Here is a 60,948-nt window from a genome sequence, read left to right as displayed (position 1 = left end):
TTGCATGGACTTCGGTCGTGATCAGGATAAAGTAGGTAGGATTTTAAGTGGATGATGTCTTTGGTAGGGACTCGGATGTTTCTTCTCATTGTAAATTGGATGGTTTTGTATTTGAGTTCGTTGTTTCGTGTGTTACACATTAGCGACTGCGTGCACTTAATTGATAGGTTTAAAAATCACAAAACACTCTTATATAGTAACCTGGGAAGAATTTCAGTAAAATCCTATGTGATAAATCTAGAAATGATAGTTGAACTTTAGAGAAGTGTACAATCATAACTCTACTTTTTTCCTTCTATGTCATTATATTGTCTAATACCATTTGAGGATTCATAAAGCACTCACTAATAGATTTATACTATATTGAAAACATATGCCAAATTGATGTAACCCAACCTAAAGAAAGTAAATGCAAAGTAAAATCAAAGCATATTCTCATCAATTCCTTGCCAAGGCATAAATACTACCAGAATGAGCACATGTTCTTTCTTAATCAATAATACAAAATTAACACAGTGAAAGGTCTGATGTGGCTTAAAAAACATCTAATTAGCATGAATTAAAAACATTCACATAGCACAATCAAACCTCGTGTCCGTCGTCCAGCTTATCCTTTCTAATCACAACGACATCGGTAATTTCGTCGATCTTCAATTATAGAAACCGGAAAAAACCATTGTCAATTTAAGAACATTCCTTACTATATAATGAATGAGTCCAATAAAAACCATAAAAAAAATTGCAAAAGAAATTTGGGAGTCAAGCATACTCAAATGATGGCAATTCTAATGATTCAAACATGTTGGGTAAGTATTTAGAAGCAATTTTTAAGCATTACTTTGCTCAGCTCAATATAAAAATTTTCCAGAATTTTCAAATAAATATACTTTTCAAAATAAAGAAACATCTACCTAGCATGAATAACAATGCTTCAAATAACACATTGCTGCAAAAATTTCAAACAACCAAGGAGAAGCTTATTCAACATACCAACGACACTTCTTGCTCTTGAATGTCTAATTCACCCACATTGAATTGCTCATCCCCTTGTGTTGGATTGATCAATGTACTAATCGATCCGCCTTCCAGGGTTGAAAACGCCATGGAAGATGCTCTCTTCCAGAAGTGTTGCAACGCAGCCTTTTCTTGAGTGTTTGACTAGATGAGGTTGAAGCCGCTGATGTAACCAATACCGAACCGTGCACCGTAGCCGCCGTGATAGGATGAATTTTCGGGAGGCTATACTTCACTTGGGAAAGGAGCGGCGCTTGGATGGTCCGACGGAGGAGGTCGGCGTCGTCAATGATATTCAGGTAAAACAATGCATTGCGCCACCAAAAGGAAGAAAAAGTTTGAATCAGGCTTGACCAAAGGGAAAAGGAAGTTTGATTCTGGCTTGATTTCCTTGCTCCGTGATCTCAAGAGCGTTTTTTTGAACCATAATAGTCAAAATGTGATTTTAATTCGTGTACAATTAATAACAGATATTGAAAATTAATAATAAATTAAATTAATTAAGATTTAAATTAAATTAATGTAGTTTTGTTTAATTTTTGGCTGATTAACTTTTGGTTCCATATACTTTCTCTTTTTTAAAATAGGGCTAAGCCCAAGCATTGTTACATAAGATATTATGCTTAAACATAACTATTCAAGCAAACATCACAGAATATAATAACAAAAATTAATATAGTCATCAAAACTCCCACATACATTATGTCTCCCAAAAATTAATTCATAATTATAAGTCCTAAGTTTTTAGTAATCAAACTGGTCTCATGTTATAAGAATATAATATGATCCACAACTACGTAACTTAAAAAATATCAGATATGCTTTTTTTTTCCGGAGTTATTCTTTGTTTTTCACGTTGAGCTAACACCGATCACCTTTTTTTATTTTCAGTTTATCCTAGTAAAAGCAACTTTGCATTAATAGTTGTACAAAATTCATTATGTATTATTTATTTTTTAATTTAAATAACACAGAAGATGTGACTTCTCATCTCTATATGCATCACAACCACTGTAATCCATAGAAAGGCTTGAAGTGACCTTGACAAGGTATGAGGAATAGCAATGAGCTGCCTATAATTAATGACAAGATAGATGAAAACCCTAACCCCTTCAACATGACCCTTCAGTTCCCACTTGACAGTGGCAAAAATTTTGAAACACTTTTTAATATTTACTCAAAAAAATTTTGTTATCTACCTAAACCCTATGCACTACAAATTTCCTTTTTTTTTCCAACATGAAAATTTGCCAGATCACTTAAAACTAAATTTTCATATCATTACACAGAAAATTAAACTTTACTATCATGCAATACATGCATAATCAATGTATTGCAAGAAATACTTTCCTTCAATCTATATGAATTTAAAACTACCATTTAACCTTACAATTCATCATTATGTTAAACATTATGTGGTGGTTCTTGTATCTTGTTTGGGGACCGAACAAGAAAATTTCAACCCAACATATGATCCTGGTCAAAATACTTCAATAAATACAACTACCATGATTAATTTTCAATTCACCCAACATACAAAAGTTGAAATTTTTATTTTATGTAACTTCATTCGATAAGTGATTTTAAATAGTACTAAATTATCAACAAAAAATAACTTTCGATTCATCAAACAATGAACTACTAAAATACGATGAACATCAAAAACACAATATCAAAATTATAATCCAAACAAAACTACTAATTCATGAAACCATAAATAGACTATGATGATTAATATTTTTAGAAAAAAAAAATTCATAGTTCCAACACATCACTAGACCACATAACAAACAAACTGGCGAAATATAATCCTGCAAACAAAGTATGTATCCAAACTAGCTAAGCCATACTGAGTTCAAAATGGGAATAAAAAATACATAAAACAGACCATAATAGCCTAATAAAGAAACTTATGTTGCATCAAACTATAAGCCAACCTAATAGCAGAACACGGCATTGTAAAGGCCCAACCTTTGCTTCAGCTCAGCGTTCTCCTTCTCCAGTTCAGCAACACGGTCTGCCAGGGACCACCTCGACACCTGCTGCAACTCCATACAAAGCGCCATCAGATAATTGAAATCAAATATCTTCATCCCTATCTCTTCCAAAAGCCTCTCCAGAGTTATAAATGCGGCATATTTCTTGGCCTGTACACAAAAAAGTTTACTCTATCCTCAGTGCTTTGCAGAGACACCCCAAAGCTGAAGTAGCTCTTTCCTTGGACACGGACACCGTCACGAAGGAAAAACACTGGAGGACCTACTTGAAGCTGAGCACAAGTGCGAAATAGTAGATGCTCCAAGTCCTCCATAATGATAAACTCAGTAGGGTCCACCTTTGGGACAACATCTAAACCTACATATGCAAAATACATGATCACCACCATGCCAACGATGTTTAGCATGACACACAACGAACCCGAATAAATCATGAAATTTACAACAACATACCTAATTCAGAAGGTAGGAGGCCCATCGCGTTGCTACCAAATCCACTGCTACCTTCTCCCACCACGGTCAGATAGTCACTAATGTTGAGATTTCTGAATCTTACAGCCAACTCCTTATTCTCAGGCCTATCTCCTTATTGTTGGGGACTTCCTGGGGCAAATTGAACCATGCCTCTGCATCGTGCCTGACCATGAACCCCTTATACTCGTTCCCCTTGAATCCATCTACTTGTTTCTTGCACTTATCCCATGATGTGTATATATTAGCCGTTACTCTTGGACAAATTCCCCAGAACACGCCTTCTTCTCCTGACCACGTAGTAAAGGAAATGATCACTCTCCATAATTGCAAGTAATTCTCTACGAGTTGCTTCATTTAGGTTGTGTTTACTTTCTTTTTTTTTTTAGAGTTCAGACTGTATTGGACGGAACTCCTTTATATAAAGGATGCCTCCTCATCTTCTTGAATTCATTGGACAGTCACACCTCTTCACTCGGGCCTTTTAATTCTATAATAAATTCATTAATTTTTTTTAACTGTTTTTACTATCTTCCTATTAAAATTGACCTCTATTTTACTTATTTTCTTATAATTTCTAACGTATTATTATTATTATTATTATTATTATTATTATTATTATTATTATTATTATTATTATTATTATTATTATATATAAAATCGTAATAAAAAAATTTGTTATAATTTCTTATAATCTGTCAACTGCTACCTCGATTATTTTTTCGGAATAAAAAATTTATAACAATTTTCTAAATTATTATGATAATGTTATCTGTCGATAAAAATTATAAAAATGATATTTTCATAACTCCAAAGTACAGGGTCCCCCTAATTATATTTCTTAGTTCAAAATTGCATTTAATTTATAAACAGAAATTAAAATGTAACCTCAAATTTCATATCATGGGTTCAAAAATTTTTATTATAATTTTTTAGAGCATTTTACACTATTTTATACAGTTAACAATTATTAATGATAGATACAAACAACTCTAACCATGTTCTTTTAGTTTTTTTACTATTGCTAAAATTTTCAAGTTAGTGAATCCTAAACTCTAAACTTCCACACTCTAACACATATACCCTAAACTTTAAATTCTCAATTCTACACAGTATACCCCAAACTCTAAACCCTACAATATAAATCCTAAACTAAATAAATCAACTAAGCATTTTAATTTTTAATCATTACCCTAAACTCTAATGTACATTAGTAACTCCTACAACCTTAAATCCCAAAATCCTGAAACCCGTACCCCTGAACGCCTCAATGTCCACATTTCTAAGTAGAAGAAACCTAAATCCTAAACACTACTCCTTTCATCACAAATGTTCCACTAAACCTTGCAACTAAAACCATAAATTTCTAAGATCTAAACTCTAAACCCTAACCCCCTAATATATACAACCTTTGAACCATAAACCCTAAACACTATAAATTCTAAACTCTACTCTAAAATCTTCAAGCCCTAAATCCTAAACCCTACATATCCTTCCCTATACAGTATATAAGTCTTTAATCCAAAAACTTTATCATTACACAAACCCTAAATCCTAAACCCTAAACCATCAACCCTAAAGACTACATATGATTAACTCGTAAACATTAAATACCCATAACCCTAACACTAAACCCTTAGCTATAACTTTTGACAAACCCTCATCCTCACCTTTTTCATAAAAAAATTATATTATTTTTCACTACAAATTTGACTTCCAATATGTTAACTACAAATTTATCACTATCTTATAAATTTAAAATTCACTTTAATGTTATAAAAATAATTTCTCATCATACGATAACAATTCATAATAAATAAATTTAATTTTTGAAAACACATCTTACCGTATTATAACCCTAATGTAATTCCATAAAAAAGTATACATTGTTTACTGATTTCTTCTCAATTAATCAGGCTATGTTATGAAGATCATATTAACTACATCGCATCTCTAGTTACATCTTTTCGCAAAGCATAATTTTGTCAATTTTGGTTTAATGTTATTATTACATCTCTGGTTACACCAAAGCTTGAATTATTATTCTATACATACAAACATAAAATTTGTATTTAACATATTATTCTAAATTGTTATTTATAATATTATTCTCAGTTGTTATTTATAACCACTTTTATAGGTACTAATTTTTTCTAATAAATTAATATTTATAATACTATTCTAAATTATTATTATAACCTCGATAAATATTTTTTTACTGGTATCATCATAAAGTAATAAGTCCATAATAATGATCATAATCCTATTCATAATTTTTTTAGGGTCCTTCTAATTATAATTTTTAATTCCAAATTTGCATTTACTTTATAGACAGAAATTAAAATTTTCATATCAAATTTTTCATAATATTTTACAAACAATTTTTTGGATGGCATTTTCTATTTTATAACACTTTTAAAAATTTTTGTTACAATTTACTATACAATTTTACATTATTTTATATTCTTAATAATTATTAGTTATAGATAAAACAACCTTAAACTATTTATCTTTAGCATTTTTTAATATTTATATTTTCATATTAAAAAACACCTAAAATTTAAATGTGTAAATCCTAAACACAACACCCTTGATCACACATATTAACCTAAGTCCCTTGATGAGCGGATATTTTATACGCTTTTTGGCATCATTTTCATATAGTTTTTAGCATGTTTTGTTTAGTTTTCATTAAGTTTTCATAGCTTTTAGTGTTAAATTCACATTTTTGGATTCTACTATGAGTTTGTGTATTTTTATGTAATTTCAGGTATTTTCTAGCTGAAATTGAGGAGCTAGAGCAAAAGTCTGATTCAGAGACAGAGAAAGCACTGCAGATGCTGTCCGGATCTGACCTCCTTGCACTTGAAAGAGCTTTTCTAGAGTTACAGAAGTCCAAATAGAGCGTTCTTAACGGATATGGAAAGCTGACTTTTAGAGCTTTCCAGAAATGTATAATAGTCCATACTTTACTTCAGATTAAAAGGCCCAAAACTTTGATCAGAGATTGGATCAAGTACTCTCAGACATCTATGTGGAAGGAGCACAGTGGAAAAGGGATTCCCAAGGCAAGCCCATTCAACTAAGAAGGCTTGACCTAAAGCCCATAGCTAGAGGATGGTTGGAATTCATCCAACGTTCCATCATCCCTACTAGCAATCGGTCAGAAGTCACCATTGACAGGGCAGACCTATCATGATAGCTGAGAAGCCTTCCACTAATGCAAGGTTGGCATTCCCACACCTCATCTGTCATCTATGCAATTCAGCTGGAATTGTCATAGAGGGAGATATCTCCATTGGGGAGGACAAGCCCATCACTAAGAAGAGTATGGAGCAAACTAGAAAGCATGCACAAGAGCCTGTGTAGCCGCCTCAGCATGAGATCCCTGAGATGCCTCAAGGGATGTATTTTCCTCCTCAAAGCTGTTGGGATCAATGGAACACTTCTCTTAGAGAACTAAGCACTAACATGGAGCAATTGAGGGTGGAACATCAAGAGCATTTCACCACCCTTAATGAAATAAGAGAAGACCAAAGAGCCATAAGAGAAGAACAAAGGGCTATGAAGGAAGAACAACAAAGGCAAAGGAGTGACATTGAAGAGATCAAGCACCACATTGGATCCTCAAGAAGAAGCACTAGCCGCCACCATTAAAGGTGGATTCGTTCTCTTTATCTCCTTTCTTGTTGTATTTGTCTGTTTTCTGTTATGTTTTGTCTGTTTTCTTGTTCTTGTTACATGATCATTTGCATTGATGTCTTATAATTATAAAATATTTCATATATCTCTCACCTTGATTAAAAAGAAAATTTTATTTGAAAAGAATTGAGAGATACATGAATTTCAAGTTTATAAAAAGAATAATTCAATTATTTTGATGTGGTGGCATTGCTTTTATTTTCTGAATGTATGAATAAATAATGCATATTTGAAGTTGGAATTTAGAATGTTGGCTCTTGAAAGAATGATGAAAAAGAAAAAGTATTATTGGTAATCTGAAAAATCCAAAAATTGATTCTTGAAGCAAGAAAAAGCAACAAAAAGAAAAAGAAAAAGCATGTTGCAAAAGAAAAAAATTTACATATGCATGCGAAATAAAAAAAAAGAGAAAAATCCATTACTGCCCAAAAATGCAGGAAATGGAGGGCAGATTGAAAAAGCCAATAACCCTTTAAACCAAAAGACAAGGGTAAAAAGGATCCAAGATTTTGAGCATTAATGGATAGGAGGGCCTAAAGGAATAAAATCCTGGCCTAAGCGGCTCAACCAAGCTGTCCCTAACCATGTGCTTGTGGCGTGAAGGTGTCAAGTGAAAAGCTTGAGACTAAGCGGTTAAAGTCATGATCCAAAGCAAAAAGAGTGTGCTTAAGAACTTTGACACCTCTATCTGGGATTCTAGCAAAGCTGAATCACAATCCAAAAGGGTTCACCCAGTTAAAGTGTCTGTGCCATCTATGTATCCGGTGGTAATATTGGAAAACAAAGTGCTTAGGGTCACGACCAAGACTCTGAAAGCTATGTTCAAGAATAAAAAAGAACTGAACTAGGAGATTCAATAATATCATCTGGATTCTACGTTCCTAAAGATGCCAACCATTCTAAGTTTCAATGGATAGTGAGATGCCAAAACTATTCAGAAGCAAAAAGCTACTAATTAAGTCCCGCTCATCTAATTGAAACTCAGCTTCATTAGAAACTCTGGAATTTATTGTATCTTACTTTTCTTTTTTATCCTACTTTGTTTTTAGTTGCTTAGGGACAAACAACAATTTAAGTTTGGTGTTGTGATGAGCGGATATTTTATACGCTTTTTGGCATCATTTTCATATAGTTTTTAGCATGTTTTGTTTAGTTTTCATTAAGTTTTCATATCTTTTAGTGTTAAATTAACATTTTTGGATTCTACTATGAGTTTGTGTGTTTTTATGGAATTTCAGGTATTTTCTGGCTAAAATTAAGGAGCTAGAGCAACAGTCTGATTCAGAGATAGAGAAAGCACTGCAGATGCTGTCCGGATCTGACCTCCTTGCACTCAAAAGAGCTTTTCTGGAGCTACAGAAGTCCAAATAGAGCGCTCTCAACGGCTATGAAAAGCTGCATTCCAGAGCTTTCTAGCAATGTATAATATTCAATACTTTTCTGATGAAGAAAAAATTGTGTTGGTATAGAATTTCTCAATGAAATCTCGTTGCAAGTATAGTTCTAAACCAACAAACAATCCTCAATCAAAAATTTGTTTGTCACAAGTACAAACCCCAATAAAAATAACCGAAGTATTCAAACCTCGGGTCGTCTCTCAAGGAATTGCAGGGAAGTGTGCTCAATTATTGGTTATGGCAAAGTGTTTTTAGGGTTTTGAATAAGAGACAAGAAAAATAAATGGCAAGAAAGTAAATGAAATTCAAATGATAAAAAGGTCTTGGCAAGGGTTGATGGTTAAGGATCTTTATCCTTTTCACTAACCACAACAAGATAATTGCAAGGATCAATCCCATTAAGTCATCCTCTAACAAGTGGAGGAAAGTCAAATGAGCTACATCAATCCCAATCCATATGTCCTAGCCACCTCACTAATTAACTTAGTGGAAGCTAGAGTCAATGGACACCAATTATCAATCACTTGGACATTAGCAACTCAAGTTCACCTAAGTTACCATCCCAAGCCAAGAACATAAAAATCTACTCTAACATCCTTCCAAGCATTTTATCAAACACTTGGAAGGCATAAAAGGAAAGCAAGATAAGATTGCAAGAAATATAAATCTATAACTACCAATTGCAAGAAATTAACAACAAAGCAAATCAAAAATTGAAGAAAGCAAACATAAATTGCATTAAAGGGAAATAAAAGAAACAAGAGTGCATCAACAACAAAGTAAACAAATACAAAGAGTAAAATACTAAACTAGGAAAGTGAAGGTAAAGGAACAAGAAATTGTAAATGAAAAGAAAATCAAGACATGAATTAAACCTAGATCTAAAGAAATCCTAATCTACATCTAACCTAATTCTAGAGAGAAAAGAGAGCTTCTCTCTCTAGAAACTAACTAAAGCATGATGAAAACTTAACTCTAATTGTTCCCCCCTTGTCCAATCTTCAATTCTACATGAAATACTCTTTGGAATCAGTTGGATTTAGGCCTGGGAAGCTCAGAAATTGCCCCCCAGTATTTTCACTTTAATGAGGTCACGTGCGAGCTACGACACGTACGCATGGGTCATGCGTACGCATCGTCTGGCGCTTTTACTTCTCATGCATATTCATCATGTCATGCGTACGTGTCGCCATGTGACTTCATATCCACGCGTGCACGTCTGCCATGCGTGTGCGTCGATGTGTGCACTCCAAATCCTTGACATTCCATGAATTCTCCATTTTGCATGCTTTTCTCTTCACTCCTTTGATCCATTCCTAGCCTTTTCAACCTAAATTCACTAACAAACACATCAAGGAATCTAGTGGGATCAAAGGTGAATTAAAATTAGCAAATTAAAGGCCTAAAAAGCATGTTTTCACACTTAAGCACGAATTAAGGGAGAATTACAAAACCATGCTATTTCATTGAATAAATTTGAGAAAAGTCGATACAATTCCCTAAATTAAGTACAAGATAAACCACCAAATTGGGGTTTATCATTTGCTTCAGATTAGAAGGCCCAAAACTGGCATCCAACGCCAGCCTCCTGCTCCCTTTCAGGCGTCCAACGCCCAAGGAGAAGAGACCAGCGTCTAAACGCTCAAAGAGGACCCCCTAGCCAGCGTTCAATGCCCTAGAAGCCTCAAAGCACATGGATCTCATCAAAGCTCAGCTCAAACACTCACCAAGTGGGCCCCAGAAGTGGATTTTTAGCACTAAAAAGACTGTTTTACCCTTACTAGTCATTAGTTTAGTATTTAAAGTAGAAGATCACTCTTTGTTAAGGATCTTCAGGCACTTTACACCATATTTTTGTTTTTACTATTGTATTTCCTATCAGTATGAATTTCTAAACCTCCTAAGTTGAGGGGAGGAGCCCTGCTAAGTTCTATGAATTAATAAAAGTATTACTGTTTCTCTTCAATCCGTGTTTGATTTAATTCTAAGATGTATATTCGTTATTCAACATGATGAATGGGATGGCTTGTGACAACCAGCTCTGTTCATCATACTTGGGTTCGTGTGAATACTTCAGTGGAAAGCATTGAACCGCCAGCTTGATTACACATCTCTTAGACGGCTAATGCACGACTTCGTTGGGGACTTCTCGAGACACTAGTTCAGCCGATTTACGGGGAGATTAGGGGCTCTGTGGTAGAGGCTAGAACTTAAAGGCGCAACATTCTCTGACCCGGAAGATTCGACCTTGTCTGTGGTGTTTTGAGTAGGATCATTAAGGAGAGTGGACTGCAGGAGCTTCACCCTCAATCAGAATGGATCCACACTAACCCTGGGGTTCAGATCTGGAGGAGCATTGACGACCTCTCAAGAAAGGCGTTGATCACATACAGCCTGCCATAGAAGAAATCATTCACAATTGAAGAAGACAGTAAGACTAGAGTTAATCCAGAAGGACAAAGCAACTCCAAGCCTTAACCATCCCTGATTATAATTTAATTTACAAAGTATTTTATACACTATTCCTTTTATGCTTTTAACCAAATTCAAACCAACAACTTATTGATTTGCCTAACTAAGACCTGCAAGATAACCATAGTTTGTTTCAAATCACAATCCTCGTGGGATCGATACTGACTCGCTCAGGTATTACTTGGACGACCCAGTGCACTTGCTGGTACAGTTGTACGAAGTGTGGGGATTCATTCACCATCCCTCAACTCAAAACCTAAATCCTAAACTCTTATCCTAAAGCATAATATCTACATACCTAACCCCTAAACCCTCTGCCCTAAACAATTAACCCCCTAAAAACTTCTCCTCTGATCCCTGAGTGTATAAAATTCTAAATATCTAAACCCGAAACCTATAACAATACTCCTTTAATTACAAATGTTAACTACATCCCACATTTAAAATCCAAATTTCTTAACTCTTATCCTAAACATCATGTATACATTCCTAAACCCTTTACTATCTACATATACACCACCATAAACTCAAATCCTAACCTCTTAACCCTAAAACATACCTAAACCTATAATCCCAAAATTTTATCCTAATACAACCCTAACTACTCATCCCTAAACCATCTTCCCTTAAACTTAAGGTCTACATATTCTTAACCACTCAACATTAAACAACTCTAACTCTGACCCTAAATCCTTAACTATACATTTTGGCAAACTCTAACCCTCAACTTTTTCACACAATTCATCTTATGCTCACTACAAATTGATTTTCTACATGTTAACTAAAAAAATATTACTATATTATACATTTAATATTCACTTTAATTTTACTAAAATCATTTCGCATCATACGATAACAATTATAACTCTACAATGATTCTAATTACAACTCGCATAAACAGTTATACATTGGTTCATCACTTTTTTGAATTAATCAGACTATGTTACAAACATCATATTAACTACATTGTATCTCTAGTTACATCTTTACTCAGAGCTAATTTACTAACAATTTTGGTATAAAACTTATTATTACCATCATCAAACCCAATAATATTTAACCTTTTTTTAACAAGATCTCTTTTTAATGTCAGAGTTAGACAATACATATTTCATTATGTCATAGATAGATAGCGCTTTTACCAATAGACTCTGATTCAAGAAACCTTAAAACATTACTATTATCTTTCCTTCTTTTTTTTCTTTTTTCTCGTTGGAACTTTTTTCATCCCTTCAATGCAAATTGTATCCCAAGTTACCTAACCTAGCCTAACTTATAATTTGGCCCACCATCTTCTAGTCTAGCCAACTTTGTTGATATCTAATCCAAATATTAAATAAAAAATCTGAGATCCACAATCTAATAAAAAATAATTTCCATCCACATAACCTTTAACAAAAATCACCTACGGTCCACACCTCTCCAAATAAAACACTACGGTCCACTAGATACATAATTAATTAATATTATGATTACCTTACTAACCTCAACTGATTTACATCAATTGTCACATTAGTCCTCTGTAATTGGGGGACTCGCAACTGATCCCTCCTGCTTCAACCTGCCCTGGTCCCATCTTCTTGACCCATTACCAAGACATGCTTTTGCATCTATGACTGACACGTGCACTCAACAGGTGCTGAAACATCTCTTACTCAGCACCGTAGAATTTTCCATCCTCAATGGCTAGAGCACTAGTGAAACTACAATATCTTGATATGCGGATTGTGAGACTGTTGAGCAAGTATTTTAAGATGAAAATCCAGCAAATCCCAATTCATTGCTTAATCCACTTTCTAATGAAAAGGTAGGTGCTAACCTATTCATGAACAACAAAATTATAATCATAATTATGTTGGGCCTTTTTCTGTTTGGTAACATTTTTTGTTGTGGTTAAGATTCGATGCTTGTGTATTTGATTGAAAAGTAAAATATACTAATATCTTGTATATTGCTTATAAGTATAAGGCCAGTTTGGATTGATTTTTGAAAAAAAAATACTTAGTTTTTTTTTCATCTTTTTAAAAAAGATCTTTTTTTAACATACAAAAATTATTTTATATTTGGATAGTTTTAAAAAAAAGAGTTTTCAAGTATTAAAAACATCTTTCGTTTCTTTTTATTTTTAAGCAAAGTATTCTTAGCTTTTAGAAAAAATAAATAATTTATTTTTTTAATAAAAGTACTTTTTTTTTTAAAAAAAATATTTTTCACTAAAAAAAGCCAATCCAAACTAGCACTATACTGCCTAACCTGAAGAGACTGAAAATTTAATATATGGAGAACTTACAAATTGCTATGGTGCAATCAAATGGCTACAAATTTATTTTAAAAACTAAGTGAAATAGATATTAGAAACTGCCCCAAGTTGATGAATCCATTTTCATTGTCTGTATTGAATCACCTATTAAATCTGAAAGGGTTAAAAGTTAGCCAATTTGATGACTTACAAGTTATATTTGAACTACAAGAGCTCAAGGTTCTTAAAGTATTTAGCTGTGATGTATATAACATTGTTAAGAAAAGTGAGACTGGTGAAGTTAGGCACATTAATGTTAAAAATTTGGATATCAATTTTTGTGATAAATTGAAGAACATAGTCACCTCCTTTGTGGTATTTCAAAATTTGACTGTGTTAATTGTGGGTCATTGCAATGAAATAGCAAATATTATGACGATCCCATCAACAGCTACAAGTTTATCAGAACTTCGAGTTTTTAAGATATCTTTTTGTGACATGATAGAAAGCAAGTGATAATGATAATGGGGATAATAATGATGGTAGTGCATTGAGTGAGTTTGCATTTATGAAGTTGGAGGAATTAGAATTTTCCTACTTATTAAGTCTCAAATGCTTTTGCAAAGGAACTTATTATTATAGTTTCAAGTTTCCATCACTCCATACTGTATGCATGTTCGGATGTCCCAAAATGGAGACTTTTTGTGATGAAAACTTAACCACAGCAAACCTTATAGAGATAATTACATCATGGAATAGACTTATTGAACATATCGTTGGGATGGTGACCTCAATACTATTATAGAAAATATTTTCACTAAATAAAAGGTAATGAGCATGTATATATCAACCAAATTTTATCATTAATCATCAATTCTTATTGTAACACTTGTGCTTGACATTCCTACACCTTCCATGTTCAGGCTCACTCACTCTTCTGTACAAACATTCAGTGAAAATAAATGAGGCAGGCTCTATTTTCTCACCTCCATGGTCTAAGGTTTTATGTTCTATATATCTACCAATGTTGCCACATGTACAATAGAAAATTGTACAATATATGGTAAGTTGTGCAGTTCTTATTTGTGGTTATGTGCATTCTTTAATTTTGTCCAAAATTTAAAGGTAGTTAGCATTCAATACATTTAGAAAATAAAAATTGGCACTTCTATTATAATAATATCGCTCTTTTTTCTGCAAATTCATACAAATAAATAATACAAAAATATGTATGTGGAATGATATTATCAAAAATAAAAGTCTACCAACATTTAAACATAAAGTTGTAAAGTAAATCATTTGAAAAATGTATATGTATCGAGTTGTTTTTTTTATTTTATAAAATTGCTCTCTACTATTTTTGTAAATGATTTTATGCAATTAGGGTCAAAATCATATACACCTTAGCTATAATAATGTTTGGAGAGCCATAGTTTTGAACCATAAAGAGCCATAATTGCTTTTTTTTCAATATAATAGTTTTTTATTTTGTATTTTTTAATTATTATTGAAATAAACAGATAATTTAAAAGTAATAAATATATAATTATAGATGTTAAGCTAAATAAAGTAATCTTATGTTATTGTTTCTTAAGCATCACTGATTGTTAGTTTTTGTTTGACGTTATTGTTCAGGTCGGACCTGACTCGACAAGACTGCGACCAGGCAGTGGGCATTCCTTGGCTAGTGTTCCTTTAGGACGTTGAGTGAGAATCGAATAGGGGTGGACTTGCAATGACACTCCGATGCCAAAGTCAGAAAAGTTTCTATGAGGTCGAAAACTAGGGTTAGGTTGCATACCTTGGAGGAATCGTGGTTCCTCTTCTTATAGGATTCCGGTGCTCCTTAAATCAGAAAGATACGATGTGTATCTGAGACATTAAGTGTTGAGGTGGCGCCGGCGGAATTTTCGGAATGGGTCGTATTATCGCGTCGGTCCCCGAAAAGCCGGGTCTGGAGTCTGCCCGCTGTTGCCGGGTCCGAAGCCCAAGCCCGGAACAGTTATATACATTTGTATTCACATATTAGATTATTATAAAATACGTTGTGTACAATAATTCATTGTACGGTAAGAGTTTTGAATTACAAATATAAAATATATGATGTGTATATTAAAAATTAGTTATTAATTAAATTAGTTATTATGTATAATTATATATAAATACATATGTAGTTTGATTTATTTTTAATGTGTATTTTGTGTTTCAATATTTATTGTTGGAAGTTTATTGTAATTTAAATTTTTGTTGTGGCCTAATTATAATTATTTATAAATTATTAATGACTTATTCTCATCAGATAATGCTAATATTTAATGGATGCATTAGATTTAAAAATAATGACACATATAAAGATGGTCCTCTCTCTGCCTAAAACACGCAACGATTTTTTTTTTAGTTTCTACTTACTGAAAATACTAAGAAACTGTCATCCTGATGAACGTTTGAAAGAAAGCAAAAAGGGAGAGAAACCAATCTTGAACTCTAACTTTACCATAACCAAAACTTACTATGATAGCCAATTTAGGTATGAAAATCACAACTTTTAAGATCCTAATTGATACTTCTGCTTAAATTAAGTTTACATGTGGTATCAGAGCATGTGTTTCAAAAGTATGTGATTTTCTCTGGTCTATTTATGATGTCCATGATATTTTCTGATTAATTATTTATAGTAGGATTTTAATTAAGTGTGTTTCAAATTTTCATGCCATCAAAACTACATATTTGTGGTTGTATATGTTCTACATATTTTCTTTTGAATATTTTAATTTGGCGATAAATTATACTCATCTATGAATTTAATCTTGAGTTTATGTCGAGTATTGATGACAACTTTGAATTTATTTTGGGTACGTAATGTACTCTAGTTTTATGAAAATCTATAAATATTTTATTTATAATATTAAGTTTATTTTGACTATTTACTACTTGTGTACACCAAAGTGACCAAGTTATACCGTAAAATACCAGTATAGTTAATAATGTGTTAATTAATTTTAGAATTAGATTTACCTAAAGAAAAATCTTTTTTATTATTAATAGACTTGAAAGAGAAAATTTATTATTCTTGAGTCAGATATATATATTGTCCAAATATGGTATATGTATTTAGTAGAGAATTTCAATCTTCAAGTATGATAAATATGGCATTTATTTGTATGTTAGTATATTATAGAATTTTACCCAAAGGTGAACTATAATATGTTTTATGTTCAGTAATCTGAGTAGATGATAAAATTAAAATTAATATGAGTATTGTATGATTAAATAACAAGTATTTTAATTCATTCGAAAGCGTCATCTGTTACAATGTTTAATGGCTTAAACTTCTCTGAATAGAGTGAGCAAGTGAAGTATTATTTAGGTCTTTTGGATCTTGACTTGTCACTTTTGGAAGAAAACCCATTGTCACTGATGATAATGATGAGGATGAGAAGTATGCACTTAAGATAATGGAACGTTCTAACAGATTGAGCCTTATGTTTATGCGAATGACTACTGCAACAATATTAAGACTACCCTTCCACAAACAGAAAGTGCTAAAGAATATTTTGAGTTTGTGGAAGACCGCTTCCATTCTATTGAAAAATCCCTCACTAGTACATTAATATCAAAGCTTTCGGCCATGAAATTTGATGAGTCTAAGAGCATGCAAGAGCATACTGTTGAGATGACTAATATTGCTGCAAAATTAAAGTCATTGGGTATGACAGTTGATGAATCCTTTATGATGCAGTTCATTCTGAACTTACTACCTTTTGAGTACGGAGCTTTCCAAATTAATTATAATGTCATGAAGGAAAAATGAGACGTTAATGAATTGATTGGAAAGCTCATATAGAAAGAAAATAAACTTAGGAATTGTGGTGGTCATTTTATCAACTTGGTTCAAGGAACTAGCAAATCAAAAAAGAAATTAAAGACAAAGTCCAAGAATTTTAAGAAGAAAGGACATGCCAATGCAAAACAGTGTCATTTTTGTAAGAAAAAAGGACATTTTTAAAAGGGTTGTCCTAAAAGTAAGCATGGTTCGAAAAGAAAGGTATATTTGAAACATATGTATGTTCTTATGAATCAAATTTAATTGATATTCCTCATAGTTCTTGGTGGCTTGATTCTGGTGCTACAACTCATCACTACAAGAAAAAGGCGTATTTGTAACAAAAAGTATTGTTACAAAACGTCGAAATTTTGAAACAAAAGTTTTTTGTAACAAAAAAAGGGGCCATTGCAGTAAGTCCCGTTACAAAAAGTTTTTGTAACAAAAAATGGAACTGTTACAATTCAATACGATATTTTGTAACAATTTTTTCTGATACAAAAAACCAGAAGCCGTTACAAAAGTGATAACAAATTTTGATCTTGAAGGTATTTTTTGTGACAGTCTATTTTTTTCCTATAAAAAAATTTTGTTACAAAATGTAACATGATTTTGTAACACTTTTTTTCTTTAGTTACAAAAGCAAATTAATTATTTTGTAACAACTTTTTTTTTATTACAAATTACATGCATAATTTACTAAATTATTTTTTAAATTAACTAATATATTAATTATTTTAATAAGAAAGTTTACATGTATATAATATGCAAAAACATACATAAGTCAAACAAGATCCTTTTAGCTAAATTGTTTTGAAACAAAATAACATTAGTGAGTACATTGATTAGTTCAACCAAAACATAAAAGTTCTAACATAAAAGTTCAACCAAAACATAAAAGTTCTAACATAGATTAGTATCTTTATGCATCAAAATATTCTTGAGCCCTCAAGGTAGCATATGGTCACCGTTTCAGCACTCCTGTAAATAAGAAAAACCGAAACAAAAAAGTTAGAAACAAGATATAACACTAATTATAATTTTTCCACTAAGTTTTATCCAAAATGTTAAGAAAAATTTCGGCAGAACCTCCCCTAAGACTTGGATATTTCCACCGTCTACGGTTCCAACAAACACAACCAATTCACAACTTATGTCTCAGCCAATACCCAACCAAATTTATCAAACCAAATAATAGGACATTTGTCATTTTTCAACCATGACACAAGTAAAATGTGATAAATAGATCCATATACAAATTAAAGTATACTAATATAAAATGGAAATCATCTACAAAAATGTATTCAAACCATAAGCAATTTTAGGAGTACCTTTAGGGTCTAGTTTGTTTCATTGTCAAAGCGCGCTATGAGAGAGTTCACAACAGCTTGTTGAGCTTCCAATTGAGCTTTCATTTGAGCTAATTCTTCCTCTTGCCGTGTTCGTTGCTCTTCAAATTTTTCTTTGAGCACATCTATTTCCTTTGTTAGCTCTTCACAGTCTTGCATTGCCTCTTGAAGTTGTGCTTGAATCCTTAACTTAGACTTTGGAGCCTTTATGCCATAACTTGTACCACTTTTCTCACCTCTCACAAGTAGAAAAGCTTCATTTGGAGTGAGAGAATTTTCCAAATCATAGGATTCATCGACCATACAGCTAATATCATCCTACACAATCCAATTTGTGATTTAAAAATGAAGATAAAATTTAACTTCCATGCAACAGAAAAAGGAAAAGGTTAGTAATGTTACATCAATTTGTTTAGCTTTTTCATTGACCCATTCTCCATTAGTCTTTTGATGAGTAATTTGCCACAATTCTTGAATGTCAGGCTCGACACCGGTTCTAGGATGGCGCTGCAAATTTTTTGGAAGTTTAAAATATAACATGTAGTTAAGTGCAAACGTGACAAAGCAAAAAATATAAGACCAAATTAAAACTTTAAGACTATTTACCCGATCACGTCTAACAACTTGAAATGTCCTTCGACCAACAATATGTGGTACAACATGATGCTTTCTATTATTTTTGTTTCTTAAACTTTTTTTCTATAGAAGACCAAACTCACAAAAGACAAAAGGAGGTAAGGTATAAGTATTTGCATTGACCTAAAATAGCAAAACAACTTAAGAACACCTCAATAGTTGTCACAATGAAAAATTCAAACCTGAAAAGAAGGACTTCCAAAGTAGGACACCAAATTCTCCCATGTCTCCGGTAGAACATTGTTTGGTGGATTTTGAAGGCGCTCCTCATCAGTTTGATACAAGTCATAGTGCTCACGCAATCTTGAGCGCCAACTTCGATAACATATGTTAGCCTTAGCTAAAATCATTTTGCGCATTACTTCCGTATTTGTTATATCAAACTTTTCCTACATATGATTTGTCAAAGTTAGTTAGCAGAAATAAACCCTATAATATACATAATAGCAGAAAATATAAATATGTATTACCAAAACAAGGTCGCATATTTTTTGCTTGACTTCATCTCCAACTTGGCTCCATTTCTCTACATCCAAAGGAGCATTTTGTCTTGTAACAATACCCACTTCAGATGCAAACAGATTAGCATGGATGCCATTAGGAGCTAAGTTCTCCAAAGAGATCGGCAATTCCAATTTCCCATTTGTCTTTGTTTTGATAACCCTATTTATTGCAATCCCACGTGAAGGTCCCCTTTTACCAATACGCCTATCAATAGGGGCAGTGGGTGGTGCTGAAGTAAGGTCTGCTGGGGCTAGGGCAGGGGCTGCAGGGGCTGGGGGAGGGGCTGCCGGGGCTGGGGCAGGGGAACGGGCTGTCGGGGCTGAGGCAGGTGCTCATGGTGTATAAGTAGATGCAGCAGCCCTTGTCAATCTCCGTGTAGCTATTATGTTACACAATCTACAATAAAGTTAACAGAGATAAAATTAAAGAAATGAAATAATAAAATATCTACATCATTTATTATACAATTACACAAAGAAAACCACATCAATAAAAGTTGGACATGATTCAAAATATATTATACTTTTCAAAAAAGTTAAACAAATGGAACAAAGAGTGAATAACTTAGCAATTGCAAATATGATGTGAATCCCTAAGGTTTAACTACTTTAAAGTCAATCACCATCCTATACAAAAAATGGATAATTTAGCAATTGTAAATATCTTGTAATCCCCAAAATCAAAATACTAAGAAGTCAATCACTATCATTTGAATCTTCTTCTTCTTCTTCTTCTTCTTCTTCTTCTTCTTCTTCTTCTTCTTCTTCTTCTTCTTCTTCTTCTTCTTCTTCTTCTTCTTCTTCTTCTTCTTCTTCTTCTTCTTCTCCTTCTCCTTCTCCTTCTCCTTCTCCTTCTCCTTCTCCTTGTTCTTCTTCCATAGACATAGGCACGTCCACACTTGATCCCTCTATGTCACCTCTACCCAATTCCATCAACAAATTGATATCACCCGAAGATGGTACTTGATTAAAGCTTCCCATTTCAGCTTGTTGGTATGCCTCTTCTTGCATGATATCTTGCTCAGGCACATCATATGTATTGCGAGGCTTTACTCGGACCACAGTACACCAATTAGGCCTTTTAATTTCCTTTACATGGTATACTTGCTCAGCTTGACATGCTAAAATGAAAGGCTCATCCTTATATCTAACATATGTGACATCCACATTTATGAATCCATACTCATCTTTACAATATCCCCTACTTTGATTTCGTTCTATTGGAGGAACATCAAACCACTCACACTTAAATAAGATCACTTTATGTTTTCCGACATAATCTAACTCAATAATATCAGTCAACACGCCATAATAATCCACACCCCCGGTCAATTCATCTCCCTTGACAACTACTCCACTATTTTGAGTCTTCAAAGATGCTTCATAGTTTTTGCTACGAAATGTAAAACCGTTGACAGCACATGTATTGTAGAAATGTGCACGACGATCAGGACCTCTTGCTAGAGAAAGCAGTTGATTATTCACCCGTGCACTCCCTACTTTGTGTAGATCTGAAATCTACATTAACGAATAGCAATTAAAACTAAATACTACCAAGAGACTCTTCAATTCTACAATTATCAAAGTTTACTCATTTACCTTCCTTTCAAACCATTTCACAAATTGATCCTTGTGCCTTTTCTGCAGATTTCTTGGATTTTCTCTTGTTAAAACTGCCATATGTTCATCAACCCATGGTTGAACTTCTTCACAATTCTTCAGCACATAGAATTGAGCTTCTCTATGCTCTAAGATACTAAGTTCCTTATATGCCCCCTTTACAACTAAACTGGCCAAGTACTTTGAACACAGCTATGCATCGCATAGGTTCATTCTCGGCAGGGTTAGAAATCTTAGAATTTTCATCTAAATATCTCCCCACAAGGGTCATTGCTTCTTCAGAGATGTAACCCTCAGATATTGACCCCTCAGGACGTGCTTTGTTTCCCACATAACTCTTTAGTGTGCGCAAATATCTAAAATTGATTTTTTAAGGAATGTTAGAAACCTACATATAGAATACTATAAGGCAGATTCTAAGTTGTTGTCAATTCTAAAGGGCTAACCTCTCAACAGAGTATATCCTGCGATATTGAACTGGTCCGACTAACTTAGCTTCATGGGCAAGATGAACGGTTAGGTGAACCATCACATCAAAAAAAGCCAGAGGAAAAACCGTCTCCAATTTACAAAGTGTTATTGCAATCTGGGTTTCAAGTTTGTCTAGAACGTCCACCTTCAATTCCTTGGAACAAAGCTCTCCAAAGAAAATACTTAGATGTATCAACGATTCACAAACTTCTTTGGGTAAAAGCTCAAGAATTGCAAGTGGTAGCAGCCGTTCTATTAGGACATGGCAATCATGGCTCTTCAAGCCATAAATTTTGCAATCTTCAATGTGCACACACCTTCCAATATTTAATGAATACGAATCAGGCAACTTGAGTTCTTTCAATAACTGACAAAGAAGTTGCCTTTCATTCTCCTTCCTAGTCTTTGACAAAGTATTTTTGGCTATCGGCATCACAAACTTGTTGCCCACTCTACGAGGATGAAGGTCTCTCTTGATACCCATAAGTTGAAGATCAAGTCGTGTATTAAGATTGTCCTTTGTCTTTCCATCTAAATTTAACAGTGTACCCAGTATATTATCAAAGACTTTCTTCTCTATATGCATTACATCTAAATTATGACGTAACAATAATGTCTTCCAATAAGGCAACTCAAAAAAATGCTTTTCTTTTTCCAATTTCCAGCCACCTTGTCATGCTCAGACTTCTTTCTCTTTTTAGTATTGTTCCCAAACTCCGTTTGTTCAAAAGTCTTGAATTCTTCTAGGACATCATAACCAGAAAGTGGCTTAGGTGCTTCGCCAAGTTCCCTGGTATTGTCGAAAGAACTCTTATTTCTTCGCCATGGATGATCATGCGGCAAATACCGGCGATGACCCATATAGCAATGCTTGTGTCCATGTTTCAGCCTCTTAGAACTAGTTTTTCTGTGGCAACACGCACATGCTAGTGCACCTTTAGTGCTCCAACCGGATAACATGGCATAGGCTGGATAATAATTTATTGTCCATAAAACTGCAGCAGACAACTTAAAGTTCCGTTTCTGAACCACATCAAATATTTCAACACCCTCTTCCCACAATTCTTTCAACTCTTCAATTAACGGTTCTAAGTATACATCAATAGAATTGCCAGGGGATTTAGGGCCTGGAATAAGTAGATATAACATCCAATTTGAATGTTTCAAAACCATCTAAGGAGGATAGTTATATGGAATGAGAACAACTGGCCAAGTACTATAGGAAATGTTCATATTGCCGAACGGATTGAATCCATCACTAGCAACTCCAAGCCTGATATTTCTAGCATCACGTGCAAACCATTCGTGCTCCTCATCAAATGTCTTCCATGCCATCGAATCTGCTGGGTGTTTTAGGACTCCATCATCAAGTCATTTCTCTTTATGCCACCTTATTGCTAGCGCTGTTTCTTCACATATGAAGATCCTTTGTAGCCTAGGTTTTAACGGAAAGTATCTAAGTATCTTTTGGGGTACCTTCTTCCGAAGGTTATCCTTTTCATTCCCCTTCCCCTTCACCCATCTAGATTGCTTACACTTTGGACATTCATCAAGATCAGCATATGCTTGCCCCCGAAACAAAATGCAATCATTCACACAAACATCTATCTTCTCGTAATCTAATCCCAAATCGCGAATCACTTTTCGAGCATCATAAAATGAAGTTGGACAAGAATTTTCCTTTGGAAATATGCTTTTTAGAAAGAGCAACAAAGCATCAACTGAATTGTTGCTCCATCCATAGCGACATTTCATTTGAAACAACTTGACAATGAAAGATAACCTTGATATCCCACTGTCCGGATACAGGCTTTGCTCATAATCCCTCATTAGCCTCTGGAACCTCTTTGCCCCCTGATGAGGTTCTTCTTCTATATTGTCATCTACGTTGGTAGCGAAATCTCTCGACGTCTCCCCTAGTGTTTCTCCTCTAAAGATGTTATACAACATCTCATAAGTGGCAGAATCATTCTCCCTTTCACAATCAATTTCATTTAGATCAGACACATCTATAGTGGATGTATCTTAAAGTATCTCACCATGATGCACCCATGTTTTATAAGAGGTCACTATCCCCCATTGGCGCACATGATGATGAACTTCATTTCTAAATTTGAACAAAAAATTGTTGCATTTGGGACAAGGACAACGTATTTGATTTTCCACACCGGGTTAAGAGAAGGCAATATCCAAAAATAATTCATCGAGGCACTTCCTAAACTCAGGAGTACGCCTATCAAAATTAACCCAATATTTCTGGTAATTGACCATTGGACTAATTTCTGCAGGAGACGAGAATGGATAGAAGGATGTAAAGAGTGAAAAAAAAGAGAGCAGCATGACATAACATAGCATTACAGCGACTATCACTTTCAAAATCACCAAAAAAAGTGCAAAAAATAGAATCAAGCATGTTACACACCAATACTTTCAACCACAACAACATCAGCATAAGCAACTAACAATATTTTCAACCACAATATCAGCAGAATCAAGGTTCAATATTTCAGCTAAGATTATCAACTAATAGCATATTTAACAATACTCCAATAAACTGAAGTTACCTTTAGCATAAACGTAATCGGACCAGACCAGACCAGCAGGAGAAGAAGGACAGCCAAATCAGACCAGCAGAGGCAAAGGACAACGCCAGATGAGCAGAGCAGCATAAACTATCCTAAATCAATGCAATGTAAAATACACAAAATTAATAACAAAATTTAATCAATATTTCTATGTTACTAAGGATCACGTAGTTACCTACTTTACTCAATTCACAAACACAAAAGTATAAAAAAACAAAATCGAAATCACTAAAAAGAAAGCAAAAGCTAATAACACTAATATAGTCAAACAGATATAAAACTAATATTTTCAGTCACAACATCAGCAGAGTCAAGGTTCAATACTAAATTAAACTGCACTTACCTTCAGCAGAGGAGACGATCGGAGCAGACCGGCAGCAGACCAACGAACCACGGCTGAACCAGAAGAAATTAAAGACTGCTACACAACACCAGAAGAAGACCCTTTTATTAAATCTTCATCATTTCACTATCAAGTTAGGAGACAAACTTTTTAGTGCTAATAAAAATTTCTTCTGCTTTATTATCTAACTCAGTTTTCCCAACTTTAGTATACAAGCCTCAAGAAAAGAAAAAGAACAAATAGAACAACATATTGAATCAGTTAGTTTTACATACAGATACAGTTAGGAATTAGCATCAATTTTTCTCTTCTAAACCTAAAATAAAACAGCAAGAATGAAGTCCACAAAATTAATATAGAATAACTACATATTAGAAAATAAACTCACCTCTACACTGCAGAATGTCAGAAGAAGAACCAAACTCAGCACTCAGCGACGGGTTGGGGCCGTTCTACCATTGAAGACGCAGGCCACCGGCGAGGAGAGGTGACCGCACAAGCAGAGCTTCGGCACGAACAGAGCACAGCCAACAGAGGAGTCAACCAACAAGATGACGACAGAAACGGAGGTATAGCAGATACAGAAGAGGCACGACGCAAAGGCAGAGAAGGTGGAACGCAGCGGAGCCAAGACGGCGAGCACGACACAGACGGAGGTGAGCAGTGGCGCAGAGGAAGCAGATTCAAGGAGCGACTGGAGGCGCTTGCGACGGAACAGACACTGAGGAGGACCACGACGCCGCCGGAGACGTTTCCCAGGGGCTACACCGGTGACTCTTCCTCCGGCAGCAGCTCCATCTTCCCTCGCAGATAGGGTTTGTAGACAGCGCGATAAGGGTTGAGAGTGACTGAGTGAGGCTTAGAGTGAGTTGGGGGAAACTTAGGGTTTTTTTACAGTTTTACATTCACTTTCAGCCCTTGGTTTTTACAGATCTCCTTTAGTTTTTTAAATTTTTTTTGGAATATTTTTAATTATTGTTATTTATATTTATAAATTAATAAAAAAATTTTAAATTTCATAAATTAGTTTTAAGTTACTTTAAAATTCTTATTATTAAAAATTATATACTAATTTTCTAAAGGCATATAAATTAATATTTACATCATTTAAAAATTAATGAATATGTAAAAAATAATATATAAAATATATTTTAAAAGAATTATATGAACAATTTTTTTAATTTCTGAAACAAAATAAAATTATTTTAAAAAATTATATAGACAATTTTTTTTAATTCTTAAAGTTTTTAACATTTTGAAAAAAAATTATAAATTACATATTTTGTGACACAAAAAAAACTTGTTACAAACCATGTTAAATTTTGTGACAAATTAATTTTTTGTTACAAAATAATTTGAGTTTTTCAGACAAAAAGATATTTTGTTACAAAACATTTGGAGTTTTTCAAACAAAAAACTATTTTGTTACAAAATACTACGAATTTTTGCAACTACTTTACTTTTTGTTACAAAATATTACAATATTTTGTAACAATACACCAGCGCGTTACAAAAACTACCATAATTTGTAAAAAAATAAAATAGATTGTTACAAAATATCTGGATGTTTTGTAACAACTTGTAATGTTGTTACAAACCATAGTTTTTTTGTAACAATTAGCAATTCTTATTACAAAAAAATGGTTTTTTGTAACAATTTTAAATTTGATACAAAATTTTTGTTACAAATGTTCCATTTTCTTGTAATGCATGGATCTAATGTAATGCAAAGATTTCTTACGATCTAAACCACAAGCCAAAGTAACATGTTCCTCTACATAGAAAATCGTGTGAAAGCACCAATTGAAGGAATAGAAACTTATCGTTTGATGTAGGATACAAGATTTCATTTAGTTTTACCGAAGACTTTTTATGTACCTTTAACGTCTAGGAATTTAATTTCTGTTTCAAAGTTGGACAATTGTGATTTTTCTTTTAATGGTGGACCTGGTTGTTTTAATTTCTGTTCTAATTGATGGCTTAGATAGATTAAAATTTCTTGATCAATTTTCTGAATTTTTGCTTATTGAGTACCAAAATGATGTAGTTAGGCCAAATACACCTAAAGAAAGTTCTACATTCTTGTAGCATAAACGCTTGGCTCACATATCCAATGAAAGAATGGAAAGATTAGTAAAGAATGAGATTTTACAAAATTTAAATTTTACTGATCTTAGTTTATGTGTGGATTGTATTAAAGGAAAACAAACCAAACAAAACAAGAAAGGTACCACAAGAAGTAGTTAGCTTCTTGAAATTATACACTGATGTATGTGGACCTTTTGATGCTCTATCTATTGGTAGAGAAAAATATTTTATCATTTTTATTTATGACTTTTTATGTTATGGATATGTCTATTTGCTTAAAGAAAAGTCTCAAGCAGTTGATGTTATTGAGATTTATATTAAAAAAGTTGAAAGACAATTAGACAAAAAGGTGAAAGTTGTTAGATCAGATAGAAGTAGTGAATATTATGGAAAATATAATGAAATAGGACAATGTCCTGGTCCATTTGCAAAACTTCTAGAAAAACATGGCATATGTGCACAATACATAATACTATACACACCGCAACAAAATGGTGTGGTAGAATGGTTAAATGTTGGCCTATTTACAAAGTCAATGGCTTCAAATTTCACACAATTCATGATCCTTTAAATAATGTGACGGATTAGAATATTCATTCCTTAGCATGGGGTCCTTTGAGAATTGTTAAATGTTGGCCTATTTACAAAGTTAATGGCTTCAAATTTCACACAAGATCTCACTCAAGTGGAAAGTCAACTCAGAATTATGGAATATGTGTCAAAGGCACAGGTTATGGTGAATATGAAAATGATTTCTATGGCCAGCTTGATGAAATTATTCAAGTTGAGTATAATGGGCTACCACTAAAAAGAGTTGTACTATTTAAATGTGAATGGTTTGATCCCACGATTGACAAAGGAACAAAGATAAACAAAGAGTATGGAATCATACAGATATCCAAGAATCGACGATATGGTAAATATGATCCATTTATCATTGCACATAAAGCAATTCAAGTATATTTTGCACCTCATCCAATGTGCAACACCAGGAAAAAAGCAGAATGGTGGTTTGTATCAAGACTAAAGCAAGAGGTGTGATTGAGATTGAAACAACAGAAGATTGTGCATATTAAGAAGACGCCTCAAATCAATCTAACGATCATATCTCAAATGATATTTGACACTATTAATAATTTATTGGATACCAATAGTACAATATATGAAGATGATGATGATGATGATGATGATGATGATGATGATGATGAAACACTTGGAGATGAGGAGGAGGACGAGGACGAGGATGAAGACGAAGACGGGGACGAGAACAATGAGGACGAAGATCAAACTAAATAGTATGATAAAGTGCACTATAAAATGTATTCATTTTTATTTTATTTTTTTAATTTTCAATATACCTTAATCTTATATGAAAAAGTATATGATTTTTTTATTTTACGTGATTTTTCATTATTATTTATTATTTGTATTATTTTTTTAGAAGATCAGATATAATTTATTTTTAAGTTTTTATATATGTGATTCTTTTAGATACACTTTATCTTAAATTTATTACAAAATTAAATTTTGAATTATTATAACGTAAATAATTAAAAGAATAAATTAAAAAACAATAGACTAATTTAAAATATTAACATATAAATCTTAAAATTTTTTAACAAACATTTGAAATTCGTTTTAAAACTGATGCACTTTCAAACAGAATTTACAAATGATGTTATTTTTGTCTCAAATTTGTGGAAAAAAATTTTAGCTACTTCGAAGGGTTAGCTATAGTAAAAGCATTTAAGTATAATTATAGACAAATTTGGGATAGAATTAAAATTTTTCAAAATGCGTCCCAAATCCGTCTGAAGTTATTACGCATATTCAGATGGAATACGGACGAATTATTGTTTTTGTCCAAAATGTGTTGCTAATCTGTATGAAAAATTTTGCCACCATCAAAAAAAATTTAGTGCCAAATTTTGGGACAAAATTTAGACAAATTTAGGATAGAATATATTATTCCAATGTCTCCACTAAAAATTGTTTAATATTTGTCTTAAATTTGTCCGAAATAAAAAAGTCTTTCAGACGGAATAAATTTCGTTTGAAATTTTCGTCCCAAAAAGTCCTATTTCTAGTAGTGGGCATTTGCATGTTTGGGGTTATCCAACAGAAGTAAGAATATTTAATCCACAAGAAAAAAAATTAGATTCTCAAATAGTGAGTAGCTATTTTATTGGCTATCCAAAGAAGTCTAAAGGGTATATTTTTATTGTCCAAACCATAGTCCAAGAATTGTAGAAATTGGTAATGCCAAATTCTTTGAAAAAGGTGAAGTTAGTAGGAGTGAAAATCATCAAAATATAAAAATAAAAGAAATTAAAATTAATGTTCTTATACATGTTAGTATTCCTTTATCCACACCTACTCAAAGAGTTGTTCCAACTATTATTGAACACATTAGTAGTGATGAACAAGATTTGAATGATAATACTCCTAATGAAAAACTAACTCACAAATATCAGAAAGAAATAAGTCTCTAGAAATACCATTGAGGAGATCTCAAAGGAAAAGAAAGTCCGCTATTCCAAGCTATTATGAGACTAATTTACAAGAAGAAGACATTTGAATATCTAAAGATCTAGTTTTATTTACACAAGTCATAAATAGTGACGATTTAGAAAAATGGATTGATGCCATGAAAGAAGAGTTAAAATCCATGGAAGATAACAGAGTTTAGGATATTTTACTTGCAGCAAATAATTTGGAAATGTTGCGTGAGACTAAAGAATATCTTTCTAAAAATTTTGAAATGAAAGATATAGGGGAGGCATCCTATGTGATAGGAATTAAAATTTTCCGTGATAAATCACAAGAATTGTTAGGATTATCTCAGAAGGTCTATATAAATAAAGTTCTAGAGAAGTTCAATATGAAAAAGTATTCCGCAAGAATTGTATCAATTTAAAAAGGGAACAAATTTAGTCTTATGCAATAGCAAAAAAAATAATATAGAACGGAAGCAAATGGAAGTAATTTCATATAGTTCTGTAGTGGAAAGTCTTATATATGTGCAAACCTGCACAAGACTGAATATTAGCTTTGCAGTAGGAATGCCAGGAAGGTATCATAGTAATCCTGGAATGGATCATTGGAAAGCTGCAAAGAAGGTTTTAAGGTATCTTCAAGGTACAAAGAATTATATGCTCATGTACAAAAGGTCTAGCCAATTAGAAGCAATTGATTATTCAGATTCAGATTTTGGTGATGTGCTAACACAAGAAAGTTTACATTTGGCTACTTATTCTTGTTTGAAGAAGTTGCCATATCATGAAAAAGCTCCAAGGAAAGTGTTGTGGCAACATCTACTATGAAGGCAGAATTTGTAGCATGTTTTGAAGCTACAAATCAAGCTTTATGGCAGCGAAATTTTATTTCAGAACTTGGCATTGTTAACTCAATTGCTAGGCCATTGAAAATTTATTGTGATAATTCTGCAGTAGTATTTTTTTTCAAAAATGATAGATACTCTTAAGGTGCCAAGCATATGGAAATAAAATACTTTGGCGTTAAGGAGGAAGTTCAGAAACAAAGAGTGTCCATAGAACATGTTAGAACAGAACTTATGATTGCTGATCCATTGACTAAAGAATTGCAACCAAAGACATTTAAGGAATATGTACATAGAATGGATCTTGGTTCTTTTGAATGATGTTAACACTTTGAGCTCATTATGTTTATTTATGTATTTTCTGAACATTCATAGTTTGTTGTTTCTAGTTAAAGTAATATTATTTTATGAGTTATAACATAATGATCTAGAAACTTTATGGAACCCATATAAAATTTTGTGATATTTATGTAGCTTGTGTAGTAAGATGCTAGTGGTTATAGTATATGGAAGGAAATGCGTTTCATATTAAATGCTTGACTGCCATAACTCACACAAAGTATTTTACCATATTGAAGTAATTATGTAACGTGTGAATAATTATACTTAGGGCAAGTGGGAGAATGTTGGAAATTTATTGTAATTTAAACTTCTGTTGTGGCCTAATTGTAATTATTTATAAATTATTAATGACTTAATCTCATCCATTAACGCTAATGTTTGATGGACGCATTAGATTTAAAGGTAATGACACATATAAAGATGGTCATCTCTCTCTCCAAAACATGCGACGTTTTTTTTACCGTTTCTACTTATTGAAAATACTGAAAAACTATCATCTTGATGAACGTCTGACAAAAGAAAAAGGGACAAAAACCAATCTTAAAGTCCAACTCTACCATAACCAAAACTTACTATAGCAATCAATCCAAATAAAAAAATCACAACTTTTAAGATCCAAATTAATACTTCCGCTTAAATTAAGTTTACATTTATTATATATAATTTATATTAATAGTTAATTTTAGTAATTAATTTTAGGTGATTGTTCCCATACCCCAAAATTTGTGATAAAATTCATACCCTACTTATGTGGACCAACACAATATAGACACGTGGCATCATTAATGCCAGTCAGTTAATAATTAAATAATTAAAAAAATTAAAATTTAATGTATTTTAAAAGTATATTAAATATTATTTGTGTACAAATATGAATACGTATATACGTTAACCATATATGATTAATCCTGGTTAAATATTATATTTTATTAAAATTAATACAAAATAAAAAAAAACTCTTCTCCTTACCCCCACTTTTCCCTTACCCAAAACACGAGTAAAGTTCTTCTGAAACACTTCACCTTCAACCTTTAGATCTGAACCTTCGCCGACTTCTCTCCCACCACCACCGTTCACTATCGCTCACCAACACCACCACATCTCTTCTATCTTTCACTCCTTCGTCTATCTCCATCTCCATCACCGTCTATCCCATCCTTGGCCTCCGTGACCCCGATTTTAACGCTCCTGTTTCTGCCTTCAACACTAGCATCATCGCGTCTCGTCACCGTCTTTCACATCCTGAGCCTCCGTGACCCCTGTGTTCGCCTCATCTGATCTACTAGCATAGCCACGTCTCTATCACCGTCTCTCACGTATACGTGTGACCCCTGTTTGCACCGCCCACATCTGGCTCCTCCAACAGCGCCGTTGCGTCTCGCCATGGCCATTGCATCCGTCATCACTGCCTGCAGCAATCTATTTCTCCCTCCTGAGCCAAGAACACAGAGCCAACGGTGATATTATGTTAGGTTTTCATCCTTCAAATTATTCTCTGTTCACCCTCTGTTCAAACAATGAATTTCATTTTGTTTTTGTTATCTGGGCTTGTTTCGCTTCTCGCATGTTCAAACCATGAATTTCATTTTGTTGACTCCTTCTAGTAATTACCAAATCAATTATTAAGATTGTTATTACATTTAATTTATAGATCAAACTTGCTGCCATGAATACAATTTTTTGAGTTGTATGTCTATATAGATTGATCTTTTAGATTAATTATTCTTTTATAATTTTATATTTAGTTCTACGCCTTCTGTAACTTTGGCATGGCAGATGATTATATCAAGTCATTTAAATAGTTGTTAATATTTTTTTGTCTAAACTTTTAGAAATTTGGTATTTGGCTTGCTGAGATAAAATGGTTTGAGTTCTTGTTGAAGCTTGCATATAAGTATTAGATCTCGAAATCACCAAGAACAATGTACATGAGAATAACCTGTGAAAGTAGACTTTTAAATTATAATTTATATTCAGAATGCATTTGTTTTAGCTTGTTTTTCACACATTTGTTGTAAACTTTGTAATATCTTAATTAATTATTTTGGCCACTTCTATTGTAAGTGAAAATTTGATTAAGAAGGATGCAATATTGAAAAAATATTGTTCAAGAAAGGTAGCTGGACTTAAGTTTTCTTTTATTAGTTGGTGATGTACTGTTCTATTGAGGCATTGACTATGTAGTTGATTGATCTTAGGATAATAGATATAGCCACCACATAGAATTTATGCTCTGAATCATGGTTGAATGCAGCTGAGTTAATCCTTTTCTATTTTTGTTTGAAGTTTTAGAATTTGACATATCATAGCTGTCTAAGTTGTGGCTTTTTATTTGTCTAATATATGGAATTTTAGGGAACTATAGTCATGGAATTTATGCATATTTCATTTGATCTATGCCTTGGATTATGTTTTTTGTGTTTGCTTCTCTAATATAGCATAATTAGCATTAAAAAAAGATTTGATTTCTTTACTACAGATCATTAAATTTGTAACATATTTAACTTTATTCAAATTTAATTTAACTTTAAATTTATTTTTTATCAAGTAGCAGCAAGTATTTGAAGTTATTCACTTTCGAAACTGATTAGTAAACTTTCAAAGTACAAGAGATTAACCTATGAAAGTAAACTTTCAAGTTAGAATTTATTATTCCGAATACATTTCTTTTAGTTTGTTTTTTTTTACACATTTGTTATGATTTTTTATGGGGGTTTTTGAATATGGGGTTTTTGAATCTAACGGATTATAATTGCTTAATTTATGATTTATTTTATTTTGTTAAGTTACCTTTTGTAAAGTTTGTTAGTATCTTAATTTAATATTTTTTTATTTTTTGAATAGAATTTCATCATAAGCATGAACATCGATGACAATAAATTTTTAGAGGAGTCTATTGAATGTGATGAGTTATGTTTTGGGTATGATAGTAGTTCTGATAAAGAAGAGGAAGATATTATCAACAATGAGGGTAAAATTAGTGAATCCATAGAGGTGTCAAATTATAGCTATAAAATTCAAGAAGTTGAGAAGAAGTTAAACGAATTAAGTTATGATGACATGTGGGGTATTGAGTTTGACACCGTTGATCAATGTTGTGATTTCTATAGAAATTATGCTAGAGTGTATGGTTTTGTTGCGAGGCTTGACGAAAAAGTACAAGATTTCAATGGAAACATTAATATACGACATATGGTTTGTAACAGAGAGGGTACACGTAGAAAAAAGTACTTGGAGATGGAGAATAGAAAAAAGGATCATAAGCCAATCACACGTGTAATGTGTCAAGTAAAGATTAGATTTCACTATTACTTGGTTTTACAAAAGTGGTGGGTCACCAAATTTGAAGAGACTCACAACCATGACCTCATCCCACCTAAGTATATCCAGTTTGTTCCGGCATATCGAACAATGACCGACGCTGATAAAGCACAGGCTGATAGTTTGCAATTTTATGGTGTTAGAACATGTCATAGAATAGGGTTCATGGTGGCGCAAAAAGGAGGTCCGAACAGGACGGGATTCACAAAAAAAAATTATACAATCATTTTGACAGATTGAGGCGTGCAAAGATAAAAGATGGTGATGCACATGCAGCATTGAGTTACCTAATTTCTAAGGCAGATAAGGATCCACTATTGCAAGGGAAGTTTACTTTGAAGGATGGTAAGCTTGATAATTTAGTGTGGGCCCGATGGATCTAGCATCACTGATTACCAATGTTTTGGTGATGTGTTGGCCTTCGACACGACATACCAAAAAAACAAGTATAATAGGTTGTTGGTTGTCTTCTCAGGAACAAATCATCATGGACAAACATGCATTTTTTGTTGTGGTTTATTATCCGATGAGAAGCGGGAAACCTATGTTTTGGTGTTGAAGATGTTCATTGTAACACCCTAATTACCCTAAGCTTTACCTCGCGTCGTAAAGCAAAGGTTAATCAAAGGTTATGACAGTTCTAAGCTCATATATATAATATATAGAAGAAAATAATATAATCTAGAAGCCCGATGAAGGATATAGTTCAAAAACAGGATTTGAAAAGTGCAAAACGTAATAACGGAGCTACTAATTTAAAGCACAAGATATAGATATAATATACAAAAGATAAGAGTATAATATCATAAGAATCTAGCCACGTCTCGCGGAGTTTAAGCTGGCTAGCTGTACACAGACATACAGAAACCATACAGTAAAATCAGCTTATACAAGTTTTTCTCTCTCAAATACAAGCCTCTAGGCCCAAAACAAAATACAAAAGTGAGAGATTATAAATAGAATAAATCAAAAAGACTCCAAAATGCATCATGATCCTCTGCTTCTGTCACCATCCAAATAACTCACCGAGGTGGGTTGCGACCTGCATCTAAAAAATAAAACAGAAATATGGTATGAGAACTGGAGGTTCTCAGTATGGTAACAGTGCCCAGTGATGTAGGATATAAGACCCCGAGACGCCAAAGGCAATCCTAGAACTCCATATCCATCTCAAGATAATCTTAAGGCATAACTAAAGTAGTAAAGCATATATAAAACCTTATCATAATAAAAGGGTAATCTAACTTAGGGGATACTCTATTCTAACAGTTTCCGCTATCCCACAGCCTTCACCAACCTATCCTCCATGCGATCCCATCGCCAGCACCTTCTGAACCTCCTCAATCCCAGTAGAAAGCACAATTATATACAATTCAAGTAAAACACAAGTATTGGCATGTAAGGCAAGTAATTCAAGTAGCAATTAGGCATGTTATACAAATAGGCATACAATTACAAGTCGACAAAGCAAACAAACAGATAGAAAATGCACATGATGAATGCCTGTCCTACTGGCTATGATATCACATTATCGGTTCAACTGCCAACCCGACACATCTCCATGGAGATGTCGCCCTTCGAAATCATCATTGGGAACCCCTGAGATATGGTGCTCGGATCACCATTAAGGATTTTGTGCCTACACACTCTATTGATCCGAAGGGATGCGAGCGGGATACTCTTGCCACAGACCTCACATCTCAATGTAAGCGGGATTAACTACCGTCCTTACGCTGCCGCCGCTACCTCGACAGGCGGGATTAACCACCATCCCTGCCGGGCGCATAGCGTCTCATCAATCTCAGTATAAAACAGTAGTTCAGTGGTTTTTTAGAAAACATTTTCAATACATCAATGATTCATCATTACACATTCGAGTCCTAGACTCATCTCAACCACTGTCAAATTAACATTTCCATTCTGAGTCCTCGACTCATCTCAACTACTGTTAATTCTCATTTTCGTTCCGAACTCAACAGTTCATCAGTTCTCATTTCATATACCAATCTACCTTCACACGCCATCAAGCCCATCCTCAATACACCAGAAACCTAATCCTCCGTTCTCTAATTTTTCATAATGATATCAATTAAATCCCTTAGGTTCTTTTCCATGTTCTCATACCCAAACTTAAGCCCAAGAGTCTTAAAATGGTCTCACAGAAGCTTACAATCTTGTTTGGAAGGTGAAATAGTTGAAAACAAAGTTTAAGTTTGAGAAACAAGGCGTGTGCGTGCACACAAGGCTGTGCGTGCGCATGCCCAAGAGAATTTTTAAAGATGTGCGTACGCATAGGCGTGTGCGTACGCACAGGTACAAATTTTTATAATTCTGTTCGCTCACACAAGCTGTGCTAGCGCCCCCAACAGACTGCCTTCCCCAACGTGTGCGTGCGCACAGGTTGTAATTCTTCATTGGTTATGTGCGCGCGCTCGAGCTGTGCTAGCGCTCTAAACAGATTGCCTTCCTCTGCGTGTGCGTATGCGCAGGTCTGTGCGTGCGCACATGTTTAGAATTTCACAGGGGTGTGCGTGCGCATATACCAGAAATCACAAAATTCTGCAACTTTGCAGAATTTCAGATTTTGACACCAAACTTTGAATGGTCATAACTTCCTCTACAAAAATCCAAATTGTACAAACTTTATATCAATTTGAAGAGTTTTCAATATGCTTTAATTTTAAACAAATTTCAACCAATTTTGAAAAGTGAGGCATAAGTTATGATCAGACAAAGTTTACCAAAAACTAACTTTTACCAAAAGTTCACAATTTACCAATTTTCCCATTTTCACAACTCAAACCAACCAAAACCAAATGAAACCTTTCCAAAATTCATTTCCCATCAAAATCTATCCTTTATATCATATTACACCATTATTACTAACTTTTTCTTTACATTTCATCATTCTCAACCTCAACATCAAATGTATCACATTATAATCAATCCTCATTCACATTTTCCAACCACATTACCATTTCATCAATCTCAACATCACCTATATCATTACTATTCACTTTTCAATCCACATAATCATTCATCATCATCATATTATCATCAATCATCATAAGTACTCAAATTCATTAACCCATCATAAATAATCATACATCATCATTCAACAACTCAACAACCATTTAAATTTAAACCTATCATATGGGTCACTAGCCTAAGTGTCCATGAATATTATATACTACATAAAGAAAACCGAAACCATACCTTGGCCGATCCCCAATATGCCAAAAACCCAAAATTGAGCACAATCTATGCTTTCAATCACAAGCAAGCCTCCAATTCCACTCCAATAAGCACCAACAAGCTCCAACAATCTCCAATGATCACAACTTCAAGCTATAACACATAATTTACAATAATTCAACGTAGGGCTCAACATAATTAAAATTTCACAAGAGTTTCAAGATCTCTTACCTTGCCCAATAGTTTTGACAGCCAAAACCAAAGCTAATCAAAGGTTAGAGTGTACCTAAACACCCAATAATTACAAAATTCCACTTAATCTCTAGGATTCAAAATTTTGGAGAGAAGAACTGAGAAGGATTCGTGGTTTCCTTACCAGTTTCTTGGGTTGATTTTGTAGAGCTCTTCGCAAAGAACGTGTAGTAGCAAACGGTGCGGCGATCGGAACTCTGTAGCTCAAGATATGGGCTTGGGAAGATGATGGTGAATAGTGTTTTCTCTTCTCTTCTCCCCTTTCTCTTTCAGCTGGTGGTGTTGTGTTTTGAGTGTTGTTGCTGAAATGGGTTCATTAAATGAACCCTTATATATGTTGGGCTTGGGCCCAACTTGGGTCCGGTCCAACTCGTTAGCGTTTTTACCCCGTTCGACCCAACTTTGGGGCAAACCTTTAAAATTAATGCCCGGTTTTCTATTTCTAGTATTTTTCTAAGGTTTTTGACTGTTTTCACTTTTTCTCGCGCAGTACCGGGCAAACTTGAACCGGTTCGACCGGTTCAACTGCTGGTTCGTGGTTTTTCTTGGTTTTTCGCAGAAAACACATTTTCTGACTCATAAAAATCTACTGAGTCTGAAAATCATATTTAAATCCTTGAATTCTCATGTTAAACTTTCGGATTCTATTTTGAGCAATATTAGTTAAGCTCAGTTTTTACATTCATGGAGATAATGGGTAATAAACAACCTATAGTCATGGTGAAAGATGGAGATCTTGCAATGAGGGAGGCAATAAAAGAAGTTCTTCCAAATACAGCACACCAACTTTGTGCATGGCATCTATACCATAATGCCTGTGAAGCTATAAAGAATTCAAAATTCTTAGATGGGTTAAAGCACCTAATGTATGGAAATTTTTTTCCTGAAGAGTTTGAGAGAAGATGACATAACTTGATATCTGAGTGCGGGCTTTTTGAGAATGAATGGTTGCAAAAGACATACAGGATCAAAAAAATGTGGGCTTCTTCATATTTAAATGATAAGTTTTTTGGTGGAATCAGGACTACGTCACAATGCGAAGGTATCCACTCCTTGATAACGAATTATATTAGTAAAACGTGCTACCTTTTGGAATTAATACACAATTTAATAAGCATTGACGCAGTATCGGACAAATGAACTCTTATCCGATTTTAAATCATTGTTTACAACTCTTGTGTTGACCACGTGTCTTCAAGACATTGAGAAGAAAGCAGCCGATATTTTCACTAGAAGTATGTTTAAAGAGGTAAGGTGTAAGATAGAAAAAGCTGGCAAGTTAAATGTTATAACCCATTCAGTAAGCAACAATGAAGTTAAGGTGAGAATAAATAAATATAGGCAACCCAGGAGGGAATGTGAAGTACAATATGATAAAGCCACTAAAAAATTTGCTTGTCATTGTCGTTTGTTTGAAAGTCGTGGCATTCCATGTTGTTATATTTTCTGTATTATGAGACATGACCACATCGATATCATTCCTGATACTCTTGTCTGCACGGGGTGGACTAAAATTGTTAAGAAGGATTATGTATGTTCAGTTACATCTGCAGAAATTGACTCTGAAAATATTCCAAGTATTAGATATGGTGCTCTAGCAACACTGTGTTTCACATTATGTGAGTCGGCATCAAAGAATCGAGATGACTTCATGGAGATTAGAGATGACATTTTTGGGCTAATCCAAAAGCTTAAAAAGTGACGCGATCCTGACTCCGATGTTCTTTTTAATACGTGTTTGGTCGGTGACCCAACTGTTGTGAAGACAAATGGAGCCCCTCGTCAAAATAGATAGGGGGCAAAATCTCGTAAGTGTTCTCATTGTACACGTGGTCATACGATTCGAAGGTGTTCAGAATTATATAATAGAAACATCCTACATAGTGGTAATCACCAATCGAGTGATGAACTCAATGATGCAAAGGTAATTTTAATTTTCTATTTTATCAAAATTTTTAAAGGTTTCTTATTTATTTATTTAAATATTGTCTAATGTATTTTATTATATTGTAGAGTTATTATGAGGAAAAAACAAATCACCAAAGCAATAATGAGAGCAATGTTCAGAGTGTAGATCACAGATGTTTTAGTGACAATGGAACAAATAAATTAACTACACAACAGAGTAAGAATGGAGTTAAGGCTACCCAAGGTATGTTAATGTGAACTTCAATATATAAACTTGCCTTTCTATTTTTCCATTCTTATTTTCTTTTTTTCTATCTTTACTTCCCTATCTAACCTGAAGTCTTGTATATAACTTTTGTAAAAAAAAAATTTCAAAAACAGTAATTTGTAGCCATTTTATTATATATACATTTTATTTTTAGATTTCATTAGACATATATTTTGTTTTTATTTAGTTAAAATTATACTTACTTAATCATGTCATGTGAGATGCTTGTATGTAGGATACAAGAGTTGATGACACAAGTTTAAAGTCCAAAAAGTATAAGCGAAGGTGTTTTAATATAAATAATGTGCATAAGGTTCGTGTCGGGAATGGATTATACATAATAGTAGTGTTTTTTTTTTTTACTAAAAAGATATTGAAATTTTGTTGCGTGCATTTTTTTAGAATAGGCAACCAAATAGCCATGACATTGGAAAAACATGTCAACTTAATCCAATAGATCCTGTGAAGTTCTAAAACTAGCACTTGAATGGATTGTCTGTATATCTTACATTTTTAGGATTTGTCATTCCACCTTGTCATCCATATAATGGAACACCATTGTACCAGTCATATTCTCTATATTATTATAATGTGCCTAATGGAAATCTATTTTGGAATGGTGTGATTCATGATCTTAATGGAAATAGAAAGCAGTGACCCATTGTTTTTTTTCTAGGTATCAAGAAGGAAGAACATACGAAAAAGTTTTTTTTACGTTTTATATGATGACATTTTATTATTTCATAAGTGGAATTATTTGAATTAATTTTAATGGATAGATTATTGAGATTGATTTATCACTTATTACGGGAATTTTATTTTTTTTGTCAAAATTCTTTGCCAGTTCAAATGTGGCCTATATAAGGTTGGACTTTAACTTAGTTTATGGTGGGAACTATAATTTCATTACCATCTTACGTTTTCAATTTCGTTATCGAGATTAAGCCCATTTGTAACACCCTAACTACCAAAGCTCACGCTTCCGGCTGCGCAATTCTGATAGCTCGGATATTACGACAACACTTATACTATTTAATACTAAAATATGAGCCTGTTTGAAACTTTAAACCGCAATACCGCTCCCAAAAATACTTTCGTTCGATAACATACATCCATAAATATACATAAATATATATAAATAATATTACAAACATAATCCAATACAATCCCTATCCCTCTTACAGAATATATTAAGATAAAGGCGAGGGTACAATAAACCATAACTAAAACAATACAGAGCATCTCAACAACAAATAAATAAACTCTTCGTAACTTCTGCGCCCATATCCTGAAAGGGGAAAAAATGTAGGGGGGTGAGAACATCATCCTCGAAAGGGTTCTCAGTAGAGGGTTTTTGGGAATTACTGTAATAGGATACGTGAAGATAACCGCACCAGTGATTCATAACCGTCTTATGCCTCTTTTCAAAAACAACGGTTTACAATGAAAGTAAAGTCGGAAATCTTTTCGGAAAGAAGAACCGTTCAATTCTCAAAAACTCAAAAGCCTTTCAAAATGGTTTATCTATGCGGAACCAAAATAGCCTTTCATAATTTTATTCCAAACCAGAAACACAAAACCGAAATCAACCATAAGTTCATCCCTTTCCAACCACGGCCCTAGGCCCAAACAATCCAACCAACAACCAATCACCACAATCCAACAGAGTCCCAGATGCAAACACAGATAGGAAGTTCAAGCACAAACAAACAGTTATTACAAGTAGAACAGTTAGCAATTAATCACATAGGCAAACCAAGTATAATATGCACACCCAACCAATGTCACACAAATGCATATGATGCATGCCTGTCCCTAGTGGCTGATGATATCATCTGTCGGTTATAGAGCCAACCCGACAAGTCCTGGTAGCTAACCATTGGACTGTCCCTCTGTCGTGCATCCCCAACTCGAGTTATACTCATCATAAACTTGATCATAATCATGATCCATATCCATCACCCTCACTGGTGAATATTTATCCATCACCATCACTGGTGAATATTTATCCATCACCATCACTGGTGAATATTTATGGGGGCGAGCTCATCCGGACCTTTCACAGTGCCCGGCCACACTTACGACATTGGGTTAACAGAGCTTCAAGTCTCAACCTGGAGCACATGGTGGCTAGCCATTGCTACTACCCAGGGAAACCCTCATCTCCAATAGTGGAAGTGCAAAAATCACAATTATCAATAATTCAGCATATACATGCATTCATTTTCATCCATGGATCAACATCCATCTTAGCCATCCGGCTTACGGTTCAGTCCAGAACCAGCCAATATTGATAATCACACACAACCATTCCGGCTCACGGTTCAATCCAGAATCAGTCAATATTCATAATCATACATAGTCATTCCGGCTCATAATAAAACAGCACTTCCACCATTCAAAATCATCAGATTTATGAAATCGGCATTTAAGCCATAAATCATTTTCTCAATTCATTTCACTTTGAAATCAAGTTTCAACTCTTTTCAGCCTTGGCTTTAAAGATCTCATTTCTCAAATCATCTCAGGCTCATAAGCCACTTTTACTCAAGGTAAATTCCCCTTTTAAAATAATGCCACTCCCGGCATCCTCTTTCCAAAACTTCCATAATCATGGCAAGTTAAAAGCCTCTTTGAGATATTCAAAATCACCCATCCAACAATGGGATTTTATAACAAAAGTTTCTCGGCAGAGTCCCAAGTCTTTAGGGGAGAATAACATAACTCATTTCGCCAAATTCATTTAAAATCATTAAAACATTGGCTTTCCGATTTGAGTAATAAAATAGGATCTAAGCCAAACCGAGTCACATAATCATTTACTTCTTTCAAAGCCGTTTCCTTTACTTAGGAAAAACCAACTTCAACCCCCATGATAAGTTCTAAAGCATTTCAATTGTTCAAGATTGTTTTAGTCTTGCAAAAATTCAGAATTCAAAGAGTACTTAAAACCTTTCTCAAAACATTTCAAAATAAAACTTGTCAATAGACATTCAGGTTCTTTCAAAGTCATTGAAACTTCTTTAATTGAAACCCCCAAGTCAAATTCAAAGGCATAAACCCTTTTCACGTTTAAACAGCTTTAAAACACAAGTTTCATCTAAATAACTTTCTCTTGAAAGAGATACAATGCCTTTCTTAAGAAGCAAGACTAAATTACAATTTCCCCTTTTTCTAACTCATTTCAAAAGCATGAATCATCATTTTCTTGATAATTCAAATAAAATAGTAGAAGTCTTTAACTAATCATTCTCCAAACAACATTTCAATAAGGACTCGGATTTTATAGAAATTTCGGCAGCACCTCCCCTAAAACTTGGACTTTGCCACCCGGTTCGGGTCCCAACTAAACCGTTTCACAATCCTTTTCAACAGCCCAAATTTCAAAATCAGTCCAAGGCAAGCCAAAATCCAACAGTCATCTCAATTCCATATTTCAAGAAAGCCGTTTCAACATCAAATCATCATCAGCCGAATAAACTCATTTTTAAAGCTTTAAAGAAACGGTTCAGCAACAATCATTTATCAAAAACCAGATCATTTAAAGCCAGCCAGGCTGAAATCGAGAGTGTATTCTATTTTACACATTCTCAAGAAAATCCATTCAACTCAAATCAATTTTCAAAGGATTCAACTCGATCTCAAAGCTTTAAAAGAATCAATTTCAAAAGCATTTCGTTTCACAAAGCCACACAACAGTCGAGTTAAACCAACACCCATAATCATACAAAACAACCAAACAATACATAGGACTGATACAATCACCAAATACACATCCTCACATCAGTACCCATATGTAATAATTCCAATATACAAAATATAGTTTTCGGAAAGCGCCCCTACCTCAAAACGCAATTCCATAACCCAAACGCCTCATCAAGTTCTTTTCGCCTCAACTCGAAATCAAAGGCAGCTTCAAAGCACAGCCCCACACATTTTCGCAGCAGCATAATCAGCTCTAATTTACAACAAGCAACCTCAGTTACTAAACTCTAGGAACATTAATAACGTATAGGCTTTAATACACGTACGAGACACTAACGTAGGGCTTTCGAAACATAATCCCTTACCGGAATTTCAACACGAAGCAGTTACAATTTCAAACCGGCCCCGACAACAACTCTGGCAGCGGCCAGAAGCTTCGGTGGATCAACTATAACAAAACCGTGCAACATTAAAACCTTCTCAAGATCCAAAATGACCAAAACTGCAATTTAAAACCCTTACCGGCAGAGTTCTCCGGCGACTGAGCTGCATTCTCCGGCGGCAGAGACGCGGAGCAGTTCGAACGGCCAGCAACAGTGGCGGTGCTAACCTAGCACCAACATCCACCACCGTCACCACTTCCCTCTCCGGTCAAATCCAACGGCCGTAAAAGGATCAGTCCCAACTCGCGACGCCATTTCCTCCTCCGTTCATGCTTGACGGCGGCAGATCTAGTGGAAAAGGGACCCTCGGCGCGGCGGAACGGCGGCGGTCAGTGGCGCATTGACGGCGACTGGACGCAGCTTCTCCAGCTCGCGTCTCCTTCTCTCCCAGCGTCGCCGAGTCTCGGCCTTCCTCCTCCTTCGAGTTCGGCGAAAATGGACCCGCGGCGGCGCTGTGCTTCCTCTACGATTGCGGGCCCGATGGTGGCACAGCAGTGAGGACGACGGAGCTGGCGGCGAGTCCCTCTCTGCGCGACACTGACAGTGCAGCTTCTCCCTTGCTCAAAGCTCGTCTCGATCTCTCTCTTACTCAGGCTAGATCGGTGGCTTCATGGTGGCAATGACAAGGAGGCTCGCGACGGTGACAGGCGGTGATAGACCATGGTAGGGACGAGCTTCACGGCGGCCGGGCGAGCAAGACTGGTGACGGCGCGGCGACGCGACACGATGGGCTTCCCGCCTCCCCTCATCAGCCGCGACTCAGCCTCTCACTCTCTGCTCTATTTCCGTTGGAGGGGTTTGTGTGTGTTGCTACGCTGAGGGAAGGAAGGAGGGTCGGGGTGTGGCTGCTAAGGGCTAGGGAGATTAGGGTTTCATTTCCAAAAGTTAAAATTAGGGGCATTTTAGTAATTTCAAATGAAATTGGGAAAAATATAGTAATTGAAACCCAAATTAAATCCAACACTAATTGTATGTAGAAAATACTATTTGCTCATCAATTTTACAAATTATTTTCCGTAAAATGCCCAAATCAAAATGATTTGAGATAATATAATTAAACTCTTTATTTTTCAAAGTAGCAGTACTAATATTTAAAATATTAATTATTTAATCCAAATCATGTAAAACTCCTATTATTTCATAACTGCTAAATTTATAATCTAAATATAGAAAATAATCCAATAATTATAAAATTGGATAATAATTATAACTTGTCTCAAATCCAATAAATCAAAACTTGCCTTAATCATCTTTAATAAAATGATTTCCGAAATTAAGGCTATAAATAACTATATGATTTGAGACTTGATCATAATAAGACTTTTCAAAAGTTCTGGGTCTTACACCATTTATAAGCACAAGGTTAATCTTGATTTCACGGTTGTTAAGTAATAAGTAATAATCTATGCATCAGTTTTTCGTATCTCCCATAACTCAAAACCTATCACACGATATTAATAATGAATTAATGTGAGGTTAAGCTATAAAAGAAAGAATTAATTAAATAATAAAGTAATTGTTGACCACAAATTGATCTCCAGAGTTGACAATGAGACATTTTTTTTTGGTTTCCCACGGTATCCCCCAATTCGGCAGGCTAAGGACTAATCCGCTGCGGTACTGAGCTCCATTTAAGGGTTTGCCGCTGGCCAATGGGTTGCTGCATGCACAAGGTAGAATTCGACTATAAGACAATTAGTTGAATGAATTGACAATAAATGCATATCTCATAATTGCAATAGCAACTTAATTGTAACGTATTAATAAATTAATAAAGTCTTTTTTAAAAAATAAATAAATCATTTATTTATAGTCATTATCATAGTTATTATTATGTATAAGATTATTTAACATCTATTATTGCATAACACTACAAGAAACATCGTTAAAATCGACGGTTTGTCGTCGATAATATTAAAAATCGACGGTAAAATCGATGATGTTAGCCGTCGCTTTAAAGCGTGTCGATTTTTCAAAAAGCTAATAAAATCGACGGCTTTTGGGACTGTTAATAAACTTTCAATAAAATCGTTGATTACTGTGTCGATAATATATGTTTAGGATTTCTACATATTTAATAAAAGCGACACCTTGGTTGTCGATAATATTATTTAAAATCGACGACAATTTTGTCGATATTTAATTTATTAAAATTGACAACATTGCTGTCGATTTTTATCTATATTAAATTTAAAAAAGCGACAACATTACCGTCGATTTTTATCTATATTAAATTTAAAAAAGCGACAACATTGCTGTCGATTTTAATAGCTATATATTAAAAATGAAAAGTGACTATACTGATTCAAAATAATTTAGTTCAAGTGTTCAACCGATAAATGGTTGGTTGGAGTAGAATTCAGCAAAGAATCAAAGAGGATAACTATGATTCCACCAAGAGATAATTAAGTATATGTAGTTTCTAGGCCTATTGCTCACTCAGTGGTGGTGTTTGGGCAAAATACCTTCCAAAAGCTACGACATTAGCATTAAAAGCTCTTGAATAAAAATTTGCATTCATAAATTACCTGGCAATGGGTTGCAATCCACTTCCCCTGTGACGTACTCTTTAATACAGAGAGCCAAAAACTATATGCATCAGTGGCGGAAAGAAGATCCTATAATAGTTTTAAGTTCAAAATCAAATTACAGCAATAAAAATTCTCTTAGAATAAGGACAAAAGTGTGTATTTCTAAACCACCTATGACTTGGAAGAGTTAGCTATCACAATTTGCTATAAAATAGTGAACCTTTTATGTCTAATGGGAATAAAGAAAACAAAAACGAAAACATCATATGAAGCATGTCAATCATTTTGGTAATCCAAGTCTTCAAAGTTTAAAACATAAAACAATCCTGGAGTATATTTTGGTATAAGAAAAATAATGATAAAGAAGTCCTATTAAGCAAACAAAGTGCACACGAAAAACACCTCTCGCTATCATACCACCATGAAAGTAAAAGAATATCATCCACTCCAACTGGTAAACCTCATCTCAAAATTGAAATTTAGAGCAACAATTTATCAAAAACAAAAATACTCGCCTAGTAGAAAAACCCAAGAACTTTACCACCAGCATCCTTTCTCCTGGCCTCTTCGTGATCCATGATGCCGGCAGAGGTAGTCAACACAATATATCCAAACTGCACAAATTGAGGGATCAATTTCAGAAGTTATGCAAACAATATATATTCAATAGAATGGAGTAATGTATCTCATCAGGTTCAATGATACAAAGTTTAAACTAACTACCTAAGCAACCCAAGTTTTGACTTTTGACTAATCTAGTTCACACATTCATAAGTCTTGCACAATATCACAATATGCAAACAAAAACTATGGAAACATTGTTGACCTGTCTTGAGGGGAGGAGTCTAGCTGCTCAACTTTCGATCTCTTTAACACCGACATCGAATCGGAGACTGATTACGCCACACTTGTTAAACCTGCCATTCAATTCGACGACAATTTTGCCAGTACTATGGTCATCAACATACTCATCAAGTTCCTCTAAAATTAATTAATTGATTACCTTTAGATTTGAGAAAAACCTTAGCTCCAGCATCAAGTTCCTTATTGGCTTCTGCATCTAACATCTCCATTGATGGGGTTGTAGGTTAGTTCATCACAAATCCCTTTCTCACTATCACTTGTATCAACTGTTCCCATCATTGCTCTTATTATAATTATGCTTCTTCTGCACAGAGGTTTATTTGTTTCTTTCTCTGCAGCCAATATTCTAAAGATTCAAATAACCAATAATGTATTAATCATCACATCATATGTTATATATATATATATATATATGTATGAATTGTGATGATGGCGTGAACATGGAAATAAAAAGAAAGATAAAGAATGGAGGTTCAAGTTGACATGAATTTTGAAAGAGACCCAACTTAGTTTAGGTTCAGATACATTATTAACTGAACAATATTAAAAGTGATGGTCAAAGAAATAAAACTACACTATTGGAAACTATCTTGGACTCATATTCATATATTTTGAATTTTATATGCGACAAACACATACATGCCAACAACTTGCCACATGATTGTTTTTGTTTTCAGATAAACTATTGCATCACATATTAGATATTTATTTTGTGTGCTTATTTCACATTATTAATATATTGCATAAATTGACCAAATGAAATGGTGCAAGAAAGTTAACATTACCTTCTCTAAAAAATCATGAATCTCAGCTACTAAGAGATCAATGCTAACAACAGATGAGAGACATACTTCACTGCCACTGCAAAAAGGCCAAACACACAGTTATTGAAAAATAAACTTAACTAAGCAACTAACAAATTAGTATTAATGTATTCTAATAACTTTCCAGAATTCCAAGCACACAATCGAGAACATCAGAATAAGTCTGTGTATACCATACAGTGGTGCAATTTGTCAAATAAAAGAGGGATCATACTGTTGTTGGAGCAGATCATGATAACAAAATGTGTTTTTTGCTATTTTAAAATTGGAAAATTCTATATGTACTTAATACTTACACAACTTTTGGTGACGTACATAGATGAAGCATTTGCCAAAACGTATATTCGATGTCTATTTGTTGCCACTATAATGCATAATGAAATCACAGAGAGAAAATAAAGAGTTAATAAAGTAGAAATTAGAACTAAAACATATATCAAGATATATAAATTTCCAGTGTGCTGTTTGAATTTCCTTATTAGAATCATAACACAGAATCCACAACAACGAAAGGCATGCACCTGCTTCATCAGACACAGATGAGCAGTGAATTATGACTATTCAATTCAGAAATTCAGAATCAAATTACTTAATCGAACCTTTTTAGAAGTCACAAAAAAGCACGAGTATTAGAGCTGAACCTATTCGATTTTCCATGCTACTTGAGACTCGAAGAGAAGATGAAGATCAAGCGAGAATCACCGAGAGTCTACATATCTGCTCTAATAATTGACATCTCTGAAATGCTGAAGATATTAACTGAAATCACATACTCACAAGTTACAATTAACAAAACGAATCACATAATCTGAGAAGAAAACGAAACTCAATCAATTATGCAGTGATGAGCGGATAATTTATACGCTTTTTGACATTGTTTTTAGTATATTTTTAGTAGAATCTAGTTACTTTTAGGGATGTTTTAGTTTTTATGTTAAATTCACATTTCTGGACTTTACTATGAGTTTGTGTGTTTTTCTGTGATTTCAGGTAATTTCTGGCTAAAATTGAAGGACTTGAGCAAAAATCAGATTCAGGGGTTGAAAAAGGACTGCTGATGCTGTTGGATTCTGACCTCCCTGCACTCAAAGTAGATTTTCTGGAGCTACAGAACTCGAAATGGCGCTCTTCCAATTGCGTTGGAAAGTAGACATCCAGGGCTTTCCAGCAATATATAATAGTTTATACTTTGGCCAAGAATAGACGACGTAAACTGGCGTTCAACGCCAGCCTTCTGCCCAAATCTGGCGTCCAGCGCCAGAAAAGGATCCAAAACCAGAGTTGAACGCCCAAACTGGCACAGAAACTGGCGTTCAACTCCACAAATAGCCTCTGCACGTTCAACACTCAGGCTCAGCCCAAACACACACCAAGTGGGCCCAGGAAATGGATTTATGCATCAATTACTTACTCATGTAAACCCTAGTAGCTAGTTTATTATAAATAGGACCTCTTACCATTGTATTAGGTATCTTTGGTCTCAGTTTTAATCCATTGTTCATCTTAGGAGACTATTGATCTCGTTTAGGGGGCTGGCCATCTCGGCCATGCCTGGACCTTCACTTATGTATTTTCATACGGTAGAGTTTCTACAATCCATAGATTAAGGTGTGGAGCTCTGCTGTTCCTCAAAGATTAATGCAAGTACTACTGTTTTCTATTCAATTCTTCTTATTTCGCTTCTAAGATATCTATTCACACCCAAGAACGTGATGAAGGTGATGATTATGTGTGACGCTCATCACCATCTCCCCTATGAACACGTGCCTGACAAACACTTCCGTTCTACATGAAATAAGCTAGAATGAATATCTCTTAGATCTCTTAACCGGAATCTTCGTGGCATAAGCTAGAATGATGGCGGCATTCAAGAGAATCCGGAAAGTCTAAACCTTGTCTGTGGTATTCCGAGTAGGATTCAATGATTGAATGACTGTGACGAGCTCCTAACTCGCGATTGCAGGGCGTTAATGACAGACGCAAAAGGATAGTAAATCCTATTCCAGCATGATCGAGAACCGACAGATGAATAGCCGTGCCGTGACAGGGTGCGTGAGCATATTATTCACTGAGAGGATAAGATGAAGCCATTGGCAAGGGTGATGCCTCCAGACAATTAGCCGTGCCGTGACAGGGCATTGGATCATTTTCCCGTGAGATGACCGAAAGTAGCCATTGACAGTGGTGATGTATCACATAAAGCCAGCCATGGAAAGGAATGAGACTGATTGGATGAAGATAGCAGGAAAGCAGAGGTTTAGAGGAACGAAAAGCATCTCCATTCGCTTATCTGAAATTTCTACCAATGATTTACATAAGTATCTCTATCCCTATTTTATTATATAATATTCGAAAACACCATTATCACTTTATATCTGCCTGACTGAGATTTACAAGGTGACCATAGCTTGCTTCATACCAACAATCTCCATGGGATTCGACCCTTACTCACGTAAGGTATTACTTGGACGACCCAGTGCACTTGCTGGTTAGTTGTATCGAAGTTGTGACAATTATGAATTAAGATCAGAGCACCAAGCTCTGGAGCCATTACCAGGATTTGTTCAAGCCTGGAGATCACAATTTCGTGCACCAAGTTTTTGGCGCCATTGCCGGGGATTGTTTGAGTTTTCGGCAAGCTTTTGGTCCGGTAACATCAGTGCCAGATTCCCTTTTGATCCGGCAACAGCACCAAGTTTTTGGCGCCATTGCCGGGGATTGTTTGAGTTTGGACAACTGACGGTTCATCTTATTGCTCAGATTAGGTAATTTTCTTTTTTTTCAAAAATATTTCTAAAATTTTCTCATCTGTTTTCGAAAAAAATAAAAAAAAATGTTTTCAAAAAATATTTTTCTTCAGAATTTTTAAGAATGAATTCTAGTGTTTCATGAAGCATGTGAAGCCTGGCTGGCTGTAAAGCCATGTCTAAATTTATTTGGACTGAGGCTTGCAATTTGTTATCAAGAGCAATATACTCTGGTGTTAAATGCTGAAGCTTGGCTGGCCATTGGCCATGTCTAGTGTTTTGGACTGGAGCTTTCTTTGAAAGCTTGGCTGGCTAGTGAGCCATGTCTAATTCCTGGACTGATGCTTTAGACTAACATGGCAAGATTCCTGGAATTCATGTTAAAAATTTTGGAATCCTTATTTTTTCTTTTTCAATTAACTTTCGAAAAAAAAAATCCAAAAAAAAAATTAGAAAATCATAAAAAGCAAAAAAAAAATAATTCATGTTTCTTGTTTGAGTCTTGGGTCATGTTATAAGTTTGGTGTCACTTGCATATGCATCTTGCATTTTTCGAAAATTTCATGCATTCATGGTGTTCTTCATGATCTTCAAGTTGTTCTTGGTAAGTCTTCTTGTTTGATCTTGATGATTTTTTGTTTTGTGTTGTATCATGTTTTTCATATGCATTCTTGAATTCTTAGTGCGTAAGCATTAAAGAATTCTAAGTTTGGTGTCTTGCATGTTTTCTTTGCATTAAAAATTTTTTCAAAATTGTGTCTATGATGTTCATCTTGACATTCATAGTGTTCTTGGTGTTCATCTTGACATTCATAGCATTCTTGCATGCATTCATTGTTTTGATCTAAAAATTTCATGCATTGCATAATTTTCATGTTTTTCATAAAAATTTCAAAAATCAAAAAAATATCTTTCCCTTTTTCTCTCATCAAATTCGAAAATTTGGATTGACTTTTTCAAAAATTTTTTAAAATCAAATTGTTTCTCATGAGTCAAACCAAATTTTCAATTTGAAAATCTTATCTTTTTCAAAATCTTTTTCAAAAATCAAATCTTTTTCAAAATTCTTAGTTATTTTCGAAAATTCCAAAAATATTTTTCAAAAATCTTTTTCTTATTTTTATACCAAATTTTCGAAAATAACATAATCAATTAATGTTTTGATTCAAAAATTTGAAGTTTGTTACTTTGCTTGTTAAGAAAGATTCAAACTTTAAGTTCTAGAATCATATCTTGTGATTTCTTATGAATCAAGTCATTAATTGAGATTTTAAAAATCAAATCTTTTTCAAAAACTAATTTCTATCATATCTTTTCAAAAATATCTTCTCATCTTATCTTTTTCAAAAATATCTTTTCAAAATATCTTTTCTAACTTCCTAACTTCTTATCTTTTCAAAATTTGTTTCAACTAACTAACTAACTTTTTGTTTGTTTCTTAACTTTTTCAAAACCACCTAACTAACTCTCTCTCTCTCATTTTCGAAAATATCTTCCCCCTTTTTCAAAATTTCTTTTTAATTTATTAATTATTTTAATTTTTAAATCTTAATTTTCGAAAATTACTAACATTTTTTCAAAAACCATTTTCAAAAATCACTAACTCCTTTTCAAAATTAATTTTCGAAAATTCCCTCCTTCTCTTTCATCCTATTCTATTTATTCATTCATTAACTAACATCTCTTCCTCACATCATCACCAAATTCGAACCCCCTCTTCTATCTGTGTTCGAATTTCTTCCTCTTTTCTTCTACTAACAATAAGGATCCTCTTTACTGTGACATAGAGGATTCCTCTTCTTTTCTTTTTCCCCCTTCTTTCTTATGAGCAGGGACAGAGAAAAAGGCATTCTTGTTGAAGCTGATCCAGAACCTGAAAGGACTCTGAAGAGAAAATTAAGAGAAGCTAAAATACAACAATCCAGAGACAACTTAATTGAAAATTTCGAACAGGTAAAGGAGATGGCAGCCGAACCCAACAACAATGCAAGGAGAATGCTTGGTGACTTTACTGCACCTAATTCCAATTTACATGGAAGAAGCATCTCCATTCCTGCCATTGGAGCAAACAACTTTGAGCTGAAACCTCAATTAGTTTCTCTGATGCAGCAGAACTGCAAGTTTCATGGACTTCCATCTGAAGATCCTTTTCAGTTCTTAACTGAATTCTTGCAGATATGTGATACTGTTAAGACTAATGGAGTAGATCCTGAAGTCTACAAGCTCATGCTTTTCCCTTTTGCTGTAAGAGACAGAGCTAGATTATGGTTGGATTCTCAACCTAAAGACAGCCTGAACTCTTGGGATAAGCTGGTCACGGCTTTCTTAGCCAAGTACTTTCCTCCTCAAAAGCTGAGCAAGCTTAGAGCTGATGTTCAAACCTTCAGACAGAAAGAAGGTGAATCCCTCTATGAAGCTTGGGAAAGATACAAACAGCTGACCAAAAAGTGTCCTTCTGACATGCTCTCAGAATGGACCATCCTGGATATATTCTATGATGGTTTGTCTGAGTTATCTAAGATGTCATTGGATACCTCTGCAGGTGGATCCATTCACCTAAAGAAGACGCCTGCAGAAGCTCAAGAACTCATTGACATGGTTGCTAATAACCAGTTCATGTACACTTCTGAAAGGAATCCTGTGAGTAATGGGACGCCTATGAAGAAGGGAGTTCTTGAAGTTGATACTCTGAATGCCATATTGGCTCAGAACAAAATATTGACTCAGCAAGTCAATATGATTTCTCCGAGTCTGCATAGAATGCAAGCTGCATCCAATAGTACTCAAGAGGCATCTTCTGAAGAAGAAGCCTATGATCCTGAGAACCCTGCAATAGCAGAGGTGAACTACTTAGGTGAACCTTATGGAAACACCTATAACTCAACATGGAGAAATCATCCAAATTTCTCATGGAAGGATCAAAAGCCCCAACAAGGCTTTAATAATGGTGGAAGAAACAGGTTTAGCAATAGCAAGCCTTTTCCATCATCAACTCAGCAACAGACAGAGAACTCTGAACAAAATGCTTCTAATTTAGCAAATCTAGTCTCTGATCTATCTAAGGCCACTGTAAGTTTCATGAATGAAACAAGGTCTTCCATTAGAAATCTAGAAGCACAAGTGGGCCAGCTGAGTAAAAGGATCACTGAAATCCCTCCTAGTACTCTCCCAAGCAATACAGAAGAGAATCCAAAAGGAGAGTGCAAGGCCATTGACATAAGCATCATGGCCGAACCTGTGAGGAGAGGAGAGGACGTGAATCCCAAGGAGGAAGACCTCCTGGGACGTCCAGTGGTCAATAAGGAGCTTCCCTCTGAGGAACCAAAGGACTCTGGGGCTCATTTAGAGACCATAGAGATCCCATTGAACCTCCTTATGCCCTTCATGAGCTCTGATGAGTATTCCTCTTCTGAAGAGAATGAGGATGTTACTGAAGAGCAAACTGCCAAGTTTCTTGGTGCAATCATGAAGCTGAATGCCAAACTATTTGGCATTGATACTTGGGAAGCTGAACCTCCCTTGTTCATCAATGAACTGAGTGATCTGGATCAACTGACATTGCCTCAGAAGAGACAGGATCCTGGAAAGTTCATAATATCCTGTACCATAGGCACCATGATCTTTAAGGCTCTATGTGACCTTGGTTCAGGAATAAACCTCATGCCCCTCTCTGTAATAGAGAAAATGGGAATCTATGGGGTGCAGGCTGCTAAAATCTCACTAGAGATGGCAGACAGCTCAAGAAAACAGGCTTATGGACAAGTAGAAGATGTATTAGTAAAGGTTGAGGGCCTTTACATACCTACTGATTTCATAGTCCTGGATACTGGAAAGGAAGAGGATGAATCCATCATCCTAGGAAGACCTTTCCTAGCCACAGCAAGAGCTGTGATTGATGTTGACAGAGGTGAAATATTCCTTCAATGGAATGAGAACTCCCTTGTATTCAAAACTCAAGGATCTCCCTCTGCAACCATGGAGAGGAAGCTTGAAAAGCTTCTCCCAAAGCAGAGTCAACCAGAGCCCCCACAGTCAAACTCTAAGTTTGGTGTTGGGAGGCCACAACCAAACTCTAAGTTTGGTGTTGAACTCCCATATCCAAACTCTAAGTTTGGTGTTGGAAAGTCTCAACAAAGCTCTGCACATCTGTGAGGCTCCATGAGAGCCCACTGTCAAGCTATTGACATTAAAGAAGCGCTTGTTGGGAGGCAACCCAATGTTTATTTATCTAACTCTATTATTATTGTTTTTCATATTTTCTTAGGTTTATGATCATGTGGAGTCACAAAATAAATAGAAAAATTGAAAATGGAATCAAAAATAGCAGAAGAAAAATCACACCCTGGAGGAGCATCTGTCTGGCGTTCAGTGCCAGAACAGAGCATGGTTCTAGCGCTGAACGCCCAAAATGGGCAGCTTCTGGGCGCTGAACGCCAGAACAGGCATGGTTCTGGCATTCAACGCCAGAAATGGCACACAGATGGGTGTTGAACGCCCAAAATGGCCACCAACCTGGCGCTGAACGCCCAGAGTTGGGTACAAAGGCATTTTTTACATGCCTAATGGTGCAGGGATGTAAATCCTTGAACACCTCAGGATCTGTGGACCCCACAGGATCCCCACCTACCTCCACTCACTTCTTCTCACCACACTCTTTCACACAACCCCATAAACACTCTTCCCAAAAACCCTTCACCAATCACCTCAATCTCTCTTCCCCATCACCTCTTCACCACTCACATCCATCCACTCTTCCCCATAAACCTACCTCATAAACCCCACCTACCTTCAAAATTCAAAACCAATTTCCCACCCAAACCCACCCATATGGCCGAACCTTAACCCCTCCTCCCTTCCCTATATAAAGACCTCCATTCTTCATCAAATTCACACAACACACCCCTCTACACTCTTCTTGGCCGAAACCACATCTCCCTCTCCCTCTCCATATTTCTTCTTCTTCTTCTTCTATTCTTTTGTTTATTGCTCGAGGGCGAGCAATATTCTAAGTTTGGTGTGGTAAAAGCATAGCTTTTTTGTTTTTCCATTACCATTGATGGCATCTAAGACCGGAGAATCCTCTAGAAGAGGGAAAGGGAAGACAAAAGCTTCCACATCCGAGTCATGGGAGATGGAAAGGTTCATCTCCAAAGCCCATCAAGACCACTTCTATGACGTTGTGGCCAAGAAAAAGGTGATCCCTGAGGTCCCTTTTAAACTCAAAAGAAATGAGTATCCGGAGATCCGACATGAAATTCAAAGAAGAGGTTGGGAAGTTCTAACAAATCCCATCCAACAAGTCGGCATCCTAATGGTTCAAGAGTTCTATGCCAATGCATGGATCACCAAGAACCATGATCAAAGTAAGAACCCGGATCCAAAGAACTATGTTACAATGGTTCGGGGGAAATACTTAGATTTTAGTCCGGAAAATGTGAGGTTGGCGTTCAACTTGCCATACATGGAAGAGAACGCACGCCCCTACACAAGGAGAGTCAACTTTGATCAAAGGTTGGACCAAGTCCTTATGGACATATGTGTAGAAGGAGCTCAATGGAAGATTGACTCCAAAGGCAAGCCGGTTCAACTAAGAAGATTGGACCTCAAGCCTATAGCTAGAGGATGGTTGGAGTTTATTCAATGCTCAATCATTCCCACTAGCAACCGGTCTGAAGTTACTATAGACCGGGCCATCATGATCCATAGCATCATGATTGGAGAAGAGGTGGAAGTTCATGAGATTATACCTCAAGAACTGTACAAGGTGGCTGACAAATCCTCCACTATGGCAAGGTTAGCCTTTCCTCACCTCATCTGCCACCTATGCAATTCAGCTGGGATTGACATAGAGGGAGATATCCTCATCAAAGAGGACAAGCCCATCACTAAGAAAAAGATGGAGCAAGCTAGAGAGCCCAGCCATGGAGCTCAAGAGGCGCAAGAAGCTCATTTCCATGAAATCCCTGAGATGCCTCAAATGCACTTTCCTCCACAAAACTATTGGGAGCAAATCAACACCTCCCTAGGAGAATTGAGTTCCAATATGGGACAACTAAGGGTGGAACATCAAGAGCACTCCATCATGCTCCATGAAATAAGAGAAGATCAAAGAGCAATGAGGGAGGAGCAACAAAGACAAGGAAGAGACATAGAAGAGCTCAAGGACATCATTGGTTCCTCAAGAAGGAAACGCCACCATCACTAAGGTGGATTCATTCCTTGTTCTTATTTCCTCTATTTTTCGTTTTCTATGTTATGTGCTTATCTATGTTTGTGTCTTCATTACATGATCATTAGTAGTTAGTAACTTTGTCTTAAAGATATGAATGTCCTATGAATCCATCACCTCTCTTAAAAGAAAAATGTTTTTAATTCAAAATAACAAGAAGTACATGAGTTTCGAATTTATCCTTGAACTTAGCTTAATTATATTGATGTGGTGATAATGCTTCTTGTTTTCTGAATGTATGCTTGAACAGTGCATATGTCTTTTGAAGTTGTTGTTTAAGAATGTTAAATATGTTGGCTCTTGAAAGAATGATGACTAGGAGACATGTTATTTGATAATCTGAAAAATCATAAAAAATGATTCTTGAAGCAAGAAAAAGCAGCAAAGAACAAAGCTTGCAGAAAAAAAAAATAGGCGAAAAAAAAAAAAGCAAGCAGAAAAAGCCAAAAGCTCTTAAAACCAAGAGGCAAGAGCAAAAAGCCAATAACCCTTAAAACCAAAAGGCAAGGGCAAATAAAAAGGATCCCAAGGCTTTGAGCATCAGTGGATAGGAGGGCCTAAAGGAATAAAATCCTGGTCTAAGCGGCTAAACCAAGCTGTCCCTAACCATGTGCTTGTGGCGTGTAGGTGTCAAGTGAAAACTTGAGACTGAGCGGTTAAAGTCAAGGTCCAAAGAAAAAAAAGAGTGTGCTTAAGAACCCTGGACACCTCTAATTGGGGACTTTAGCAAAGCTGAGTCACAATCTAAAAAGGTTCACCCAATTATGTGTCTGTGGCATTTATGTATCCGGTAGTATTACTGGAAAACAAAGTGCTTAGGGCCACGGCCAAGACTCATAAAGAAGCTGTGTTCAAGAATCATCATACTGAACTAGGAGAGTCAATAACACTATTCGAAATCTGAAATTCCTATAGATGCCAATCATTCTGAACCTCAATGGATAAAGTGAGATGCCAAAACTATTTAAGAGGCAAAAAGCTATAAGTCCCGCTCATATGATTGCAGCTATGTTTCATTGATAGTTTGGAATTTATAGTATATTCTCTTCTTTTTATCCTATTTGATTTTTAGTTGCTTGGGGACAAGCAACAATTTAAGTTTGGTGTTGTGATGAGCGGATAATTTATACGCTTTTTGACATTGTTTTTAGTATGTTTTTAGTAGAATCTAGTTACTTTTAGGGATGTTTTCATTAGTTTTTATGTTAAATTCACATTTCTGGACTTTACTATGAGTTTGTGTGTTTTTCTGTGATTTCAGGTAATTTCTGGCTGAAATTGAGGGACTTGAGCAAAAATCAGATTCAGAGGTTGAAAAAGGACTACTGATGCTGTTGGATTCTGACCTCCCTGCACTCAAAGTGGATTTTCTGGAGCTACAGAACTCGAAATGGCGCGCTTCCAATTGCGTTGGAAAGTAGACATCCAGGGCTTTCCAGAAATATATAATAGTCCATACTTTGGCCAAGAATAGACGACGTAAACTGGCGTTCAACGCCAGCCTTCTGCCCAAATCTGGCGTCCAGCGCCAGAAAAGGATCCAAAACCAGAGTTGAACGCCCAAACTGGCACAGAAACTGGCGTTCAACTCCACAAATGGCCTCTGCACGTGCAACACTCAGGCTCAGCCCAAACACACACCAAGTGGGCCCAGGAAGTGGATTTATGCATCAATTACTTACTCATGTAAACCCTAGTAGCTAGTTTATTATAAATAGGACCTCTTACCATTGTATTAGGTATCTTTGGTCTCAGTTTTAATCCATTGTTCATCTTAGGAGACTATTGATCTCGTTTAGGGGGCTGGCCATCTCGGCCATGCCTGGACCTTCACTTATGTATTTTCATACGGTAGAGTTTCTACACTCTATAGATTAAGGTGTGGAGCTCTGCTGTTCCTCAAAGATTAATGCAAGTACTACTGTTTTCTATTCAATTCTTCTTATTTCGCTTCTAAGATATCTATTCGCACCCAAGAACGTGATGAAGGTGATGATTATGTGTGACGCTCATCACCATCTCCCCTATGAACACGTGCCTGACAAACACTTCCGTTCTACATGAAATAAGCTAGAATGAATATCTCTTAGATCTCTTAACCGGAATCTTCGTGGCATAAGCTAGAATGATGGCGGCATTCAAGAGAATCCGGAAAGTCTAAACCTTGTCTGTGGTATTTCGAGTAGGATTCAATGATTGAATGACTGTGACGAGCTCCTAACTCGCGATTGCAGGGCGTTAGTGACAGACGCAAAAGGATAGTAAATCCTATTCCAGCATGATCGAGAACCGACAGATGAATAGCCGTGCCGTGACAGGGTGCGTGAGCATATTATTCACTGAGAGGATAAGATGAAGCCATTGGCAAGGGTGATGCCTCCAGACGATTAGCCGTGCCGTGACAGGGCATTGGATCATTTTCCCGTGAGATGACCGAAAATAGCCATTGACAGTGGTGATGTATCACATAAAGCCAGCCATGGAAAGGAATGAGACTGATTGGATGAAGATAGCAGGAAAGCAGAGGTTCAGAGGAACGAAAAGCATCTCCATTCGCTTATCTGAAATTTCTACCAATGATTTACATAAGTATCTCTATCCCTATTTTATTATATAATATTCGAAAACACCATTATCACTTTATATCTGCCTGACTGAGATTTACAAGGTGACCATAGCTTGCTTCATACTAACAATCTCCGTGGGATTCGACCCTTACTCACGTAAGGTATTACTTGGACGACCCAGTGCACTTGCTGGTTAGTTGTATCGAAGTTGTGACAATTATGAATTAAGATCAGAGCACCAAGCTCTGGAGCCATTACCAGGATTTGTTCGAGCCTGGAGATCACAATTTCGTGCACCATGCAGCCAAGAGAAAAATTAGAGAACAAAAAAAAAGAAAGAAATCAACAATTTGTAGAGCAGAGAAAAAGAATTCCATTCAAAAATTGGAAATTCGAAATCACAATTCACAAAACCAGGAAAACAACATAGAAAAGTAAAAAGAAAGGGAAAACCGAACCTAATTCGATGTTGCAAGACTAATGGAACTGTGAAATCATGTGGTGCAAATTAAAGTAGCACTCGAAATAGTTCATGTGACAAATTGCCAGAGATTCATACGAAGAAGAAAGTGCTACGACAGTTTTTTTTATTTGAAACAGGGATGGAGGGACGGCGGCGCGAGTGTGATGGGGCGACGACGGGTGCGGGAGCAGCAAAGCAACCACACCGTGGCATCGGAGCGAAGAGGCGCGACAGAATCTGATAGGGAGGTGTTGGTGAAATGGCAAAGGTGAAAATGGAGAAGGCACAAATTGAGGTGAATTGAGGTGAATTGGAGGCAAAACCAGGATCACACGGAGTATACGCGGAAAAAATTTTTTGTTGATAAAAATCGACAGCACCACCGTCGATTTTATTTGAAAAAAAAAACCAACGCCTTCTTCATTTATTTTATATGATAAATCTGAACCCTCCATGTAATTCTGAAAAAGATCTTCATCGTTTAAATTTTTCGACGGACAAAGGTCGTCGATATAATAAATATTAAAATCGACGATATCTTTGTCAATTTTAAAAGAAAAAATATGTTACCCATCTTTTGTGATGCTAAGACTAAGATACTTTAAGTTTCTAAAATTATAGACGACTTTGTCGTCGGTTTAAATATTTTATTTTAAATTTTAAATTTTTTGTTTTATCGATATTTTAAATAATAAGATAGACGCCATGTTCGTCAATTTTAATTTGAAAAAGCAACACCCAAAGTGTCTATTTTATACATTAAATCTACACCGTTTATTTGATTTTAGAAAACAATCTAGACAGTTTATATTTATCGACGGATTTGTTGTCGATATTTTAAATAATAAAATAGACGCCATTTTCGTCGATTTTAATTTAAAAAAGAGCAACATCCTAAGCGTCTATTTTATACATTAAATCTACAATGTTTATTTTATTTCAGGAAGTGATCTAGACTGTTCAAATTTATCGACAGTAATATTGTCAATATTTTAAATAATAAAATTGACGCCATTTTTGTCGATTTTAAAATAAAAATATTTTTCATCCGGGTCTCGTCGACAATGTGACGGTAATAGACAAGAGACTAATGTATCATAAAAAAATCGACGACCAAACTGTCGATTTTATTGTTTTATTTTTAATTATCTTTTTTTTAAAATATCGACGGCCAGATGTCGAAAAATATCGACGGAAGAGATAGCCGTCGATTTTTTGCGTCGATAAATTCATTTTTAC

General features: G+C 34.9%; 2 long non-coding RNA genes across 3 annotated transcripts; one reads left to right on the top strand and one right to left on the bottom strand.

The window, feature by feature from the left end:
- Positions 1 to 12,569: 12,569 nt before the first annotated feature.
- LOC140181545 (uncharacterized) lies at positions 12,570 to 15,366 on the top strand. The gene is made up of 3 exons (XR_011876295.1): positions 12,570 to 12,860; positions 14,216 to 14,355; positions 14,928 to 15,366. It is a non-coding gene; the product is annotated as an uncharacterized lncRNA (long non-coding RNA).
- A 25,905-nt stretch (positions 15,367 to 41,271) lies between these two features.
- Positions 41,272 to 47,225, bottom strand: LOC112771876 (uncharacterized). 2 transcript variants are annotated; one of them, XR_011876228.1, is made up of 5 exons: positions 47,019 to 47,225; positions 46,842 to 46,932; positions 46,531 to 46,629; positions 46,013 to 46,102; positions 41,272 to 45,144 (listed from the first exon to the last, which is right to left on the bottom strand). It is a non-coding gene; the product is annotated as an uncharacterized lncRNA (long non-coding RNA). The 2 variants fall into 2 exon arrangements; XR_011876227.1 differs by lacking the exons at positions 41,272 to 45,144; positions 46,013 to 46,102 and having other exon boundaries at positions 46,500 to 46,629; positions 47,019 to 47,156.
- Between the last annotated feature and the right edge of the window lie 13,723 nt (positions 47,226 to 60,948).

This window comes from Arachis hypogaea, chromosome 18 (genome assembly GCF_003086295.3).
Source record: "Arachis hypogaea cultivar Tifrunner chromosome 18, arahy.Tifrunner.gnm2.J5K5, whole genome shotgun sequence".
NCBI lineage: Eukaryota > Viridiplantae > Streptophyta > Magnoliopsida > Fabales > Fabaceae > Arachis > Arachis hypogaea.
The sequence above is the reverse complement of the archived record's forward strand: the minus strand, read 5'-3'. Positions and strand labels throughout refer to the sequence as shown.